Here is a 68,416-nt window from a genome sequence, read left to right as displayed (position 1 = left end):
GTCGCCATGATTCTCCCGCTCCAGACAGACGCAGGTTAAGATCCTCTCTGGTAAGCCAGCTTGTGGGCTACACAGAATATTAGAAATGGGTTAGAACAATATGTAAGAGCTAGCCAATAAGAAACTGGACCTAGCCGGGCCAGGCAGTGTTTGAAAGAATACAGTTTCCGTGTAATTATTTCGGGCATAAGCTAGCCATGAGGGCGGCCGGGTGCGGGGACGCAGCCCTGCCGCCGCTCCTATTTCAACACAAGCCATTGAGAGATAAGAACTATATATAATCATATGCAATACAAACATATAAAAACAGAAATACATGGATGTTTTTCTATCTTTCTACATAATAAATAATTTATGTTTCTTAATAAAAGTCCTAGTTCCTTGGGAAGCTAGTAACAGTGTGCTCATGAAGACTGTGAAAACCATTCCTAAATGAGATTTTCTTTGAATACATGGTCAACTACACAACTGACTCTCGGACTTTCATGGACTATGTTGCACAATGAGCATGGAAATTTTTATTGTCCCCAAGTTTAAAAGTGTATTCATTTAACATAATTGAGATTATTGAATGATTCAGTAGTTACTGAAACTCCTTGAAACAAATTAAATTAGTTACTCTAAACCTGATAAATGTATAAGTATAATTAGAGTTTGGATCAAATATTGAGGCAATTTGTTTTGTTCAATTTATTTTCATAGTAGCAGTATATAAGAACTGTGAAAATTAAAATTGTTAAAGCAATAAGGGAGAACTATTAAATAGAGGGATTCAGTTAATATTTTCAGATGGAATAACAGAAACGAAAGTCATTCCTTGTTTGCTGAATGAAGTAAATAATCTAAGTGAGACATGCCAACCTTTTGCTAAAGTACCATGTAAAATATGTTGATGACTACTGTGTAAAATCGTAGGGCATCACTAGAACTAACCAACTAAATGGACTATGGTAATGTTGAACAAGAATGCCCTCCACAGGCTCATATGCATGAACAACTGTTCCCAACTTGGTAAAACTGTTTGGACAAGATTAGATGTGGCCTAGTTAGAGAAGGTGTGTCACTAGTGTTGGGCTCTAAGTTTTCAGAAATCCATTCTAGGCCCATATCTGCCACCTCAGTCCCCACCCCAACTGTTGATGACAGAGCAATATGTAAAACTCTTAGCTATGCAACTGCTCCTGTACTATGCCTGTTTGCTTCCAGTAGGACAATCGTCTCGTAGCCTGTAAAAATTTTTCACTTGTAGCTTTTTAGTAAAACGATGATTGTCCAGTAGTTAAGCAGGAAGTGTAGATGGGGTAAAATATAGACTAGGAATATTTTCTCAAGGGGAAAGGCTCAGTCTGCAGTCATCACCCAGACACAGAAGAAGCAAGATAAAAATGTCTTACTGATAAAAGATACTAAGCTACGTGGCTAACAAGACAAAAATTATGGGTTAATTTATGATGTAAGAGTTAGTTAATAAGAAGCCCGAGCTAATATGCCAACCAGTTTATAATTAATGTAGACCTCTGTGTGTTTCTTTGCGACTGAATGTCTACAGGACTTGGCAGGACAGAAACCTCTGCCAACAGCTTCCCACCATTGTGATCATGAACTAACTTTCTAAAAATGTAAATAAACTATCAACTGAATAATCAGTTTTATGAATCTCCTTTATTATGACCTTTCTTCACAACAAAAGACATGTATAATTATTAAATATGAGAATGTCAACTCTTTATCACCTTGTTCACTAAAACATACTGCATGCAAACTCAAACTCTATACATTTCTCTGATTAGAGTCTGGGAGTATGATCTGTGTACAGAACTACCTGTTTGTCATCCATAAGAGAAGAACCTGGAAACAACCTAAATGCCCCTCAACTGAAGAATGGATAAGGAAAATGTGGTACATTTACACACTGGAGTACTACCCAGCAGAAAAAAAAAATAACATTTTGAATTTTCTAGGAAAATAGTTGGAGGTAGAAAACATTATTTTGAGTGAGGTAACCCAGACACTGAAAGACATTTTTCACATATACCCATTCATAGGTGTGTTTTAAACAAAAACCAAAGAAAACCAGCCTACAAATCACAATCCCAGATAATTTAGAAAACAATGAGGATACTAAGAGTGACTTTCATAGATCTAACCTACATAGGAAGTAGAAAAAGACAAGATCTCCAGAGTAAATTGGGAGCATGGAGACCATGGGGAAGGGTTCAAGGGGGGTTGGGAGAGTCAGGGAGGGGAGCAGAGAAAAAAAATGTAGAGCTCAATAAAAGTCAATAAGAGAGAGAGAGAGAGAGAGAGAGAGAGAGAGAGAGAGAGAGAGGAGAGAGAATAGACTTATATGTTAAGAAACATCATAATCATAATTCAAGAACCAACTCCAAAAGGGCTTTTGAATCAAATATAAAAATGAGAACAGAAACAAAGCTAAAGAAAATACTGAGTGAATATGATTATTTTAAATCACAGGTTGCTTGCTACAATTCTGTTTATATGGATGACGAAAGTTTCATTATGTATTGGCAACACAAAATCATTTCTAGAATTTGCTTTTAGACCAAAAAGCAGGAATTCAGATAAAACTGAAATGTCTAAAGGAAGATTTTTCAAAAAAAAAAAACACAGTTATAAACCATAAGTACTGAGGAATTATCTTACTACTTTGATTTTCAAATTCAAAGACTACAAGAGAAAATAAATTCCAATAGAAATTGGAAGAGCTACCCTCAGTGGAAAGACTGTTTCTCATGTCTTACATGGGTGGTGCTTCTTAGTTCAAGACAAAACAACCAAATTGCAAGATTTCATGGAATTCTGACAAAACTTTTGCTAAGGAAAGAGTTTTTTGCAAGCCAGGAAAAAAAAAAAAACATTTTATGGATATTACAATGTCATTGTTAAAGAAATTGGGAATGTTTTGTTATAACATTGATAGTTTGATCCAAAATTAGTATTGGACCCACAATTTGCATGAATGGATGAAATAACTTTTATTCCTGAAGACCACATATGCGATGAATTTTATCTTAATTCTTTTCAGACATTTTTTTCATATATATATATATATACACATATACATATATATATATAAATCAAAAACATGATTTTCTACCAACTTTCTTTATATTTATTTTAATTTTTCAAGATTGATACCATCGTCACAATTTTTGGACTAATAAATTTATTACACTCCATTTTTCCCCTTTATTTCCATATACATCTGCATTATGTGGGTTCCTAGTGTATAGTTCTAGAGAGCTTGTAACTTACTAAATAGTACACACTGGCCTTAAATACATAACAATCTAGCTTGCTTCTCCATCCCAAATAGTAGGAATATGCAAGTGAGCCCTCAGACCTAACTGATATACATGCAAGTTGCTAATTAAACTGTTGTTTGGTATTTAATTACATAGTTCATATATGGTACTTTCATTATGAGAACTACAAATCTGGTGTTTAATATCATATTATTGTTTCCTATTAAAATTTCATGGACTTCTTTCCTACTTTTAGAGCTTCCATACCTTCATTTGAATCCATTACTTTTACTATCTAATTTCCTAGTGCAAATTATACATTTATGTAAATCTAAATGTCAACACTTCAGAGTAAAGAAAATAAAATATACTGAACCTTCTTTTGCAAAGCACAATGTGTAATTTCTTTACAAATGAAGAGTTGTTTAGCAATATTTTCTGAGCTTTGTAGAGGAAAAAGCCAATTCTCAGAAAACATATGTAATGTTAGTAACATTGCCAAATTAATTAATAGATAGGTAAGCTGAAACCTTATTCTAAGACTAATTAAAGGGATGCTTTACTCCCTACTTACCAGGAAACTTAAATTTTCAAATAATTATCAACCATAAAACTTAAACTTTGAAATCATTATCCTTCCCAAAAAAACTTGCAACATTAGCAAATACTATTAGTTTTTTATACTCAACCAAATAAAAAAAACTGGTTTATTTCATGCTGTGTTTGTAGAATATCTTCTCCTTAAAGAATTTCAAATTGCAAGGACTATTGCCCTTGCCGTGGGACTACTTCCATTGCCCTACAAAGGAACTTACTGAATTTCCTTTTCATTTTAGTGTAGCATTTTAACATATGCAACACTTTGAGTTGTAGAGTCTATACACTGGGGCCTACTTTTATTTATTCATTCATTTCATTTTATCACTGCAGTCATGGGAAAATGCTAAAACAGAAATAACAAACAAACGGAAATAATAACAATGGCAGTGATTCTGCTCTCAGATTCTTTTCATATTTCAGAAAGACCTTTTCCCCAGAAACATTCATTATCTTCAAGTATTTATTTCCTACTTGGTGCCTTCCTCTGTAAAACCTGGTTGCCATGTACCATGGATATCTCTAGACAGGTCCAGTAACACATCACAGGAATTAATGGGTGAGTGCTTTGCTTTTTGTTTTAATTAAAAATTTTAGTTGCTGTTGTCCCTTCAGAGAGTAACACTCTCACACCGAATTCCCAAACAGTTGAATAACACTACTGTCATCCCGTTAGTTAATGTGTCCACTAAGTCACATGTAATAGTATCACTCTTTTCAGAGTGTCTCTTAAAAATTGGTGTGCTTACCAGCAGGAAGATGCATGGTGTGCAACTCAAACATAAGTTTGCCTCAGAAAAGACATACTAGAAACACCTAGATTATCCTGTGGGATTGCCACGTCATTAGAATATTAGACTCTGCCTGCACGGTCCAAGAAATGTACTGTAGATTTTTGTTTGTGTCTTGCCAAGTCTACTTTCCTTCTAACAGAGAAACATGCTATACGGCCCCACTGCTGCTGTCTTACACCCACCTCTTCAGAGCAGCCACATGTCTCTTGTTCTTTTCCTGACCAGCTCGAAAAGCAGTTCTTTTTGCCACGTAGAACAAAATTATGGTAACTGAATTCTGGGTGTGGTAACAGATCCAGGCATGACTGAATATGAACAGAAAATAATCAAGAATCTCCTGCTGTCACGTATTTTATTTAAGTCGAAGCCTCGGAATTTCCGTGAGACTTTAATTTTCTCATTTTATTTATTATGTTCGGTAGATTCCGCATTACCTTTAATTCCTGTCACTCCAATCTTTTGTGATACCATGCATCCGTAACTATTAGATCATAGAATTTCCCCTCATCTTTAATGGCACTACAAACCAATCCTGGAGTGGAAAAGACATGAGCCATTTAAAATCAACCTTTACAAAATTAATGTATTATACTTAATCTAGGAAAGCCAGATAAGAATAGTACATAAATAATATATATTTGGCTTTTGTCAATGCAAGAACAATTTTGAAATTTCTGAAACCTGTTTTTTTTAAATCAGCTCTACTACCAGCATCAAAACTCATAAAGCCCTTTTTGTTAAAAGTGAACACTGCACAGCAAATTTACAAAGAAGACCAAAGGCAAAAAGCACTATTTTCTAATATTATAAAAAACTCTGAGTTTGTTGAGAAAAACTTTTCTGTTCACTCTTCATCATCCGCCCCACCTGAATATAGAGATTCAGCGCCATTCTTTCTCATGACTGTCACATGCAGCCCTGTCGTCTTTCACAGAGAAATAGATAACAGTGAGTTCAGCCTCTCATGTTAACCAAACATGCAGTTGAGACAAGAGAGTCCAATGATATTCATTTACTGATTAATATGCACATTTAAATGTATATGAGCCAACACTAAGAAAATTAACTTTATAACCTAAAATGGTTTTACTTTATTAGTATGATTTGTATCATAACTAATGTAGAACATTATAATATAATTAAGTAATCAAAATGTACATGCTTTATATCTTAATTTTTAGCACTCAAAATAGTGTTCTTCTCTTTTTTACCATGAAGAATCAAGCAATTATTGAAGGAATAAACTTTCAAAGTTGATAGCACTATAGATAAATATTGAATAACAACTTGAAGATTTTAAAGTTTCTTTCTTAAGCTCATATTATATTTGCATTAAAACTGTTGATCTTTATGTCATTAATTATTCAAATGTCCATACAGAAATTTCAGATATTTCTATTCCTGTTTATGTAAAGTACAGAATTTCAAGTTTTCTTTTCCAAGTTCTTCATAGATCTCTGTAAAATTGGCATGAGTATTAAGCATGTTCTTCTCTGTGTTTATTCCCTCTAGTGTCTTTAGTTCTGGTTGATGTTCCTTGTATTATATAGTAATATGGTCAATAAAATGTTAAAAGCTATTTTAATTACACTGATCATTTATAACTTAATTTATGATAGATGCTTACAATTATAAATATAATATAATACATTTCAAAAACATGCTTTGGGGGTCTATAAAATTTTAAATGTGTGCAAAAATTTGATACACAAACAAAATGTCCTATGTGGACTTCAAAAAGATCTTCAATGATATATAGCTTGTGTTTTGCTATATTATTTTATTGCACCAATGTTAATTTTTTGTAGATACAAATAAGACACTATTTATATGGTAGAGATTTTACAGGTCAGTTTTTAATACATTTGCAAATGTTTATAAATATTTCAATAAACTTATGAGGAAAAATTGATATAGAAGGAAAACATGGGGACATGAATGAAGAAGCAAATTTGTATTATTTTAAATCTTTTTGACATACTTGAGTAATGTGCACTATAGTTATTAAAGCCTACTAATAGTATAAATTTATGAATCTCACTGTTATGTCTCCACATATTCCTTTATAGGGAATTGACCATATATTCCACATTCCCTCGATTTATCACTTTTCTTAACATCTCCTCACTCTTCTACACTATCTGATCCTTTCAGTTACAGAAACAGTCAATTTTGGCAATTTTTAAGGTAAATATCCAAGACATAAAGCTTAAAGTAGTTACTAATAAAGTGCTACACACACTCTCACACACACACTCACACACACACTCACACATAGACAAACTATTGCTCTGTATCATAAAACTGATTACTACCCGAAGCCACTGTAGTAGTTTGAATGAGAAATGCCCTCAAAAGATTATACAATTAAACTGGTGGGAAAGGACAGTTTGCAATGGACTAGGAGTGTGGGTTTGTTGGAGGGGGGTGTGCAAATGGTGACAGGATTCGAGGTTTCAAAAGCCTTGTGAAATTCCTGTGTACCTTCTTTCTCTGTATCCTACTAGGAGTATATCAAGATGTGAATTCACAGATATTCCTGCTCTCTTCTTCTTCTTCTTCTTCTTCTTCTTCTTCTTCTTCTTCTTCTTCTTCTTCTTCTTCTTCTTCTTCTTCTTCTTCTTCTTCTTCTTCTTCTTCTTCTTCTTCTTCTTCTTCTTCTTCTTCTTCTTCTTCTTCTTCTTCTTCTTCTTCTTCTTCTTTTTTTGCTCTGCCACCATGGACTATAGCCCTCAGAAGGGTAAGTCCAGTTATAAGTTGCTGTGTTGCCATACTGTTTTGTCACTGTAATTGAAAAGTAGCAAGCACAGAAGTTAGTACAAAACATGAGCTTTTCCTAAGATATCCATGAACATGTTCGTTTTGGAAAAATGTGGAAGAATAAGAAAGTAGGTGAATGCTAAAATCCTAGCTTAATGGGCCTTCCTAATAGCAGATTGGAAGACAGCAATGCAGAGAAATTTGCACACCATAGAGGCCTCCTAATATGTGTCAGAATTATATGTTGGCAGAATAAGAATGACCTGCATAGGTTCATGTATTGAAAACTTACATAGAAAGAGTTGTAATGTTTGACAAAGATTAAGAGATGTGGTATTGTTGGAGTAGCTGTGACATTTTTGGATGAAGTCTGTCATTTTGAGTGAGCTTTGTGGTTTCCAAGATAGGCCAAATGTCTCTCTCTTCCTGTTGCTTGTGGATGCATATGTACAAATATCAGCTACTTCTACATCACCATGTTGGCCTGCATGCTATCATAGTCCCTGTTTTGATAGCACTGACCTAAACATCTGAAACTGTAAAAAATAAAAAGTAGATATTTTCAGAGTTGTTATGGTAATTGCACCTCTGCACATCCATAAAACACTGATTAAGACAGAAGTTGCTATCAATGTGCAGAATATTGCTGTGACAGTCCGGTCCATGCTGTTTGTTGGTGGGATGTCAACTTTGGGACTTTGGATAAGGAAAGAAGTTGAACACTTTAAGTAGGTCTTAATGGGACATAGTAGTAGTAACCTGAAAGACACTGGTGCTGAGAGAAAAATGACAGACCAGCTCAAGAGCTTTCAGAGGCAAACAATATTATTAGGTGACTTAGAGACCATTCTCATGATATGTTGGCAAAGAATGAGTCTGCCTTGTAATCTTCTCCAAAATGTCTGCCTCAATTGAAGAGTTTTGGGTCAATGGGTTTGACAGAGGAGATTTCACGAAAGCCTAGTTTTGACCGTGTCATGTGGTTATTAGCAGTCACTCTTATGCAGATCTTAATGAAAAGAGTAAACTGAGCAAGAAAAAAAAAAGTACAGTGTGAGGAGGGGTAATAGGAGCACCAGAAAGTGTAGCAGAGATAAGTTCTTTGCTCATTGTATGTGGTAGAAGATGGAAACTTTCAAAATTGAACTAAGTGAATTTTTGCATTTTGTTATGGCTACAACCCTATGGGGACAGGGAATAGAATGTGGTAGTTGAATAAAAATGTTTCCTGTACTTGCTGGTTTTGTGTGTCAACTTGACACAAGCTAGAGTAATCAGAGAGGATGGTACCTCAGTTGAGAAAATGCCTCCATGAGATGCAGTTGTGAGCCATTTACTGAATTAATGATCAGGTAAGGAGGGAGGGGCTAGGTCATGGTGGCTGATGCCTTCCTTGGGCAGGTGGTCCTGGATTCGATAAGAGAGAAGAGTGAGCAAGCGAGGGAATGCAAGCAAGTATGCAGTGCTCTTCCATTGCCTTTGCATCAGGTCCTGCCTCCAAGATCTTGCACTATGAATATATTGAACGTAAATTTGATGCTATTTTGACATTTTTAATATGGATAACTGAGTTCATATTGCATTTCTCTCTGCTCTGTGCAAAAACCTTATTGGTGTTTTCTTTCTCTCTGGAATTGCTTGTTCCATTTACTTTAGTTGTTCTGTATTTAGCGGTTGTTGTCGTTATTTTCTGTCTGTTTTTATTTTTGTAATTCACTTAGAATACTCAGATATGTTTACTGTCCTTTTAAAAATATTCTCTATATTTAGTTCAGTTTAGTATAGTTCTCGGATGAGAAAGAGTGAACCCAGGAATCTTTGCACAAATCTTGGCATAAAACATAGAGCATATTGATGGAGATCCAGAAATTTGAATTCAGATATATCTGGTAGAAACCAAAAAAGAAATGTGTGTATTCATTATAGTTTAAAACAGAAAATTAGCTCCCTTTTTAAATTTCTAATGCAGCCAGTGTATTTGCCTCATGACTGAATATTCATTCTTCTTTATCTTGTTCTGGAAGCTCATAATGTGTTTACTTAGAAATTACAGCAATAGTTTAACTTCTTTTCCAGCCCATAGCACCTAATACAGTTTTGTGCTAAGAGCAGCTATTAAATAAACAATTGATGATTAAACTAATTGTTTCTATGGCTCTTTCAACACAGGAGGCAGTGACACTGGTGATTAGGTTTTAACATTATCCTCTTAGGGAGTTTTAGATATAATATGTCACCAATTTTTTCCTGTTCAAAGACTTAAGTTTTAAATGTCACATTGTCAGCAAAACCCCAGTGAACAAGTATACACACTACAACACTGGGTATTATCAGAGTCCTCAACATTAATTTCCATTAAAATGGAACTTTTTCTAAAAATAGATATAATATTACGTACTGGTCTAAACTTGCCTTCCATAATCTGCATTTTTTTGTTCATATGTACCTCTCTGGATGTTTATTTGAAATGACTGCTTCCATTCAAATCTCGTTACTCCAGTTCTCTGTGTCCTTGAGATTCCTTTATTAACTAGATCACTGTGCTGCATGTTCAGCCCTATTAGGTTTTAGCTTAGTGCTATGCTGTTTCACTCAGTGATAAAAGCCTTGTTGTAGTGTTTTTAATACCTGCCGTGCCTCTGTGATTTTGCACAAATTAATTGTTCTTTTGTAGCTATTTCAGCTTTTTAGTACTTTGAAGCTCTTACTGCGGAGATAGACAAGGGGAAACTGGCTTAGAGCATGACAGCTTCATTTACATAGGCAATGTGAAGTGGAATGATGAGAAAATTAAATCAGGGAAGGGGAAAACATAAATACACCACTGAAAAACCTCTGTGTTTGACCTGAGCGAATCAGCTTGAGAATCCACCTAAATGGAATGACCCAAATGATTGCTTTGGCCTTTGCTAAAGTTTATTTGAATAATAGACTAAAAGATTTAAAGCTCATATTCTTTGAAAAAAAAAAAAGCTTGAACACGAAAGATTTATGATGGCAAGCAACACTCAGTATGAAGCAGGGGATAGCAAGTTACTTATAATATCTGGATGTTTTCCAGAAAATAACTGAAGAACCAACCTAATTGTGTGTCCAGCCTGTTAATGGGAAATAGCGGGATCACGTCCAATTGTCTCTCTCCTCAGCATCACTGATGAGCTCTCTTACTCACCTTCCCGATATGGGTATGGGTAACTCTGATGCAATCTTCAGACCTTGTCGGTTGTGATTGCACACCTCTTATGTTATCATATGAGGCCCCATGTTCCATTATGAGAAATGTTTTTAATTAAAAATTCTTATAGTGCATCATTTAGGTCATTGAACTTGATATGAAGGATCATAGAATGAGCAGAGGAAACATAACACTTGCCTCACAGGCACTTCTAAAATTAGGGAACAAACAAAATCTAAGTATGAAGATACAATTGTCAGTTAGATTTGAGAACATATAAATATCAATTAATATTAATCAATTCAAATTATGAAATACTATTAAGGAGCAATTTATAAACTGAGAGGAGGTAAAACTTAATAGTTGAGTTTCTGATTTCCTATATGTGGTTTGTCTGCCATTAATGGTGCTAAGACATTGGGGCAATGAGTACTTGGCAATATTTGTAGGAAACGAGGCTCCGTTTTTCAGAAATATTTGGAAGCAATCCCAGTATAATCCCTTTCCAGAATCGGCACTGAGAAGACAATGGTATGAAGCATCATCATCCTTTATTATCTTTGGTTCTAAAATTCAGAAATCCTGAAGCCATAATTCAGTTCTTTCAAAATTTGGAAGTGAAAAAAAGAGAAACTGGAAATGTTCTCTTTTAAGGAATTAGAGAGGAAGTATTATGAGTAGAGACATTAAGAAAAGAGGGAGTAGAAGAATCATACATATAGATAGATAGATACTGATATAGATGATAGATAGATAGATAGATAGATTATTTATTTATTTATTTATTTATTTATTACAGAAGAGCGATGTTAATGTCTAGGCAAATTAGGAGAAATTGTTAGTGTCTAGACCATACATGACATGAAAATTTTAATACAAAGAAGGTTATCAGAAGAAAGAATTCACTCCAGTTTAATTATAAAATTTTAGTTATTGTTATATTTATGTGTATGTTTGTGCCTTTGTATGTGCACATAAATGTGAGTGCCTGAGGAGGCCAAAAGAGAGTATCGGATCTCCTGGAATTGGAATTCCAGGTGATTGTGAAGAGCCGAACATGGATGTTGGGAATCAAACTCTAGTCCTCTGTAAGCACATGTGTGTTTAACCACTGTGCCACTATCTCAGTAGTTCAGTAAATAGATTGGTGATCTCCGTAATTGAGGTCAGATAGAGTTCAGTAACTGATGGAAGCTGAGGCAGAGATCCACAGACCAGCACAATCCACTGGAACAACAGTCAAGGTGCCTGAATGGGACTGATCTAGGTCTTTTGCATGTGTGTGACAACCCTGTAGCTTGGTCTCTTAGAAAGGCTTTATTTATTTATTTATTTATTTATTAAAAATTTCCACCTCCTCCCATTTCCCTCCCACTCCCCCCATTCCCTCTCCCCCTCACTCTCCAGTCCTAAGAGCAGTCAGGGTTTCCTGCACTGTAGGAAGTCCAAGGTCCTCCCCCCTCCATCCAGGTCTAGGAAGGTGAGCATCCAAACAAACTAGTCTCCCACAAGGCCAGTCCATGCAGTAGAATCATAACTCAGTGCCATTCTCCTTGGCTTCTCAGTCAGCCCTCATTGTCAGCCACATTCAGAGAGTCCAGTTTGATCACATGCTCCATCAGTCCCAGTCCAGCTGCCCTTGGTGAGCTCCCATTGGATCAATCCCATTGCCTCAATGGGTGGATGCACCCCTTGCGGTCCTGACTTTCTTGCTTATGTTCTCTGTCCTTCTGCTCCTCATTTGGACCTGGGAGCTCAGTCCAGTGTTCCAATGTGGAAGGCTTCTAACAGAGAAATCATACCTCTCCCAAGAGCTTAGCTCACTTTGCATAACCTGATTCCCATGTTGGATTACCTGGTTCCACCTTGATGTAAGGAGAGTGTTGGAGGGGAGGCCATTTGTTTGTCCCCAGCTGCTCTGCAGCTCAATCCCAAAATAACCACTCAGAAATTGTATTAATTAAATCACTCCTTGGCCCATTAGCTCTAGCTTCTTATTGGCTAATTCTTATATTAATTTAACCCATTTCCATTAATCTGTGTATGGCCAAGTGGTTGTTTATAGTGGCTAAATTCTGTCTGGCTCTGGTAGGGCTACATGTCTTATCTCTTATTCCACCTCCTTTCTCCCAGCATTCCATTTAGTTTTCCCTGCCTAGCTCTGTTCCTCTATAGCTCTGCTATAGGCACAAAGCAGTTCCTTTATTAACCAATGATATTCACAGCATATAGAGGGGGATCCCACATCAGGAAAAAGGCTTGGTCCTGCCTCCACTTGATGTACCACACTTTGTGCAAACCCATGAGAGGTGTGTACCTTTCTGAATGGAAATGGAGAAGGAGTTGATTGGGAGGTGGGTAGATGGGAAAGGGGAGGGGATGGGAGCAAAGGAGTTTGAGGAAACTGATATATAAAATAAATTAAAAAATGTTATTAAAATAAAAAAGGAAGTAAAACAAATGAACAACAACAAAAAAAATTATAGTACTCACCCATTTTAGCAAATGGTCAGCTCAGACACCCTCTCCAAAATTTCTAGGAATCTTAGCTGGGGTTATTGTGAATTCCTGGGGGTTTCCTTGGTACCAGGTTTCTCCCTAACTCTGAAATGGGATCCCCTAGGAAAAGATCACTTTTGTTACTCTCCTCCTCAGTACTGCCCCCAGCCTACCTCTTAAGTGCAGCCTGCCTAACCCCTTTTATACAAATGTATAGGAGTTTGAGTGAATACATTATTTATATTTGTTTTTGCTTCTTAAGAGGCACTTTTTGTTGTTATGTACATATCAAACAATAAAATTGTTAAAAAAGCATTGTTAATCTAGTAGTTTTTTGCATTTTAATCATGAAATATAACTTGCAAGATAAAATAAGCAATTTTAACAATTAACCGTTATTTTTATAGTATCTCATTTGCAATGATTTTTTTATATAACAAGTATTCATTTATGCCTTTGTATCCTTTCAATTCTTTGTTATGTTAGATTGCTCTGGATGTTGTATTAATATATATTGCCTACATGTCTTAAAATTAAAATATTTTCCTGAGTCCTGATAATAACTTGATCATAATTTTAGGAATTTCAAAATTATTCATATAGACAGACCTGGAAATAACCTACATGACCCTTCAATTAAAGAATGGACTTAAAAAAACATAGAACATTTAAACAATGGTGTACTACTCAATGATAAAAAAAAATGATTTCTCAAAATCTGCAGGCAAATTGATGGACCTAGAAAAAAAAACAGAGTGAGGTAATTCAGATACAGAAAGACAAACACAGTATGTACTCACTCATAAGTGGATATTAGACATAAAGAAAGAATACCGTGCTAAAGACCACAACTCCCAGAGAAGCTAGATAACAATTTGAGACCTAAAAGAGACATACAGGATCCCACTTGAAAGGAAAAAAAGACAATCACTGACTCTGGACTGACAGCTGGGGAACCTACATAGGACTGAACTAGGTCCTCTGAATGTGAGTTACAGTTGTGAAGTTTTAGCAGTTTGTGAGGCCCCTGGCACTGGGACCAGGATTTATCCCTAATGTATAAACTGGCTTTTGGATCCCAATGGAGGGATACCTGGCTCAGCCGAAATACAGAACTGAGGGCCTTCGTCCTGCCTAAACCTTATCAAGTTTAGGCTTTCTTGACTATTCATGAGAGGCCTAATCCTCTCTGTGGAATGGGAGAAGGTAGGGGACGTAGGAGTAGAAGGGAGGAGAAATTGGGACTGTTATGGAAAATAAAAAATAAACGACCACATGCATGCACTTTGCCTCTGATTTAAATTTTTACTGTAGCTGGCAGGAAGCCCTGTGGGATTTTCCCTTTCTCCACCATGCTGGTTAGCATTAATTATCAGCTGTCCAAACCTGAGAAGACAATTTCCATGAGAAATCATCTACATAGGCATGGCTGTGGGCATTTCTGTAGGAAATGATCTTAATTGATTTAGTTAATGTTGCAAGACCTAGCCCAGTATCAAGAGAACCCTTCTCTACACAAGAAGTCTTGAACAGCCTAAGAATGAAGAAATTCAGATGAGTACAAGCATGTGTGTGTTGCCTTCTTATTCTTCTTAACTTGGATGTGGCATGTTTGCTGACTGGAGCTACTGACACTGTGACCTCTCCACAGAGATGAACTATAGACTTAAATCGTTTACTAAAATAAGCACTTGCTCAACAAAATGTATTTTTTCTTGATAATTTATTATAGAAACAGAAATTAAACTAGAGCACCATCTTACATTTGGTCTCTCAAGCTTGCCTCCTACGTTCTTTGCTTTTATTGCTACTCTGTGTGTACTTATGGTTTCATGCATGAGTCTTAGTGTGAGTTATTATTTTGAGAGGCAAGCAGTCCATCACTGGTAACATTATTTTTTGAAGTTTCTGACTACTTTTTATTCTCTTTCTCAATACAGCATAAAATTATTTGGTGCTTTTAGTCTATATATTGAGCAATGATACTATTTTTCCAAAGTAAATATTTCTCTATCTCATTACAAATAAAAACAGAAATTTATACAGATATCTACAAGAGATTTAATTTACAGCATCCCATAAATATTTAACTCTATCATCCACACTTACTGACTCTTCCACTACACATTTTCTTTCTTTTATTGAAAATATTTTTTCTTATAGTATATTCTGATTATGATTTCCCCTTTTTGAAATCCTTACCACTTACCAACTACTGAAATCCACATCATTTCTTTCTCTATCATTAAACTGTACATAGGCATATAATAACAATACATGTTTTTCTTATTACTTAATATTGTCACTATTAATTTGTTATTACCCTGATAAATAAAACATACAAGCCAGAATAGGACAGAACACAGAAACAGAAGAAAAAATGTACCAAAGAAAACATCAAGAGAAAAACAAGAGAGCAGACAAATATATTTACATACACAGAAATCACAGAAAAACACAAAACAAAATATGTTTATTCGTGGTGTGTGTGTGTGTGACTGTGTGTGGGGGGGTGCTTGTGCTAGTGTATGAACATGCTTTTTTGAGTGCAAGAAAACATAGAATTTTAAAATTCACCAAAGAGTAATTCTAGCCCTTGCAACTAAAAAGTTACAGTCAGCTGTCAATAACTCTGTTGCCGCTGGGAACCAAACTCAAATTTGAAGCATTATAATTAAGCTTATCAATAAAGAATGGGGAGTCAAATATTTGGTGGGGAAGAACCTGAAAATTCAGAGAACTAAGAGCAGCCACCAGTTGCTTCCTACCTTTCCCATTCCTCAGTCTCAAAAGCATTGAGATCCGGTCCCCAGCCCTCCTTATTACTTCCTCTCTCAGCCTCCTGAGTGTTAGGATTAAAGGTGTGAGCCTCACAAGGGCAGGGATTAAAGCTATGAACACCCCAGTGCTGAAATTAAATGCTGTTCCACCACCTCTTGGCTTCTGTTGTTAACTCCTGGCCAGCTCTGGCCTCTGATCTCCAGGCAAGCTTTATTTATCAGAACACAAACAAAATACCACGCAACACAAATCCTCTCCAAAACAAATATATGTTCTTTTTTTTTTTTCTAGGTCTCTGGGCTGTTTTGCCCAGGGTTCATGGCCCTCCAGGCCATGTCAGGGGTAGGTTCCTTCTCTTGTGGCATGAATCTCAAACTGAACCAGTCGTTGCATGGTCACTTCCACAATTTCTGCAGCATCTTGACGCCAGCACATCTTGTACAGAGAACAAATTGTAGTTTGAAGGTTTTGTGCCTTGGTTGGTGTCCCTGTTGGAAGTTCCTACTGGATAAAGGAGATTGCCAGTTCAGGCTCCTTATCCTCCACTCCTAGGAATCTTAGTTAGATTCACCCTCATAGATCACTGGGAGTTTCCATTGCACCCAGTTTCTCGTTTGTCATCGAGATGCCCCTCAATTCCACTTGTCTCTCGTAGTAGTCACTCTCCCTCTGTGCTCCCCCTCAACTGATCCCTTCCGTTCTTGTCCCCCATCCAGTCTATCTGTGATATCTGTTCTATTTCCCCTTCTGAGAGAGATTCATGAGTCCCTGCCTTAACTCCTCCTTGTTACTTAGCCTTTCCAGGTCTGAGGATTGCAGCATGAGTTAGTCACTGAAATGATCCCTAATGATAATTTGGTATGTTCATAGACAAGAGCCCAGCATAATTGTCATCAGAGAAAGCTTCCAACAACTGATGGAAAGAAATTCAGAGACCCACAACCAAACATTAGATGGAATCCCAGGAATCCTGCAGAAGAGGGGGAAGAAAGAGTGTAGGAGCAAGATGGGTCAAGGTTAGCACAACAGAACCCAGAGTTCAACTAACCTGGGTTCATAGGGGCTCAAACAAACTGGACCACACTTAAGGAGCCTATAAAGGACTGACCTAAGCACTCTGATAGTTGTATAATTTTGTCTTCTTGTGGGAATCCTACATTGTGTGTGTATGAAAGTGGGGGTGTGGAGTTGGAATTATCCCTGACTCTATATTCTGCTTTTGGGACCTCTTTCCTCCTACTGAGTAGGGGATTCTCTAGTATTATTAGAGTGAAGATACCTGTTTTTTTTTTTTTTGTTTTTGTTTTTGTTTTTTGGTCACTTAACATGCCTTGTTTGGTCAATATCCCTGAAAGGCTTGCATGTTCTGAGTGGAAAAAGAAGAGGAGTTAAGAGCGGAGCTACTGAGAAGGGAGGAAGGAGGGAAATTGCAGTCAAGATACAATATGTGAGAGAAGAAAAAAGAAAGAAATATGTGCTCTTAATCACTGAGCATTTCCCCAGTCCTTTTAAACACACCTCTGATGCAGAATGTCTACATGTGATCCTCTATGTGCCAGACATGTTCTTCTTTTAGAGAGGCAAAGGCAAATAATTTCTTCTCCTTATAACTGGTGTTTCCTTGATCACCCTTATTCACATGATCAAATATATACATGTCTGCATGTGCTTACACAAATATGTGTGTGTGTTGAGAGGAAATATTTGTTAGTTAGATAAAATAAAATAATTACAAAATATAAATAGTACTTCATTTTGATTTCTGTGATGTCAAATTTACTGATGGAATCACTGATTTAGAAAAACATAATACTATGCTGGTAACACTTTATGTTTGCTTTTACAGGCTCATTTCTTTGAGCATCCAGAACAACAGACACCATGCTAAAAATCAATTAAAAGTGGTATTTGTTGAGTTTTAGTGAATCAATATCATGTTCTAAACTTGCATACTTTAGTTACATAATACCCAAGTTTTAAAGTTACTTTCCTGTCAATTAAGAAAACACATAGACCACTTTTCACAAGAAATATTTTTAAATTTTTCCTTATACTATGGAATTACAATTTTAAATCTTTCCAGTCGAACCATGAGCATACATCATTCAAGCATTAATTTATCAAGTTTATTGTTTCACTTCGCTGTTTTCAACATAAAGTTGCTACACTAGTGTTTCTGTAACTTAGAAGTCAAATTGAAAGAGAATTTGGAAAATGGTAAGAAACACCTTGAGCTAACTATAATGAGGTTTGCCTGAAAACTATGAGTGTAGCTTAAAATTGGGTTCTTATTAAATCATATTCAAAGAAAAGATAACAGTATTTTATTGAAAAATCTAAATTATTAACATTTTTAAAAAATTTACAGGAGAGGCAGTTGTTTGGGAAAAAGAAAAACTCTCTGTTTAATATTATTAATGTTCATATTCTCTTTCTTGAATAGTTTCCACTGAGTTTCAGAGTTTTGCAATGTAACTGTTCATAAAATGTACTTTATAAAAATATTAAAGAAATAAAAAGTTTCTTAGTATAGAATGAAATTATTTGCAAAATATATCAGAAACTAAAGCAAGCTAAAAGGTATTGTGTAATAGGTGAGTCCTGCTCCTAATTAGAAATTGGAGCCGGGTGGTGCTGGAGCACACCTTTAATCCCAACACTTGGGAAAAAGAGGCAGGTGGATACCTGTGATTTAGAAGCCAGCCTGGTCTACAAGAACTAGTTCCAGTACAGATTCAAAAGCTACAGAGAAACATTGTCTCAAAAAAACAAAAAAGAAAGAACAGAACAGACAAAAGAAAAGAAGAAAGGAATGAAGGAAAAGAAAGTAGCTCAAGTTTTTTGCCTGCTTTATATAGTATATGGTGGTTAACACCAACTATTAATTGGACTAAATCTACCATTGCCCATTACCTAGGAGACAAACCTCTTAAGAATATTGCAGAGGGATTGTGTAAATCAGTTTAATCTTTTTCTGGACTAGGTGGGTTGAGTTGTGACTATCTTCCCTTTATGAGAGTGGTGCTATTCCATGAGCTTCTCTGAAAAATGTAAAGAGAAAGTGAGATGAGCATTTTCATTCTTTTCTGTTCACTGCCTGCAGATACATTGTGACCAATGGCCTGACCATTGCAAGATCCCTGACTTGAAGATTGTACCTTCAAACTGTGAGCAGAGATAAACCTGTCCTTCCTTTCTTTGCTCAGGTATTTTGTCTCAGCTGTGAGGAAAAGTAACTGATTTATAACTATTTGGCATTATTTACATCAGTATTTACACTATGGATTTTACATAAGTTTAAATAAGACTCTGTGTGTGTGTGTGTGTGTGTGTGTATACCTGCAGGCATGCCATAGTTGATGTGTGGAGGTCAGAGAATGAGGATGACTTTGTTGAGTCAATTATTTCCTCCTGCCTTTACATGGATTCCAAATTTTAAACTCCAGTCTTCAGTGTTTTGTGCCAAGCACCTTTACCCACTGAGCTGTTTTTCAGGGTCTACAGTCATGCTATAGTTGCAAAAGTTGCATAGTTTCAGCAGGTATTATTAGAGTTATTAATAAATGGTCAATAAGGAATCAAACCGTGATGATTCAGAGCACGCTAACCTTTATTGTGAATAAAGAACTTTCATATTTGACAGAGCAAATAACAATAGCTTTCCAAGGCTTTCAGTGGGCTATAAGTAAGCCTGGTCCTTATTTGGGCTTAGTGTGGTAAATTATCTCATACAATGAACGCAGTCTGAGCTTTGGCTTCCTAGGTGATTGAATGAATCTCCATTGTCATTAGCTACATGACTGTTTGCCGTGATTTAAGCTATATATTATTTGTTTTCAAACTAATAAGGTTGTGCTTCCAAAGGAACTTAAAGTCAAAGGGATCCTTGGTGCTCCTTGTCTCCGGCTTGGTACCAAATTTGTTATGTCATACTCTTCCTCCATTATCTGGCTATCTCAAGTTTTACCTCTGTCAGTTCATATCTGTAACAGTCCATGTCTGTTTAGAAAGTCTTGTTTCCTTGGTGCTCTTCACTCCCAAATTTTATCATATTTCTTCCTCCTTTTCTGCCAGGTTTCCTGAGCCCTGAGGAAAGGAGTTTGATGCAGATATCCCATTTAGGGCTGAGGATTTAAAAGTCTCTCACACCCTGATGTAGGTGTATACAGCAGGTATCAATTACTGTTCAGCAAGCCGACCCATCAGACACATGGGGAGCCCCACCTGGCAAAGTTGTGTGGTCACTGGCTGAGCAAAGCAGTTGTTCCTGTCTCTAACTTCTTTCATGAGTCACTTCATTTCTCCCCTAAGATCTTCGTTTCTTCTGTAATAATTAAGAGTTTTGGGTGTATTCTCACTGCTTGGGTGTTTATCTCATGTATACATTCCATCTCTTGGGCACACATATAGCTGTGGATAATTTACATTATGATTCTGCTTAAGTTATATGATATTGATGAACAGAAATAATACTAGAATATTTTTCATAACTCAGACTGACATATGAGAATTCTGAGTAACAAAGACAACCTTTTACACAATTAGCCAAGACCTCAGCAGATTCAAAGCAGTTTGGTTGCCCCCTAGAGACACATACACAAGATCATTCCCCAGGAGTTGTTTGCTGATTCAAAGTCAGAGTTGAAAGCAACTTTAGTCTGTACATACTCCTTCCTGCTCAAAGTCCAGCTAATTAATTGTTATTGTTAAGTCTTGATTTCCAATATCTTTTTCTGTCTGGGAACTCTTACCAACTTAGAGTTACATGAATGGGTCATCGTGACATTCCTAGACTGAGAGAAACTATGTGACTTAATTTATGTTTAGATTTTAGATCAGACCCTGTAAAACAACCTCTGATTGTCAAGAGTTGGCTGTGACAAGGTAGAGGCAGCAGAGAGGAGCAGCAGTATTGCGAGAAGGCTGCTTTGGGAGAGACAATGTGGAGACGAAGAAAAGTGAAGGAAGTATGAGAGAATGAATGAGTGAAAGTGACTGAGTAAAGAATGAAGGAGAGATATAGAATATAAGTATGAGTTTGTGAATGAGTGTGAGAAAGAGAGCAGGGTGTAGGAACTGCTGCTTCACAGAGGAGCTGTAGCTAGGAATTGTGTAACCTGCTGCACGGTGAGAGATTATGTAAATGAGATGGATAGCTGTGGCTGTGTGGAGATTTGTGACTCTGGATGCAAGGAGAAAGACACTGCACAGAAAAGAGATCTGGAGGGGAAATGTATGTAAGAGAAAGTTGTGTGGTCATGTGAAAAGAGATGTAACTGCATACTGAAATATGGCACTGGGCAGAGGAATAATAAATGCTTGTATGTAAAGAGAATTCTCTAAAAAGAGAGTTTATTTAAGTTAAAGGAAAGGAGAAGCTTACTATCAAGGAAGTGTGTGCTTGTTCCTTTTTTCGTAGGTTACCAGCAGAAAGGTGTATACTCCTCAGATAGAAAAGTCTAGGCCCTGCTGCTTTTGTGATTCTTCTCACACAACCTGGTGCTAACTTCTGGGGGGTTGGACCTTCAAATAGCACTAGCCTGCACTTTGTCTGACCACCTATCTCTGTATTTGTTCCCATCTTCAGCTGGAGGAAGAATCTCAGATGATGGTTGAGCAAGACACTGATCTGTGAGGATATCAGAGCATATTCAGGAGTCATTTTATTGCAATGTTCATTTAGCACAACAATGGCATTTGGATGTCCCCTAGGTCTGTGGGCTATCTAGTCTCAGGTTCTTCGAAAGGCAAACACAAACCCAAATGCAAATTTTTGATATATAATGATGATTTGCCTGTAAAATGGGTTAGTGCAATAGTGGTGCAGAGCTTGCTGGATTAGCAAACAATACTGATAGATTTAAGACCCACTCCATGAAATAAAATAACTTTTTTTAAATTGATTTTTTTTCTTGAGCTCTACATTTTTCTCTGCTCCCCTTCCTGCCTCCCCTTTTGCCTTCAACTATCTCCCAAGGTCCCCATGCTCTCAATTTACTCAAGAGATCTTGTCTTTTTCTACTACCCATGTAGATTAGATCGATGTATGCCTCTCTTAGGATAAAATAGCTTTTCAAAGTGATTTAGTTAGTGTTTTATTTTATTTTTGTAAGTCTGTGTATCTGTGTGTGTATGTCTATTAATCTGGGCATATGAACATGTGTGTGGATTCTCATGGAAGTAAGAAGAGTGTCAAATTCTTCCGGCATTGAAGTTACAGCTAGAGAGATTGTTCAGCTCTTAAAAATCCTTGGTGCCCTTTTAGAGGACTGCTACTCCTTAAGGTTAGTTCTGGGAATCTAATCCCAGTCCTCTAAAAGGGCACCAAAAATTTTTAAGAGCTGAACAATCTCTCTAGCTATAAACATAAACAGTTAACTATTGAATATAAGTGATATCAAATATCTCTTAATCAGAAAATAGTAGATGACTTGAGTTAATTTATATTATCTATCCTGTCCTTTCTTCAAATAAGACCTGGGTGGTAACTATCCATTCTCATTCCCTCTGGATACTGTTTTTCTTCCTGTGCCCCACTTCTACCATGGTCATTTGTTGTTGACTTGAATCCTCTGAATTTCTGGGTCTTTTACCAATGATCCACACATCATTCAATATGTTCCTGATCCTTAATAGGTCTTATGAATTTACAGATATATCTTTAGTGACTTGATAACTCTTTTTAGAAAAAAAAAATCAAGAGTTCTCAGACAAGCATGTCTGTAGTAAATGGAGAGGCTTATTTGAGGACATCTCTGTAGAGATGATGGCTCATGTCCCTACACTTTCTAAGAAACTCTTTTACATGTTAGGAAGACATGAATGGCTTCTGGAAACAGACTAATTCCTTCAGTCCCATCTGGTAAACAGAACTCAAGATTCTTCTGCTATATATCCCAAATTTTAATTAAAGGTTTTATTTTTCCTTTGAGGTATTGACCTCATTGTGGGTGAGAAATTCAAGAACTTCTCAATGGGGATTTTTATTAGCATCTGTGGATGTTTCTTGTCCTCTGCCTTTGTCTGAAAAATCTGAATTATTTTATCATAAGAAAAACTTGACATTTGGTTCAATCTTTTGAAGGTCAAAACCCCAATCTTCTGTTTTCTTTGTGTTACTATATAGTAAGCATGAATCAAGATGTTTCCTAGATACTTTACTGTAAAAATCATAAGATAAGCTGTACTAGTTCAGCATACCTTCAGAATGCCTATTTCAAAGCTAGTGAATATTACTAGGATTAATAAAATTAGACTTTGCTGTTTATAAAAAGAAATTTTTAGACCCTTTGAAGAGATGGAATTTATACTAAGGATACATAAAGCTTGAAGAAATAGAACCATAAGGCTGAAATAGGAACAGAAGGTTTAGTCCCACTTGTTCTGTTTTCTTTCTCTACTTGTTGCGATGATGAAATTTTCTGTGTGGCTCTAGAGACATCTTGAAAAGTCAGTGCTCTAAGACTCCTAAATGTTTTTGCATTCCTAATAATCTTCTGCTCTCTCTTCCTTTAATTTCTGTTATATTATCACATCTGACTATCAAGTGCTTTTTAGTTAACTAAAACACAATGGTACAGAGAAACAAAAAGGCCTACCTCATGCTGTGAGAAAAATTAGTTTAAATGACAAACTCCAGATGTATGTAACTATTGCATGTGTGTCCTTCAGGTGTGTATTTTCCCCTCATTTTTTTTTAATTGTGGACATCTCACCATGCAATGACAACGTATTTAAAAAGACTGTTTCCTAAACTTGTAGCACAATTAATAAATCTTAGAGACAAAAATTGGGATTCAACCTGAAAGTCAGAAAAACAAAACAACCAGCCACAGACTGAAATGGTGATCCTGCCTCCAGAATTCTTAGAATGAGACTGTGTATAAGAGCTGTCTGCTTCCATCTTACATTCCTCTCTAGTGCTAGAATTAAGAGGATTACAACTACCACCCAGATTCTATGGCAAATAGTGTGGCTACTGGGATTAAAGGTGTGTGTCACCACTGCCTGGTCTGGAATGATCAGTGTGTATGTTTTATTCTCTGAATTTCAGGCAAGCTTTATTTATTAAAATATAAATGAAATATCACTACATAAACTGGAAGGATCAGTTTCCCATCATAAGATAATCATCATTCTCTTTCTTTTCTTTTCTTTCTTTCTTTTTGAGACAGGGTATCTCTGTAGGTTTGGAGACTGTCCTGGAACTAGCTCTTGTAGACCAGGTTGGCCTCAAACTCACAAAGATCCACCTGCTTGGGATTAATGGTGTGCACCACTCCTGCCCAGCAAGACATTCTTATTAAAGACCCAATCCTCCAACACCCAGTTGGTTCCATAATTATGTTTATCAATGAGATGATGAGAATACCCATAATATGAAGTTCCTGAAATCTGAATTTCACTGAGGCTTTGCATTGCACCCAATAGATATGAGATTCTTATTACACTTTACCAAGAATAATTATTCGGAATTACTCTATTTACATTGCTGAGTTGTATCTTTAACAGAACCCTTTCAAATAGACAGGGTATGTGCTAATATCCAAATCTGGAAGATAATGAAATTAGGTCCAGAGAGTTTAAGTGACATTTTTAAAATGTACTAAATACCTCAGAGATAAAACACAGGGCATCTGAATCCAGCATCCTTTTTTTTCAACTAAAGCTTCTGCCAATTAAATCTTATAAAGTCAGCTAATGTGGGAGCTTTCAAGGTCAAATAAGGAGTCTGTGATTAAGTGTAATTTCAAATGGTCAATTTAAGAGAAAATGTTTTGTTACATTGTTGAAAACAAGACCAGTTAATTAATTGTGACTGAGAAGAATGAGCATTAGGATAGAAAACTGACTTCATTAATAATTTCAAATCAAATATTAGAAGTATTTTCATGAACAAAAGCTTTTGAGAGCACCAGACAAAAAGCAATACATCTGTTCAGTGATTTTTTTCTCAAGATCAAAGCAGAAGCAAAATTTCTATGCATTAATTTTATTTCACTAATATTTCTTTAATTCTTCTCTGAGACAGAGTACTGCCCTCTGTAGTATAAAGACTGGAAAAGAAAACAAATCCCTTTGTGACAGACATTGCTAACAGTAGACTAAACCTATTATCTTATGCTTTCCCTCAGCTACATGGCTAGAGTTTATCTGCCTTTCCCTTGCTGACATAAATCTACATTCTCTATAGTTGCAGTTGATTATATTGATTATTAGTGTGGCAGATCTAACGTCACCTGAAAATAAATCTTTGGGTAGGTCTGTGAGGGAATTTATATATCAGTCTTATTAAGGTAGTAAGAACCTTCCTAAATGTGGATATCATGCCACAGACTCTGATTCTAAACCATCTAAAAGGTGAAAGAAAGCAAGTGTAGCAAAAGTTCTATAATGCCTCTCTTTCTGCTTCTTGGTTGAAGATTGAACATGGCCAACTGAGTAACACCTCTTCCACCATGCTTTCTCCATTATAAGTGACTACACTCTTGAACAGTGAGTGAAAATATACTCTGACCTCATTGATTTCCTCTGTTCTTGTATTTTATCACGTTGAAGTAATGATAAAGTAGCCAATACAAATATATAAAGAGTGAGAATCAGTAGACAGTCAAATTAAAGTTGGAGGGTTTTTTTTTTGTTGTTGTTGTTGTTGTTTGTTTGTTTGTTTGCCTGTAACTGAAGGGGTTCCCAGGACATGAGACCTTCAGGGGTTAATTCAGGAACTACCATGACAAATTGATTTTCATTAAGTGTTCTAAGTGAAAATGTCAGTGTCTCTTCAGTTATAGCCTTGAAGATACCTTCTCTCTATAAAATCATGCAGAATCTTTGTTTTATTCCTAATTAATGGGAATAGAAATGAATACCATCAATTTAACACCCCAAAATTTTCAGGGTCAAAATCTTGCAGTCTAGATCCCTGCATAATCAAGTGGAGCCCTGCATTGATATATGAAGAACTAAGTTGTGAAATTCCCTGGCCATATATGCTATAGAAGGGTGGGAGCAAAAGGAGAAAGTGTAGATGGGGGGGGGGGGGGCTAGATAAAAGGTGTAGGGAGGAAACAGTGAGAGAAAGGAGGTGTGGTGTAGGAGGTCCTTCTTTCTATGTGTTACTTTCATTGGTTTAATAAGGAAACTGCCTTGGCCTTTTGATAGGGCAGAACTTAGATAGGTGGGGAAAAGAGAACTAAATGCAGATGCCATGGATCTCCTGTCTGAGACTGACGCTGGTTAGGATCTTTCCTGGTAAGCCACGACCACATGGTGACATACAGATTATTAGAAATGGGTTGATTCAAGATGTGAGAGTTAGCCAATAAGAGAATAGACATAATGGGATAGGCAGTGATTTAATTAATACAATTTCTTCGTGGTTATTTTGGGGGTTAAGCTAGCCGGGCACTGGGAACGTGACCCTGCTTCTCTTACTACAGACCTGAAACTGGTCTGTATGTAAAATAAATTTTAAGAATTGATAAAAAGATCACTAACTTTCATGAGTCCACATTTTAGCTCTTTTCAAAACAGACAATGTTTTTTTTTTTTCTACTTTGAATTATGGACACTTAAAACAGCAAAAAAAAAAAAAAAACAAATAACTTATAAAAGGTAATTAAAATAGCATCAAATTGAATTTTGAATTGAATAATACTTGAAATGGATATATTTTCTTCCTGTATTTATATGTTTGAAGATAATTTATAGAGATGCGATTGCTAAGGAAACATGTAATGGTTATTGCTAATGATTTCTTGTTTATCCAAGGTAAGTGAGATTATTGTGTTAAATATATTTATTATGTTGATTTTTCTTTAATAAAAAATAATGAAAGGAAACAGATATTTTAAAAGTATAAAAAGGTATATTATTTAATTCTTAAAATTAAAACACCATCAGAAAAAAACAATGACAAGAAGGATTTTTGATTTAAATACAAGTAATTTAAGTACAAGGTTCACAAAACTGTTCATGGTGCCCTGTGGTTCTTTTTTNTTGCACAAATAAAAACTCTATTGCTTTAAAACATCATTAATTGTGTAGAATTATTTCTAGAAGCTAGGTAATTATTTTGTCAGTTCTATTTATTTTTCTCAATGGTACCCATCCCTCTCCCAGCAAGAACTGTGTAATTCTAATATTACTTGTCTCATAAAGCATAAGAAATGGCTGGATGCGCTGAATACCAGGATCCCTCGTTGTGATTCCAAATAATGAAAAACTCTAAGTTATTGTCATAGCCACGGTACTTTGATTTATTTATTTTTCAAAAGAAAACTATGCATACTACCAGTGAAATACATAATATCTGTTTTAAGATCAGGTATGTTTATACTTATTTTTCTTATTTTATTAGATGACATTCCATAGGAATACATCACCCAAAATTTTCAAAGATAAAAATTGCTAGAAATTATTCAAAACTCTATTTATTAAAGCTATTCAACTGTACTATTGCATCACTACTAAAAGATAAATTTCTTAAATTTTCATTTTAAAAGCTGATATCTTTCAAATGGTAACATACTTGTGGTTGACTTTTATTGTCAAACTTTAGACATGAATACTTTCCAAATAACAAAAAAATGCCCAATATTTTATGTATAAGTGTCTTCTTAAAAAGCAAATATAGCCTTAAAGGATAAACTCTAAACAAAATAAAGTAAAACAATTACATATAATATATGGAGAAGATTTTCAGGAAAAATCAAATTTTTCGTGCACATTTTTCATAATATGTTTTAAATGGACACTCTCAAAAAATAGTTTTATAAAGTAGCACTTCTTGCTTCAAAATACACCTGTACAAACTATGAGCTTTTGACTCAGTATTCCTTGGCAGTGGAGTCAGTGTTTGTATCACTCCTGCCTCTAGAGCATCTTCTCTGGACTGATTATGCACACAGGTATGCACCACAGTACATCAGAACATAAATAATAGAGCAAAATGTTTGAACAATTTCTTATCTCTAGAAATTATTTAAGAAGCAGAGGCCAAAAATAAGGAGCACACATTGAGGAGTGTGCAGGTTTAAAATTTTAAAATGTGTAAACTTAATACATGAGAACATACTCAACAGGATAACCAATAAAATGATAAAAATGTTTAAAAATGAGTTTTATTTATATATTAAATAAAAAATAATTTAGATTAAGACAACAACTAATTTGTTTAGAACTGACAAACTATAAAATCACTAAACCTATAACCAAAATCAATAAACTTTATATAAGAAAAGAGAAAATTACAAAGTGTTACATTATAGTAAATGGAAAATAATGTTTTATGTGTAAATTGTGATTAGAATATGGAGTTAAGACTAATTAACCATAAGAAACCATAAGAAAGTAACTTATAACTAGAAAAGAAATTATTTATGCTTAGTTGAGAAATGTGTCACATTCGTACAAAGCGAGGAAATATTTTTTCTAGAATTTTTAAAATGTGGTTAAGATACATATACTACCAAATGAAATAAAACAAGTAAATGAACCAGTTTTTTTTTTTTTCATTTTACTCTAAATAATAGATAACTTGATAGGCTTTTGAATCTCCATAGAAACATATATTCACCCTAAATATGAACAGTATAGAACACTTCGTGGGGTGGACCCACAGACTGAATAACAAGGAGAGAATTAGAAACAGTTTCTGTGCGAAACGACTTTGGATGACATATACTTACCACTTGTTTCAAAGAGGGGCCACTTGTTTGTCCCGGTCAACCAGAATCAAAATAATCACACAGAAATTATATTAATTAAAACACTGTATAACCCATTAGTTCTAGCTTCTTATTGAATAACTCATTAATTTAACCCATTTCTATTATTCTGTATATTGCCACTTGGCTGTGGCTTACTGGCAGAGATTCTACATGTCTGACTCTGGTGACTCCATGGCTTCTCAATCTCCACCTTCCTTCTCCCAGCATTCACTCCAATTTCTCCACCCACCTAAGTTCTGCCCTATCAACAGGCCAAAGAAGTTTCTTTATTCATTAATAATAATCACAGCACACAGAGGGGACTTCCACATCACTTCCCCCTTTTTGTTTAAATAAAAAGAAAGGTTTTAATTTAACATAGTAAGTAATATTACATATAACAAAACAGGTATCAAACAAGAATTACAGTTACAATATTTATATCTATTTCATCTTTTATCATAAATAAGAAAAACTATTACTATAAATTCTTCAACCCCATAGAGACTCCAGAAGGACATAATATCACCTAAATAAACAGGAAGTGCAATGTAAGCAACTTCCAAAACTCTAGAATTGACAGAGACTTCTTGATTCCTGGAAAGTCACCCAAAGTTCTTCTGTACTGCTGGGGCACCCATCTTCAGCCTACAGACCCATAGGATAAGACTTTCCATGAAGCAGGTAATCTCTAAGAAAGTTTCACCTATGCCATCAGTTTGTCTGTGTCATTTTTCTGTGTCCTGCACAATGTCAAGCATACACTTTCATGAAGCAGCAACTCCGAAGAACAGTGTCACCTTTAGGCAAGCACAGTAGTCATTTCTCTGTGGGTCCTGTATGTCTAGTTTAGCAGTCCAGGCAAGAGCAGTTTCTTGCACAAATGGCTAACAAACTTCATAAGGAGCCTCTTCAATGCACATTATCTTTTTGAAGTAGCTTGGTACTGCCAGGAACAGATGTGTCTGACTGTCATATAAGCCTTACATTCTTAAACATTTTAAATGCCATATTCTGTAGTCTTTGAAGGGTTTGAAGAATACCTATCTAACTGAAATACATCTCTGTACATCTAGAAAATCTAACATGACTATAAGCTTGACTATTACAGATGATTATCTATTAACTTATATTTATTAAGTATGCATTCCAATTTTAAATGAGCTACACAGACACAATATATTAATCAAGAGCAGAAATAGATAAAATTTGCCATATAACAAAACTTACCATAAATTTTTGTCAAGAAACCAAGATCCATATCAATGCAAATTATTCAAATCTATATCATATCCCCCTTTAAATATAAACAAACAGTTATAAACAATATTTGGGAATATGGGCATAGTTATGTCCATACTAGTTCCTGCTGTTTGTGGATGCTGTTAATCAGGTATTTCACAGTCTATTCTGTGTGCTAGGTTCATCTCAGTCAGCAGTTGGGTGAAGTAATTTTTGAGGGGGTTTATGGTAACCTTTCAGAGGAGGATGTAATCTATCAAACCATATTGGTCTGGGAGCAATCTACAGGTTCTCGTCTTCTATGAAAACAAAAGATGAACCTCTTTCCCAAAAAAACATATCCTTAGATCCAAACTTTGGAATCAAGATACACTTATGTTGGTTTAACTTAGCATTCCAACAATGAAATGTATCTCTGTATTTAGCTCCTTCAAAGTCAAAAAATTCAAAGAAAACACAAAAAATAAATATAATTCAGACTCTCTGTGAATTTTCCGTTTTTAAATGGCTGATTTTTCTTTATTCTTTTTGACCTATGACTATCTGTACTCAATCTCTTTAAAGACTTTACCTTATTTTAAAGCATTAACTTTATTTTACAACTCTCTATACTCTTTTTCTTGCTTCTTAGGTGGTTGAGACAGGACTGACTGTGAAATGGAGCTTCCTTTTTCCCAGAATACTCCTGTTCTTATCTCCCCGCCTCTACTTCCTGTATGGTTGAACTACCTATACTTCCTGCCTGGCCAATCAGTGTTTATTTAAAATATGATTGACAGAATACAGACAATTCTCCCACACCATAAAGTCATATAGTAATTTTTTTATCATTACAGGAAAATAGTCTCAATTTTACTATAATTTATAAAAATAAAACATTTTTGTGACATTTTCATTTTACTCATATTTAACTTTTATAATCAAGCTTAGTTCTTAATTGAGAGTACAACTAAATATTTAAAACTACTATTATCAATGTGTTAAATGAGAACAATGTAAAACATCTCTCTCAATATTTTTATCTATGTCTATGAATTACTCCTGTTCTCAGGTGGTCCAGAAGACAGTGTAGAGACTATCCTGAAATGGAACCTATAGATTATCTCTTAAAAACTTCAGAAAAGTATTCGCTTCGGCAGCACATATGCTAAAATTGGAACAATACAGAGAAGATTAGCATGGTCGCTGGACAAGGATGACACGCAAATATGTGAAGCGTTCCACATTTTTGTGAGCCGAGGGCAGAGGAAAGGCGCCAGTTCTGTGTTCTGCGCGAACATGAAACACCATAAGTGCTCTGCGTGCCTGCAAGCTGTGGGCTTCGCCGAGCAGCACAGTTACAGTAAGGGCATTGTAAAGAATATCATTCATGGCAAGGTCACGGAGCTCCCCTCGCCAAAGTAGTTTTTCGTGATTCCCCACAGGTTTAAGAAGCAGACGGAGCTGTTCTTCGCTGCAGAGGGAACCCACACTGGGCAGTTTGTGTACTGCGGCAAGAAGGCCCAGCTAAATATCCGCAATGTTTTGCCTGTGGGCACCATGCCTGAAGGTACTATCATATGTTGTCTAGAGGAGAAGCCTGGGGACAGGGGCAAGCTGGCATGAGCCTCCGGGAACTATGCCGCAGTCATCTCCCACAATCCGGAGACCAAGAAAACGCCAGTGAAAGCTGCCTTCAGGGTCCAAGAAGGTCATTTCCTCTGCCAACAGAGCTGTCGTTGGTGTTGTGGCTGGTGGGGGCAGAATTGACAAGCCTATCTTGAAGGCTGGCCGTGCCTACCACAAGTACAAGGCCAAGAGGAACTGCTGGCCACGCGTACGTGGTGTGGCCATGAATCCTGTAGAGCATCCCTTCGGAGGTGGTAACCACCAGCACATTGGCAAACCGTCCACTATCCGAAGAGATGCCCCTGCTCGATGCAAAGTGGGTCTCATTGCTGCCCGCCAGACTGGGCGACTACGTGGAACCAAAACCGTACAAGAGAAGGAGAACTAGAACTCAGGAGCTAATAAAGTGTGTCCTTTTGGGGGAAAAAAATCAGAAAAATAAAATAAGAAACAAAAAATTTAATTTTTGAATTTGGAACAGAAAATGCTATAATGTTGTCTCCTGGACATTATATGGTTTTCATACACAAACCTCACAGCCGCACAACAATCACTTTCTGACAAGAATTGCCCAAGATTGGGACTAGCAGCATTCCAAAGTAGATAGAAAAGGTGTGCATTCTCAGACTTTCTAGAAAACTATAAAGAGTTAAAGCTTTCAGTGACCATGAGGAATCATATTACTCAAGGGCATAGCTATTATAGCGCTTTCATTAAGTCAATAAACTCTTACTGATGTTTATTCAAAAAAAATCTAATTAAGTGGAGTGGAACACACACACATGCACACACACACAGCCAAGAAAGAACGAGGGGCAATGAGAAGAAGAATTTTGGCGGAAACAGAGTATAATGAGGTGGGACTATCATCAAAGAATATTTAATACAGGTAAAATTGTGAAAGGAGAAGTAAAGACTTTTTATGCCATATTCAAGCTGTATCCATAAAATATTTTAATAATATGGCTCCAGGCAACAAGCAATTATCATTGCTAAATAATTATTTGTAGGTAACAAACACTGTATTTAACTCAATTTTATTACTTTAACCTGTGTCCTCTTTAACAAAATGAGAACAATTCTTCAATATTGGTAATATCTCTGTAGTGAAATTAATACTGTTTGCTAAACCCAAACATGGCCCTATAGTGTAATGGTGTTCTTGCAGCTTTTCCATTTTTCAGATTTACTTCAAAACTGTAGGTAGAGACTGCTTATTCAATTACTTGCTGCTCCAATCTGAATAATCAAAAGAAACTATATTAATTCCAAGACTGTTTGGCTAAAGGTTCGTGCATATTTCTAGCTAGTTCTTATATCTTAAATTAACCCATTTCTATTAATCTGTGTATCAACACAAGGCAGTAGCCTACCATTAAGATTCTGGAATTCCAGCTTCTGTCTCCTTTGGCAGCTACATGACATCTCTTGACTTTGCCTACTCTCTGTTTCTATATCTTTCAGCCTGGCTGTATTCTGCCCAGTCATAGACCAAAGCAGCTTTTTAAATCAACCAATAAAAACAATACATATGCAGAAGAACATCCCACATAGCAAAACAGGTAATTTAAATATTAAATTAATGATGTTCTTTTTCTTTTTATTTCAAATAAATAAATTAATAATACCTCCATTATGAACCCAAGAAATAGACATACCCCATGTAAATGAAGACTATCTATAGATTAAGGTCCCAGTTGACCATACTTGGAGACAAGTAGATGACAAATATCTAAATTTTATTAATAATATGTACACAGACAGATATGCACACACATAAACACGCAAATCACTTACATTGTCTTATTATATTGTCATACACAGGCACTCATAGACTGAGTTTATAGTCTAGACTGGTCTCAACTCACCTTAGTCTGTTGGTATCAGCATGCACAGTGTGGATACTATACAAGGTTTAATTTTGGCTAATAAATTATATATTGAAATACCTAAAATAAAAATCAAAGCTGAACAAATGTAATAAAGTATTTACTAGATATATCTAATGAATATGTACCTTTCACTAATCAAATAAACACATGTTACATAAAGACCTAATCATCCATAAAATACAAATTTCCATCAAAGTTATTGATGAAGTTTTAAGAATATAAATGGAAATTATTACCAATAAATTTTGCAATGGAGATAGTATTTTTTCTGCAACACATAATAAAAGCAATAGCAAAATATCTAAGAAATTAAATAATTTGAGTTTCTTGAAAATCAAAAGAAGATAAAACAAAGTTATATTTTGAGCTAAGGTTTTTTAACCTATTGTTTAAAATTTATGGAATGTAATCCATAACTTATAGTTTTCCCAAGAACTCCTATATCAAAAAGCATTCCAATTCCAAACTTCAGGTGGTGCAAGCAGTTGCTTATATATATAATTTGCATCATGACTCTGGGAATAAGTTTGTAGGCATTACAAACTGGTTCAAAAGACCCTGCCCATGTATCACTACCAACTCATGGACTATTTAGTTTATACCACTGTTATCTTTGAAAGGAGAGCGAAATAATTATTTATATATAGTTATGAGGAAGAAATTGACCATATTTTTAAATGTTCAGAAGTGCACCTGCCTCACATTAAGTACTTAATAAATAGTTGTATTGGTCTTGGTCACAAACTCTAAGGTTTGTTTGAATTCATGAGCATTGTTTCATGTGGGTGAGTCTAACAAGTTAATAAAATAATGCATTGCAGATATGAACTTAAAAATAAAGGATCACCAAACAGAAACATATCAATAACATTTGTTTCTGGTTTCTGTGTAGAGTTTTTGTTGACAATTCAAATTATGAGGCAATATGCTAACTTAAGTTATATTCTATTTCAGTTGAACAGTTTTAGTGTTCTAGAGATGATGGATACTATAGATGAATTTCTGATAAAATTTATTTTGGACATTTTTAGTTTCTTAGAGATTTTCAAAAGTTACATTAAGCTGCTCCAATTTCTCAGAATACATGCATATGAAAGCTGAGTTATAGAAAAGCTGTCATTTTCCCTAAAAGACACGAATAAAACTGTGCAGAATGTCAATATATATCTACTCCTCCTGGACTCCTGTAGGTGCATATAAGTTTGAGGGCGAACCTAGCATGGATATTTTTAAAAGCTATTGAGAAATTTCTGATTTGTGTCACTGGCTGGAAACTGACCTATATGACTTGCTTAAATCCCACTGAGCTCTTATTATGAACCACTATTAGAAATATCTTGAGCTATTTTCGTTTTCATTATGTACACATGCACTTCATAGACGATCCCTATTACTCTGCTTCCTATGACTTCTATTTTCAAAAGAACCAGTGAGGAACTTTTTTCCCTTTTCATTTTGCATGCCATTATTTTGACATTCTGTAGCTACACTTTGAAAAAAGTATAAATGGATGTCAGAAAGGCTACACATAACCATTTGTATTTTGTTTACAAGAAAAGCTCTGTGCGGAAGAAAAAAACATTTCATATTTGAAATGTACCATTAGGAAAGGGTGGGTTTTAATGTGTCAGAAATGAATTTCAAAGACAATGTGGGGGTTTAGATTGCTTCAGAGGTAGCATTAATTTGAGAGCACTTTCCAATAGTGTTGGTAAAACAGTTGGTCACCACAGAGATGCAATCATAGAATTCTCTTGTATTTGACACTGCACTGATGTATGTGTACTTTTAGAATTGTCAAAATACTCTAAGTACTGAAACCTGCCAAGCAACTTTTTCATATGTTAAATAAATGCAATTAAAGTTATTTGATCAGAAACAGTACAGAAATGTTCTGAAATATTTCAGTTAGATTAGAAACTAACCTGAAGTTTGCTTTTAAAATTAACAATTTACAGACATCTTTTATTTAGAAATTTTAAAATAATATCTACAAATAAATGCTTTCTAAAAACAGTGTTTCGTGAAGAAGTGCATAGAAAACTTTCTGGGTTTGTTTATTGTTTTATTTAATAAATTTTTATTCTTACTTTACCAAATGATGCTTTGCTTTCTTGATTAAAGGTAGCCAGTTTAGATGTGGAGCATAAAATTTACAAGAAACACACTGCTAATATGCATACTGAGTTAACTTAGATAAAATACATGATAAACAACAGAAAAAACATTTGTGATAGTTGAGAAAATCATATCACCAATTATTTCATAATATTTTGATTTAAATGAATCATTCCTCTTAACTTTAAAATATCTCTCATTTTCTGGTTTCATAAATGTCTGAATATCTAAGTGTTTCATTTCACTTCCCTGTTATTTAGGTTGACTATTATTGATTATTTAATTTTTAAGTACATAATAATTATGTTTATGTCTTCTTTGAAATTCTATGTAAATTTTGATTATTTGCCTTTGGGGATATAGTAAAGATAAATTCTAATCTTTAGAAAGGACATTTCTGTTTTATTTTGATTAACATATTTGATTAACTTATATTTCACTATAACATTTTAATTTTAAGTTCAAACATTTGCCTAGATGTACAATAAAGCAAAGGCATGAAGTTTACTCAGAACTTACATCCTTGTCTCTTTGAAATAAGGAGGGTAAAAAAGTGTGCATAGAACTGTGCAGGAAGAAGAAGATGAGAAAACAATTGTGAAAGAACAGACTTGAAGCTTGCTGCATCAAGAGTTTTCAGCATGTGTAAGCAGATTTTTCCATTAAGCAATTAATTCATACTTGTAACTGAATTAGAGGCATGGTTTGAATAGCAGGGTGTAAGTGTACCTCAAGCTTTCAAAATTAACCACATCTTATTCAGAAACTGAAACAAATGTAAAAATAAAGAATTTGGTTCTGAAAAATCAGCATCCACTCCTGATCTAAAATGAAAGAACCTTTGTAGAAAATGGGTTCTACACAAGGACTAATGCAATAGTTCCTTACCAAACTGGAGTACTGAACAGTCAATTGTTAAGATTCAGATGCATTTTAAGAAACAACTGAACACACTCAAAACTTCGCATTGCAAATAGAAATCATTGTAGGCACTATGCCTTTTTTTGGGAAACTTGCAGCAGTTAGTCTCTAAGATTCCGGTGGACAGAGTTAAGGGGTGGCTCAGTCAAGAACGTACTTGAGGGCAAAGATGGTAGGCTGTGTTAGGTTCGCCAAACTTAAAACCACACACAATAGTTGCATACCCACAATCTTAGCACTCAGGCATCCCGTGTGTATGTGTGTGTGTGTAGGATGGATCCCTGGAATTTTCTATCCAGTCAGTGTAATTGAATAGGTGAGTCCATGCCAATGTGGGAAAAATTATGTCAAAAAGTCAAGCAACAACAACAATAACAACAAAGAAGATATATCCTACACACACACAAACACACAGGCACACACACACACGGGATGCCTGAGTGCTAAGATTATGGGTATGCAACTATTGTGTGTGGTTTTAAGTTTGGCAAACCTAACACAGCCTTCCATCTTTGCCCTGGTAGCAAAATATACAGATATACATTTACCTCTACATACACATATACTACTCCACACATAATTAAAATATACTCGCTAGAAATGATAGATAAGCTTGTAGCAAGATAGAATATATGATAATTTTTATAAGGTGCTGATCTAACTGCTCTTGTATTTTCTTTCCTTTAATAAGTGTTCAACATTTATCAACTAAACAAGTTACTCTAACAATCTTTTTTTGTGATATTATATAAAACTACAGTATAATAAGGCTTTACAGATAGTTTCCACTGTTAGTAAATGTTCTTTATCTCATTCCCCATAAAGATACTTCCTCATAATTAAAATATTTCTCACTTTTCTGCTATGTTGGGCAACATATTCTATATGCGTTTCTGAGAATATAAAAGATGAAAAATATATGAGAGGTTGAGAAAGAATGCATGCTTGTGTTTGTGATATTAGTGAGTACAACAGAGAGAAAGAGAGAGAAACAGAGACAGGGAGGCAGAGAGCAGAGGGCAGTCTGAGATATGCATGTCACTTAGTTCACGCTCCCTCTCATTTCATCTGTTCACAGTGTAATAACCCTGACAGTTCATTCGCCACTTCCGAGATGAGTACAATCAGTTAGCAGCCCTTTAAAATTTCTGATTACTTCTAATTAGGAAATAACAGTTCATTGTGTTGCATCCAAAATTTGCTTTCTGCAATATTTCATAGTTTCATGTACAGGTTTCAAGGATAGCAACACTTTAAATATTTCAAGACTAATTTAATTCATTCCTCTCACACACCAGGAACATTTTTGCTGAATTAGTCACATTCCTTTCAGCACAGTTCAATGCCATGAAATCATACACTTTATTAACCCTGAGACTATTTCAAGGACAATGTTACTTAAAGGTTTAATTTATTTTCTTTTCATGTAAATGTTATAAAAGCAAAAAAAAATAATGTCCTGATATATATGTGACCTTCATTTTCTTCATTTGACTCCTGCAGTTCCATATTAAAAGTGACTATGCATGTATAAACACAGCACTAGGAAGCAGAGACAGAGTGAATTCTGGGGTCAGTAGACAGCCAGTCTAGCTGAATTTGCATGAGATGTTGCTTCTTTATGATGCTTTATCTGTAAAAATAAGATGAAGAGTGACTGAGTATGGCACTCAGCCAAACATTTATATCTATATTCCATAAGCATGACCACACATTAAGACGTAACCATGACACATAAGGAGACACTCCCTATACAAACATGTATAAAACAAACAAAAAATTCTCTCTGAGTGATAAAAGTAAACTCCTTCATTACAAGCCTTTTTGTATAACACTAATGTATGTCTTCAAAACCATTATAATATATTAAGTCTTTTAATAATATTCCATTTGATTGTTCATATATTGATCATTTCTCTTATTGGCAAAAATATGAATAAATTTTGAAATAGGTTTATTTTATGGCTAAAAGCCCCTAATATAGTTTCACACTGAAAAAAAAATTCATGGATTCTATTAAGAAAATAGGTTCCATGTGATTTTTTTCTACCTCATCCAATGGTCATAAATGTTATATTTAGTAACAATTTTAGGCTTCACCTAGAGATTAATAAGGTGATCAATCATTTCACCTGCCTCTTAATATGGACACACAGTGTCTTCAGGAATTTTGAATGTTATTTCAAGGAAAAAAAAAAGGAAACAGAGAATCACACACACACACAAAGGCCCTCTATTGTATTCAGCGTAGTGTAGAGTACGGGAATGCAAAGGGAGAAAACAGAAAAAGGCATTTTAAATAGATTTTTATTTGTGTTCGTCAGACTATAAGGTATGGTCTTTATAAAGTCAGCTTTGCCCTTTCATGTTCATCTGCTTCAACATTTTAACATAAAAATTGGTTTGGTTTAAATAACTCAAATCGAAATTCTTGGCTCATTATTCCCAGCCATGTTAGCATGCCAGGCTCTTTACAGGAAGGATTTTGTCTTTATTTTTGAAATTTCCTATTTTTTACTACTTTATAAATAATACCAATTAAAATTCCCACATCCTCCTCTCCTACTTCCCTCCCGCTTCCCCACACACCCTCCCTTTCACTCCCTTCCAGTCTTAAGAGAGGGCAAGGCACTCTCCCCTGTGGGAAGTCCAAGACCCTCCCACCTACACCCAGGCAAGGAAGATATGCTTCTAAAGAGAATAGGATCCCAAAATGTCAGTACATGCAGTAGAGACAATTCCCAGTGCCATTATCATTGACTTCTCAGTCTGCCCCAATTGTCAGCCACATTCAGAGGGTCCAGTTTGATCCCCCTCGTTCATTCCCAGTTCAGCTGGAATTGATGAACTACCCTTAGCTCAGGCACACTGTCTCAGTGGGTGAACCAACTCCTTATGGTCCTGACTTTCTTGCTCATATTCTCCCTCCTTCTGCTCTTCAACCCTTGGGAGCTCAGTACAGTGCTCCAATGTGGATCTCTGTCTCTGTCTTCATCTGTCCACTAACTAAGGTTCTATGGTGTTATTCAAGATGGTTATCAGTCTGACTACAGGACAAAGGCAACCTCTCTTCCACTGCCCAGGGTCCGTCATCCCCGTGGACTCCTGAGAACTCCTCCAGATCCAAGTGTCTTGCCAACCCCCAAATGGCTCCCTCAATTAAGATATCTTCCTCCCTGCTCTCATATCCATATCTGTCCTTCCTCCATCTCAACCATACCACTGCCTCAAGCTCTCCTCTACCCTTCCCTCCCCCCCCCCTTTCCCTCTACTCCCACACTCCCATGCTCCCAACTTTTGCCTGGTGATCTTGTCTGCTTCCAATTTCCAGGAGGATCTATATCTGTTTTTCTTTGGGCTCACCTTATTACTTAGCTTCTCTAGGATCATAAACTATAGGCTCAATGTCCTTTGGTTACAGCTAGAATCCACTAATGAGTGAGTACATACCATGTTCATATTTTTGAATCTTGGTTACCTTACTCAGGATAGTGTTTTCTACTTTCTATCTATTTGCATGCAAATATCAAGATGTCATTGTTTTTTTACCTCTAAGTAGTACTCTAATGTGCAGATGTGCCACACTTTATCCATTCTTCCATTGAGGGGCATCTAGGTTGTTTCAAGGTTCTGGCTATCACAAATAATGCTGCTATGAACATAGTTGAACAAATGCTATTGTAGCATGATTGGGCATCTTTTGGGTATATTCCCAAGAATGGAATTGCTGGATCCTGAGCTAGGTTGACTCCCATTTTCTGAGAAACCACCACCCTGATTTCAAAAGTGGTTGTACAAGTTTTCATTCCCACCAGCCTGGATGGGTGTATGCTGGAGAGAATGTGGAATTTCATATTTTAAAAGACATCACTTCCTAGTATGTGCTGTTTTGCCACTGATACTTTGGGCTACAGAGAAATACCACATTCTGTCACAGTAAGTCAGAGCCCTCCTTTCTCCTGACCATGATCAAGGAAGCCATGGTTTCTGAAATATGGAAAGTATTTTGACATTGATTCTCTAAGTTTGCCTGAAGACATTGGAAATGTGGTTCAGATCAGATGGGGCATGATCAAATGAATTTTGCTGAGTCCTTGCAAAAATAATGGTTCTATAGCTAAGAGATTAATAAGCATATTTGTATAAAATTTCACCCAATACCTCATAGTAAAATTACTTATACACCCCCATATATACATGTACTAGGAGACACATACCAACACAACCACTACCACCTTAAACAAAACCTGGTTAAACATAGGCTCTGATTAGAGATGTGAGTGAAGTCATATTCAAACTGTACTTGCAGATAAATATGTTCAATGGATATTAATGTGTAAATGAAAGCATTCTTATTTGCTGTACCATGTGCAATGTATATTAACAATGAAAAATATTTCATAAAAGCTTAAAATAAAGATGTAGTATTTACAAATGGTGTGGGACAATGGTCTATACCCTGCCACTTGAATTTTAAATAAATGCTGATTGGCCACTAGCCAGGTATGAAGTTTAAGTGGTGCAACCAGGCATAAAGTAGAGGCACGGCAATGAGAATTGTGGGAAGAGGAAAGTGTCAGTTTACAATTGTCTCCCAGACACAAAGGAAGCCAGACACAGAGCAAGGGAGATGTGGCTGCCTTGCCAAAAAAAAAAGGTAGCAAGCCACGTGGCTAACAGAGACAAGAATTATGGGCTAATTTAAGTTATAAGAGTTAATAAGAATTCTGAGCTACTAAGCCAATCACTTTTATACTTAATGTAGACCTCTGTGTGATTTTTGGGGGGACATAATGACTGTGGGAACTGGGGTGGACAGAAACCTTAGTCAACATACAGTTATAAATTCAAGAAAACACTACAAATTCCTGATGGTAAACAGAAAAGTATTGGTAATGCTGGCTATTCAGGAATTCCTGCAGCTGTTGGTATTTGATCTCATTGAGAACTGAGGCTACATAAAGTTATTTAATTTTGTTTTGGAAAGATGGGGTGGGAGATCTGGAAGAGCCTACTGGGATCGCACTATGAAATGTTCTGTTTTTTCCAACTTTTAAAAAAGAGGTATTTAAGAAAATTGGTTATCAATGGCAAGTACAAAATTCTGTCAAACTATTTGCGCAAACTTGATTGGAGATTTTATTTGTTATCATTCTCATTGTGAATAGGATCAGCATAGCCTGCTGCTTAGAATCCTGGACAACACCGACCATCATTTCACTTCCTACTTCACACGTCTAAAGCTGCCAATCTGATTCCTTTAGGTATTGACTGCCAGCTATCAGCCAAGGATTCTTTCATTTTACCAATTTCCAAAAATGGTTTACAATAAGTCTTCAATGTTGAGCTGCATCATATACTCTGTAGCAAAATATGGACATATATAGCACTGTGATCTTTGTAATAAAATAGGCACACAAGCTATATTCAAAGGAAGTATAATAATCCCTGCATTATAAGCTTGCCATTGGGGGATTTAAGGACACTTTCAAATTGCACAATAAATGGTGAATACTGTTTCGTTTCTGTGATCTCTTCTGTTCCTTTTAAAAATTCAAAAAAGTTGAGGAATAAATGGCAACACAAATTCTTCAGTTTGATTTAAATGGTTTATGTCAAAATCAAGAAATGGAAAAAGATTTGAAAGTACTTTTTAAGTCATAATGATGTTGTCAACTCGTATAAATCCACACAGATATTGAATATACATGTGTTTTAACTTAAGTTAAAATGCATTTTTGAGAATAACTTAGAATGCATTTAAATTCATTTTTAAAATAAGAAGTTTTACAAGTATATTTTTATTTTTTCTAAAGGAAAATGTGAGTTTCTCAGACTTTATTTTATATCAAAAGTTTTGATTGTATATCTTCCTGCCATAAGCAATTTATTAATATGCATTTATTGAAAACCTATTTTGTTCTGAACAAATAAACTTGGCCTTTATTTCCCGAATAACATTGTCTAGTAAAGAAAAATATCATCATAAAATGTAATATAAAGCACAATTACAAAAGAGTATATACACATAATAATGAAAAAATGATCAATGAGTCAATAAATTATACAAGTAAAAATCAAATTTGTTGTTGGTAGATGAGTTAGGCTAGGCTGGGTGGAGAATGTGTTACTAAAAGACTACTGAAATATTAAGGAAATGGCCTTTGCTTCCCTTTTATTTGCTTACTCTTGTAACCTTATTTTTATTACTATGAGAATACCATCTAGTCTTAAATATTTCTTCTGGGACTTTAGTATTTGAAGTCTAATTACATTTATATTTTGCATGGATAAAGACAAAGTAGAAAGTTTAGACTATTTAAAGTAGCACATAAGATTTAGAAACATCAGAGAATATCACAGTGGCTAAATTGTTTCTTTCTATGTTATAGTAAAGGGAAGCATTATCTATCAAAAGTGCAAGGATTAATTAGCAAAATTTTACAAACTGTTTTGAAGAGATGATTAGTGCGAACACCCACCCTTGCTAATATTAACTTCAAAACCTGGGCTTTGTTCCCTAGCGGTTTGCTAAAAGATCTGAAACCTTCTCATAGTCTCCATGAGCACAGCATACTTAGCTAACAGGTTACCTGCCAATTATAATTAATATCTGAAAATGATAAAGCAGAATGACATCTTCAGTCAGGTCTCCCTCTCTCTTCGCATCCCTTCGTCTCTACTCTATACTCACTGCTTTGCATTTTTAAAATTTTTCAAATTATGCTGTTGGTTTATTTCTCTGTGTTTTGGTTATTTGGCTGGTTCCTAGTTTTTGTTTTGTTTGAAATCTCCTTAGCCATTTAATTCTATTTTCTTGTTTTGTGCTTTGGTATCAGTGAACTACATTTTCTTAATTAAGAAATAATTACCTTCAGATTTCACTAATAAATACACACTTTGTTTCTTCTCTTGTAGTTCACTCAGGAAGACAATCTGTTGGAACAGCTGCATGAACCACAATGTAATCTTTACACTTGAAGACGAAACCCCTCTAACTGCAAAAGAAGTTAGACTTCAATTGCCAGCACTCAGACAGACATTTTGTTTCATGGTCTTATCTATTTTATATCTCTTTGAGTAGCAGGAGATCTCAGTCAGCCTCTGCCAGACCTCATTTCCATATTGTCAGTATCTCTCACAAGCTAGGAAGTCAGCAAGAAAGAGAGATATATTCAAAATAACAAGATAAGAATATAAAATAAAGGAGATTAAAAAGACCCTAAGAATTTAATGCATTTGCTGAGGATAAACTATTTAGCTAAGGAATAGTGAAAAAAATTAGAATGCTAAAGAATATTTTTCAATATAACAATTACTAGTAATTGTTTACAAAATTTTCATTTGTCAGTGGATATTCAATTTTTGACAATTAAAATATTATATACATATATATGGAAGAAAATGTGTATGACACCATAATTTAAAAAACTCAGTCCTTATGTCTCTCATTTAGAAAAGAGTATGAATACAAAATATGCAAAAATTAAAAATTGATCACAAATACCTAGTCTTCTAAAATTGTTTTCTGGACTTCTTCCAGCACTGTACTGGGCTGTGATTCTTACTAAGCTCTTAGTTGTATACTAGGTATTACGAAACCAAGGTGAAGTAACTACACAGTGCTTTGGAAGAAAAGAGGCTGGGAATTACACGAATGACTTATATGCATTATTTTCTGGACTAACACAGTCCCTGGCACACATTTCTCTCTTCATCTTTTTTTTTTAATGAAGAAAGAAGAGTTTGATATAGATAATAAAAGTGTTCAGCTGTAATGAGACAGAATCTTTTGATCCAACAGTTAAATCCAAAGGTTTCTAAAATTCTGTTGTTAGCTACAATAACCTGTTGCAGGAGAAAGCTTTGCTGATGATTCCTGAGCAAAGCATCAATCCATGAGTATAGTAGAATGCCATTAAAAGTCATTTTGTTACTAAGTACCTTTAGTAGAACAATAGTAATATTTGGTTTTCCCCTAGGTTTATAGGCTATCTAGTCTCAGGTCTTAGTCATCCAAACAGGGTCTTTTCTATCTTGTGGAGTGGACTTTAAATCAATTAGATATTGGTTGGTTATTCCCACAAGCTTTGTGCCATTATTACCCCAGTGTATCTGGCAGTCAGATTACTCTCATAGATTAAAAGTTTTGTAGCTCGGTTAATGTTAACCTTTCTCTTTTGATCCCATGCAGAGTACCTTCAAGCACCGTGAATAGGGTGAAAGCTTCAGGTAGGCACCAGCTTGACATCCCCATGTTCAATGATGTGTATAGATGTTATCTTCACCAATAGGACTTAACTATCTATGGAGAACAACTTACAGCCTGGGCAGTAGCCTAGGTTATGATTGTTTGGGGTTTCCCATTGGACACCTTTGACAATACAACAATGAGCTGGAATCCATACCTGACACTGAATTTATTAGATGGCAAGGTATGTCCAACTGAGGATGTGCCTCCTCCACAGTTTGATTTTGTGATTTTCATTTAGAATGTGTGTGAGAGAGAGAGAGAGAGAGAGAGAGAGAGAGAGAGAGAGAGAGAGCTTATATTAGGTTTCCACATTATTCCTCTAATAACCCTTAATTTTAGCTCTCTCTCCCTGTATTCCTTCCCTTGTTTCTCTCTTTTCTCCCACTTCCCATTTGATCTTTCCATTTCTTCCCTTAGAATTACCTCCACTTACAAATAGATAGTGCTTTGAAACTATTATTAACTGAGATTAAAAATCAAATTTTTAAATGTTGCATTATGTTTTGGATAAATATTTCATAAACTATCATATTAAAATGTTTAAAAAGGCAGAAATGCCTGAATATCCTAACCACATATTTCGACACAAGAAATACAAACATTTTTTGACAAATACTTATTTACTGATATTTGTACATGTGCAACTGATACCTATAGTATCTGTTTTTATATGGTACTAATTATATACCATGTGATGCTTGTACAAGTCAAAGCATGGCATCTGATGCTGAACATGGCTTTGTTGTTTGTTTGAAGCAGGATCTCTCTTGTTTGTTGCTATGCTGTATATGTCTGGCTGGCTAGCGTGGAATCTTCCAGGGAATTTCTTTATCTCTTTCTTCCTTCTTACTGTGAGTTTACAAGGATTACAGATGTGCCTCTTACATGAATCCCTTATATGATCTGAACTTGGGTATTTTGGGGTTTTATGGCAAGTATTTTCACCAAATGAAGCGTTTATTTTGGTCGTATACCAGTCATGTTTTGGAAGAATTGTTTCAACCTACTGAGATGATACAGACATAATTTAATTGTTGAAAATAAGAAGCAGCGGGGCTGCGTCCCCAGCACCCCAGCCACCTGCTAGCTCATGCCCGAAATAACAACACACAAACTGTATTCATTTAAACATCGCTTGGCCCATGAACCCTAGCCCTTACAGGCTAATTCTCGCACCTGGACTAGCCCATTTCTAATGATGTGTGTAAGCACCCCAAGGTGCGCTTACCGGGAAGATTCTAGCCTCTGTCCATCCTGGGTCGGGGCTGCCTGGGAGAGTGGAGCTTGGCATCTCTGCTCCAGAGAGCAGAGCTGTCAAGTCTGTCCAGGAGCAGAGCAGAGTCTGACCTCACTTCCTCTTCCGCCCAGCATCCTATTCTGTTTACTCCTCCCACCTATGTTCTAACCAATAAAATGGGCCAAGCCAGTTTCTTTATTAGCCAATGACCTTCCTCCATCATTTTATTATCTATACTTTGACATCAAAATGAGAATACAAATTTATTAAAAAGACATTTTGTATAAAGCTATGCTTTAGAAATCGTATAACTTTAAAACACCCTTAGCTATTAGCATCAAGTGGAAATGCCTACATCACTTTTACAAACTGATGAAGTCATGCCTGTCATAGCAGCATCCCAGCAGAGTGCCAAATGCAGGCAGAGACCATCAATCTGAATTCCACTGTGCAGCTAGTTGAAAGTGCTCAGAGGTTACCCACTACCAAATGCCCGTCAGCCCTTTGAGTTATATGTGTCCAGGCCTAATTTCTCAAGGCATAATTCTTCTGCCAGAGCTCCAGATGGAAGTCCATTTAATCATAATGTATCTTACAATTATTACAACTGACACTTTGACATTCCATTTTGGCCCGGAAGATTGACCCAGCTGTACAGTATATTATCTTTTCAACATATCTGCTCTAATTTGTATGGCTAAAAAAAAAAAAAAATAGCAACCCCAGATTCTTTCTCTCACTGTGTGCATGACAAATAATGCCCTAACCTCTGTGTCTTGCCGTAAAAGGCAGGTACGTAGATGACAGTGGTTTCAATCAAGCCAGTTATCATTACTCTCACATTAATACTAGATTCCAGAAAAAAAAGATTTAGGCTGGTCATAGTTGTCAGATACGGAAGCAAAAGTTCGGCACTCAACCAGGGGAACATGAATCATGAAATTTAACTACCATCTGCATAGACTGCTGGCTATGATCATTACAGATATCCTTCTCTGTGAGTCAGAGTTCAATGTTTGTCATGCCATTGGCATGGCCAATAATACAATATCTTTTTTGGCCAATTCTAACTACCAAATTAAATTAATCACAGTTTTATTCACTACAAAAATCACTGATAAGCAAATCCTCCTGCATCTCCATGCGAACATAGATAAAACAAGCAACAATAGCAATACAAATGTGGAAACCTTTCGCTGAAGGATAAACTGTTGCGGTCAGAAACTGTGAAAGATATAAAATGTTCTCTTGCAACAGTGTCATAGACATTGACAAAAGAAATATGATGGGGCCAGAGACAAGTGACTATAACTATGGCACAGAAAATAGTAGACTTGAGTTACAATGGGTGCCTGTGCACTCCAACTTCATTCAGGAGAACAAAGCAATTTATATGTGGGGCAAGGTTCTATTCTCAAAAGTATATTCAGAGAAAAACTTGTCATCAGACATGCAGAAATATTTTTGGAGCCTCCACCCCAAAGAGCAGATATTAAAAGAGGTTGTAAAATGACTTGTATTCTATACGAATACCACAGACTTACTCCACTATATTTTAGAGTAAATAGTGTCCTCCAAGTTTTCTCTTTTATCTTACTGAATTTTTCTTATTTTATCCCATTTTCCCTTATTATCTTTGCCATACCTTTGCTTTCTCCTTTTATTCTCCTGTTCCTTCCCCTGTTCTTCTTTTTTCTCCTTTTCTTTCTTTCTCAATCTCTATTCATTCTCTCTGTGTGATAATGGTATTTATATTCAAGCATTTTAATCATATACCTTTGACTGAAGAACAAACTAGAATATGAACAGGTGACATGCAGGCAGTTAATATATGATTAAGCAGGTAGATGATAGATAGGTGAAATAGATGAAAAATGTATACATACATGTATACATAAATCATTGACAATTTTAATTATTTTTTATTATATCATTTGTCTAACTGAATAGCTCATGTATATAGTAATAGGATTACTGTAATACTTCTGTTGTAGTAAAAGGTGTGCATATTAGAACTAATTTACAACACAGGTTTTAATTTAATAAAACTAATTTTCTATCTATGAGTATGTATAAAATACTAGGTTGATCTTAATTACTTAGTCTTAACTTTGGTGAAATGCATTAAAAGTTTATGGAAAATTGACAGAAATATTATTGATATGACCAAAATAACTCATCAAAAATGCTTAATTTTGAAAACTCTTCTCACTATTCTTAGCTCTTCTAAAATCTAAGAAACAGTAGAGTTTCTTTCTACTATTTTGTTATATACATTGTATAGTAAAATTTTTTTTCACCTAAATATTAAGCATTCAGTTATACATGTGAATTAATTCAGGAGCATCTGCCTCTTTATAGATAATGAGGTTCTCTACAGTTCAACATTATGAAAATGTTGACTAGTGAATGAGATTATTTCCTATGATCAACTTAAATAAAGAGTTCTTTAAAAAAGTTCTATTTTCTACACTTCTTCTGACTTACACTAGAATATTTAGGGATGATTCAATTAATTTGAAATAAAAATGAATAATTTGTAAAGATTGGACATTTACTTAGATCATTTGTTTTTAAATCATAACACTTTATGGAAAACCATTATTACAGTTTCTCTAAATATTTCTATCACTGTTACAATTTATATTAATATTTATAATATGTAGATTATATAAATTTCATACTTAAGAAAAACATTTTATTGTAAATAAAGAATTTTATAAATTCTCCTAATTGTAATTGTATTAATTTACTTTGTACAGCATGCTTTTATGGTTTTGGTTTCTGTTCAGAAATTTATTTGGCATTAGAGAAAGCTTTTATTGACTTCTAACTAGCAAATTTTCCATTATATGTTCAATTATGCTTTCATAGGGAGCCACAAATCCTTTCTAATAATACCTATTTAAGTTTGTCATTCTTTTAAATTTAGCCTCATCCTCATTCAACATATACAATAAAGTATCAATAATAAATGGGAGACACAAGAAACAAGAACAAAATTTAATAAATATATTTTTAAAAAGTGCCCAACTTGGTCTTTCAATAACCATTGAAGCTGAATGTACATGAAACTTGTCTTCTATTTTACTATTAATACACAGCTGAGAATGAAATGTTAGCAAGTGTGTAATGCATTAACTAATACGAATGCACCAAGGTTCTAAGGAACAAAATTTCATTTACTCAAGAACTTTACAGTATTTTATTTGAGTCATGGTGAAATGTGATGAATGAAATGTATCCTATTAAATCTTAAAGGCAATTTCTGAATATTTTATATGCTAATGATAAGGTGCCAGGGTTGTGTTTCAAGTCCTTAAACCAATTCAACTAGAGAGGTGAAATATTTCTTTAAAACGGTGAAATTGTTGTATGAAAAGGCCTCTCTTGGGTATATTCCCAAGAGCGGTATTGCTGGGTCCAGGGGTAGGTTGATCCCGAAATTTCTGAGAAACTGCCACAGTGCTTTCCAAAGTGGTTGCACAAGTTTGCATTCCCACCAGCAATGGATGACCCTTTCACCACAACCTCTCCAGCAAAGGCTATCATTGGTGTTTTTTATTTTAGCCATTCTGACAGGTATAAGATGGTATCTTAAAGTTGTCTTGATTTGCATTTCCCTGATCGCTAAGGAAGTTGAGCATGTCCTTAAGTGTCTACTTTAGAGTGTAGATTTAAAAATATGGAGTAGTAATTGTACTCATCTGAAATATGTTAACCCTTTCTAACGCACCAAACTAATCCAGTTACAGAGAAATATTGGAGAGTAGGTTTTCTTGGAGCAAGCAGCTCAGTTGTCTGTTTTTCCTTGCCTGCCACTCACACTGACAGCAAGCAGTTCATCAGCCAACAGCAGGATGCTCTGATAGAGAATAGCTAAGCATAGGAGGTAAATGCACCAAAGGAGTACTTGACAGAAAGTGAAGTAGTAACAGAGCCCTGCTGCCAGACTCATCTTTTCCCAGCCCTACCTGCTTTGGAGGTGGACCTGGGAAATTTTCCAAAATATCTTTCAAGAAACGAGGTGTTAAAACTATCTCGCTGAGCAGGAATCTTTGGTTTGAAATGCTGCCACCATACCTATCAAAACTCTTTTCTAATACAAATGGTTATGACATACAAAATAAGGGAGTAGAATGAAAAGTGGCATTTGCGTCTGAGTAAGCCATGGAAATGTGTACTTTCCCAAACCTATTTATGAAGAGCATCCATCCATTAAACAGTGCAAGAGATTAATTTCTTTTTCTTACGTTCAGGAGCTGCAGGACAAATAAACAAGAGTCAAACAAAATACAAGTGGAAGAATTTCACACAAATTTGAGGCAATGGGATGTTTACAGTAAGTTCTACTCTCTTTGGAGGAGTCACTGTTAAATAATATATATAACTCATGTACTATCAACAATGTTCCTCTATTGCCTACCAGAAATTTATGTCGACTTCGTGATTCACTACTCTAAATGCAAATATTAAACCTTGGTAATTTTAGCTCACACATTGTAATTGAGATCCAAGGCTCCAATTCATAATTGGAGGTGTTATGTTTTCATGCCTACTATATATGCTCAATATCTAGAATGAAAAAAGTTTTTGGAATATTTATTTGGACTTGTTAAATAGATACATATTGCGAATAACTGAGTTTGCCCTTGAGATGTTGTTTTTATTTAGGAAGGGTTTCAAATAGTGTCCTTTCAAATAGTGAATTTTTTCAGAGTATGATTAGAATTCTTCAGGTGACTGACACAACTCAGCAGAAGAGTCTGCTCCTAAACTGACTAAATTTTCTTCTCTGGGTTTAAGCATAGGGGACCTTAATTTTGACCCAAGTCTTGGTAATGTTTTGAAAGTGTAAACTATTTGATTAAATGCAGGTTTAACATAATAGCAAAGAGTCAAATGAGGTTGTCTAAATGAGCCTTACATTTCTGCTTCCTAATTTGAACAAAGAGCAGTGCAGTAGTCAACAGAAAAAAAAATTCTCTGACATCAGAACAGAACTTATGTAACAGATTTCCGTATAAAGTAGAGCTAAATTAATCGGTTGTTTGAGAATTGAGAAAGATGAGACACATTTAAGAAAATGAGATAATTAAAATTCAGACTACATATTGCCTGTGGCAGAAATATTCCAGCTTGCAGTTTCAAACCTGTGCTGATGGACCACTCACTGGGGCTTATGAAGGGCTTCCTGAGAACTTATATGAAACTACAAGAAACAGTTTTGCTTTCTCAAGTGATTTTTGAGCTTCTCTGTCGGGCACATAGATGCCCATCATCCTGCTACTGCATTTCCTGTATTAGGATATGAAGTGGGTGCTGCTATTAGCATATTCTGACTGCCTGAATCAGTTAAAGTAAGGATATGCAAATGAACAGCAGGCACTGGGTTATTTCAGGTGAAGATTTTTCTTTTTTATATGCAAAGTTCTCTAATTACCAGCTTTATATTCACACTAAAATGCATTTCTAAGTATATTACACTCTAATGGCATCTAGATTAATTTTTCACTCAAGAAAAATCAACTAAGTGAATGCTGCACAATTTTAAAAGCCTTCCTGAGAAGGAAGCAAAGATAGAAATCAAGCCTTTCTTTCCGGGATCTTTATCCTGCAGCATACTAGCAAAAGAATCAGAATATAACAATTTTAAATCTAGGTAAAAGCAGAAACAAAGAACTTTCCTGGAAATGGCGATCTTGGGATACTTGAGGACATCAGATTGGATCTCATACACAGATGAACTCCAATATTTAAGTGGTTAACATTCCAAAAGTAATCCTTAAATAAAAAGATTGGAAAGGAAAAAGTCAAACTTTCATTGTTTGCAGATGATATGATAGTGTACATAAGCAACCCCAAAAACTCTACCAAAGAACTCCCACATCTGATAAACACCTTTAGTAATGTGGCAGGATACAAGATCAACTCTTTGAAGAAAGAAATTGAAGAGGATACTACAAAATGGAAGGATCTCCCTTGCTCTTGGATTGGGAGGATCAACGTAGTAAAAATGGCAATTCTACCCAAAGCTATATATAGATTCAAGGCAATCCCCATCAAAATCCCAACAAAATTCTTCACAGACCTTGAGAAAACAATAATCAACTTTATATGGAAAAATAAAAAACCCAGGATGGCAAAACCAACCTACACAATAAAAGTACTTCTGGAGGCAGTACCATCCCTGACTTCAAACTCTATTACAGAGTTAATGAAAAAAAGCCTGGTATTGGCATAAAAACAGAGATGTTGACCAATGGAATTGAATAGAAGACCCGGATATTAACCCACAAACCTATGAACACCTGATTTTCGACAAAGGAGCTAAAATTATACAATGGAAGAAAGAAAGAATCTTTAACAAATGGTGCTTGCATAACTGGATTTCAACATGTAGAAGAATGAAAATAGATCCATATCTATCATCATGCAGAAAACTCAAGTCCAAATGGATTAACGACCTCAATATCAATCTGAACACCCTAAACCTGATAGAAGAGAAAGTGGGAAGTAGTCTGCGACACATGGGCACAGGAGACCAATTCCTATGTATAACCCCAGTAGCACAGACAATAAGAGCAACAATGCATATATGGGACCTCCTGAAACTGAGAAGCTTCTGTAAGGCAAAGGACACTGTCATTAAGACAAAAAAGGCAACCAACTGAATGGGAGAAGATCTTGACCAACCCCGCATCAGACAAAGGTCTGATCTCCAAAATATATAAAAAACTCAAGAAACTAGACATTAAAACTACAATTAACCCGATTAAATAATGGGGTACTGAATTGAACAAAGAATTCTCAACAGAAAAATTTCAAATTGCCAAAAGACACTTAAGGTCATGCTCAACCTCCTTAGCTATCAGGGAAATGCAAATCAAAACAACTTTGAGATACCATCTTATACCTGTCAGAATGGCTAAAATCAAAAACACCAATGATAGCCTATGCTGGAGAGAATGTGGAGTAAGGGGAATACTCATCCTTTGTTGGTGGGAATGCAAACTTGTGCAACCACTTTAAAAATCAGTGTGGAGGTTTCTCAGGAAACTGCGAGTCAACCTACCTCAAGATCCAGCAATTCCACTCTTGGGAATATACACAAGAGATGCCCAATCATCCTACGAAAGCATTTGTTCAGCTATGTTCATAGCAGCACTATTTGTAGTAGCCAGAACCTGGAAACAACCTAGGCACCCCTCAATAGATAAATGAATAAAGAAGGTGTGGCACGAATATACTTTAGAGTTCTACTCAGCGGTAAAAAACAATATAACTTGAACTTTGCATGCAAATAGATGGAAATAGAAAACACTATCCTGAATGAGGTAATCCAGACACAAAAAGATGAATATGATATGTACTCACTCATAAACTGATTCTAGCCATAAACAAAGGACATTGAGCCTATAGTCCGTGATCCTACAGAAGCTGAATAAGAAGATGAACCCAAAGAAAAACATTTATTTATCCTCCTGGATAATGAAAGTTGACACGATCATCTGGCAAAAGTTGGGAGCAGGAAACTGGCGGTAGATTGGGGAGAAGGGGAGATGAGGAAAGAGAAGGGAGAAGGGGAGGATTAGGGAGAGCTTTGGGGAATGGGATAATTGAGATGGAGGAAGGGTGGATATGAGAGCAGGGAAGAAGGTATCCTAACCAAGGGAGCCATTTTAGGGTTGGCTGGAGTCTTGGCTCTAGAGGGGTTCCCAGGTGTCCAAGGAAATTTCCCAACTAGTTCCATGGGCAGCAGAGGACAGGGTGCCTGTACTAACCTTATCCTATAGCCACACTGATGAATATCTTGCATATCATCATAGAACCTTCACAATGGATGGAGATAGAGACAGAGACCCACATTGGAGCACTGGACTGAGCTCCCAAGGTTCAAATGAGGAACAGAAGGACAGAGAATATGAGCAAGAAACTCAGGACTGCGAGGGGTGTGTCCACCCACTGAGACAGTGGGGCTGCTCTATTGGGAGCTCACCAAGGCCAGTTGGACTGGGACTGATGGAACATGTTATCAAACTGGACTCTCTGAATGTGGCTGACAATGAGGGCTGACTGAGAAGCCAAGGAGAATGGCACTGAGTTATGATTCTACTGCATGGACTGGCCTTGTGGGAGACTAGTCTGTTTGGATGCTCATCTTCCTAGACTTGGATGGAGGGGGGAGGACCTTGGACTGCCCACAGGGCAGGAAACCCTGAGTGCTCTTAGAAATGGAGAGGGAGGGAGAGAGGGATGTGGAGAGTAGGAGGGAAATGGGAGGAGGGGAGGAGGTGGAAATTGTTAATATAAAAATAAATAAGATTAGCACTATAGGCACATGTGTTGTAGGCATAGACTTTTTTTAAATTTATTTTTACCTAAAATTAAATAAAAGAAAGAAGGGAGCATGAAGAAAATTATTCTTTCCAGTAGCCTCAAGAAGGTGTAGTTCTGTTTCAATCTCAAAAATAAAGAATGAATTTATGCTACTTTTAAGATACCAAATTTCTATTAGTGGTTTCAGTAATAACAGGAAATAATTATAAAACATAATATGGAGATTCTATGAGAAATGTAAGCATGTACAAGAAATTCTACAATTATAAACTAAGGAAATATCCAAAAGTGCAAGAATAATAGAGGTGTTTATAGGATCATGATACATTTTCCATAAACATTTCTCAGACTACTAGTTGACTAACTGATAAATGTATTTAACAATGTAGAAAATCAGCAATTATTTTTTGCTTTATGAAAGGAAGTCATGTGCCAGCACATGCTTTATAATTTACTTATTTAGCTGTTTATATTTCAATAGTTAATCCTTAAAAACCTAAAAGAGATATTGAAAGGGGAAGGAAAGAAAGGAAAGAGGAAAGATAAATAGAATATATTGACATGTGTGTGGGTGTGGGGTGTGATTCGAGTTCTAGGTTTGTAAGGAATATGAGGTTGAAATACCAAAGACTATATCTTATTTGTACACCATTAACAATTAATATACATCTATTAAAAAGAAAATGGTTTGCAAATTGTCAAGTGAATAGGAAAGGCATTGATGAGAGAAATATTATGGAAATTGATGGTTGAATGAAGTGGTGAGAGTCAACTATAAAGTATGTAAGTATGTAAGATGTATTAGAAAATACCTAGTAAGACTTGTCAATAATCTAAAAATGCTGAACTTGAAAATAATGGAAGAGGTAAGCAAGACACAAAACTTGTCATTATTTCCCAGATATGAGCAAGCCTTAATGATAAATACTTGGAGAGTCTAGTATTGTCAAATATTTCATCATGATCATGGGGAATATGAGATACTTGTGAAACATCTGAGTAAAGACTTAAGGTATACTATAGGGTCAGAAGATTAAAGTTTGTAAGATTGACAAGTTTGTAATAAAAAATTTATAAGACATGTGGCTCATTCCTAAAATTCCAGTTCTCAAGAGACTGAGGCAAGAGATTTCCGATTTAAAGTCAACTCAGGCTACATTGTAAATTCTAAGTGGACCCAGGCTGACTTGGGGAAAAAATGAGAGCCAATACAAATAAAAGCATTAAGTCTAAACCGGGCGGTGGTGGCGCATGCCTGTAATCCCAGCACTCGGGAGGCAGAGGCAGGCAGATCTCTGGGAGTTCGAGTGTTAAGTCTATGAGAAGAGAATGATAGGAAGATAAAAGAGGAAGGCATCTCTAATAGGAAAATCATATAATGATAAGATTCAACCTTTTTTAAGAAAAAATCTTTTAGTAAAGATTTTATTTTTCATTATATATAATTATGTGTATGTGCCTACTGAGGAGAGAGGAGGGCATCGTATCCCTTGGAACTGGAGTTACAGGTAGGTGCTGGGAATCAAACTTAGGTCTTCTGCAAGAGCCACACTTTCTGAACTTATGAGTCCTCACTTTAGCCACAAAGAGAGAAATTCTTCCCAATTTGTCACACCTACAGAAGACACTGTAAGAAAATGGGTACTTTTCATGCTTCTTTTTAATAATGACAAGCTTGTGCCATAGCTCCAATACACAGCTGACAATCAGTCTTTCCGCAGGGGAACAGTCTCCTCCCTGATGCCTTCCTTGGTCACAATGCAGATCTTGAGGGCATCACCAGTGTACACGTCCCTCTCAGCTGCAGAGATGAAGACATCCTTCACCAGCCGCATAGGCTTTGTCCAGAGACAGGGGCACGTGGTCGACATTCTGCATATTTTTGAAACCAACCTGGTTGTTAAGCAGAGGCTGCAGCATGGCACTTGCTGAGCCCCCAGCCTTGAAGGAGTCTCTCTGGTAGGAGCCCACTGGGTCAAAGCTATACACAGCTCCCTTTCCTTCTTCATCGAGTCCACCGATGATGTTGTAGACATAGTACGGGAAGAAGCGCCGTGAGTAGAGGATGGTGGGAAGCATGGCAGCAATTGCCCCAGTGGTCATGGCCTTGTTATTGGAGTGCTTGAACATCTTTAATCTTGCTTCAATAATCTTCGTCAGAGTAAGACAATCTCCATGAAAACCACTGCAGCCAATGACTGTTTTGTCTGTTAGTTTATAACATTTGGGGCTATCTCGGGTATTAATTGAAAACCCTTCACTCTGAAGCAACAATGGAAAAATCTTCTCCAGCAATTGCCAATACAGTACCTCCATTCCCTGAGCCCTCATTGCCATCTCTTGGTCGAAGCCCCGGTAAGCGGCCAAGGTGAGCATTGCTCCGACTCCTGCTGCCTCACGGCCAAGATTCAACCTTTAAAGACCACAATGTAAACCACAAAGTTTAGCAGAAAGGAAAATTAAATCCAAAATATATTTAGAATCTAGAATCATTACATGTTCTTTATATTTTGCTTTTAGTGATAATATTAACATTCATTTATATTTGATTTTTTCTGTGTTTTCTTATGTTATTAAATTTAATATTTGTCCTTAATATTGTCCTGTACATGACACCACCACTAACCTTTTTGTTTGTTGTATTTTTCTTTTCTTTCATGCAATGGACTTCATCTTCTGGTTTATTTTATCCTCCCTAAGCAGGCAACCCTCAAAAGCTTCGGTTTAGTGGATACAAAGACATAGAGTTTCTTGCCAACTCTGACCTGATATATTTATATGGCAAGAATTGACACTTTATAATTTTCAACTGTACAGTATGAGGTCATAGAATATTTGTTCTTTATTTATTGCTATTACCAACAACAAATGAAGGGATACCACTAGAATATAAACTATAAGAGTTTGCATACATTGTCTTTGCTGCATTTTTAAAAGTGTGAATCAGATTTATTACTCTATGACTTCTTTGTTCGAAGCATGCCAATTTTTTCTACAATAAATATCTTTGCCAATGTTGAAGGTCTTATATGACACAATGCCATGTGATTATCAGAAATACTTCATTGCCAATTCTCTTGTGCCTTTTTCTTTGTTTAGTCACTTCTAATTTTCACAAAACACACATTGACTCTTTGTACCTCAAGAATGTCCTTTGCTTCCTCTGTTCATCTTCTTTCATAGACTCTGGCTTTTCTCCAACTTTTTGAACCATGGCTCCAGGTCTTCATTCTCCAGAAGTCCTTCCCTGATCATCATCAAAAGTACATATTCCCTGTCGTATTTCAACCCTACTTTGTGCTACTTGCAGTTCATTATTTGATGCTTTATTAAATATTGTCCTCAATTTCCATTTTCCTTTTTTTCTTTTCTTTTCTGCACATAGAACCCCAAAAACCAAGGTCTTTTCTGTACTCATTGTATAAAGTACATTGTCCAGTACAAAGAGGGCACTTAAGAAATGTGGTCTCAGTAAAGCATTATATTTAATGGTGAGCATCTGGTGTGCTATAATTCGCCAAGATGTGAATATAGACTATTAAAATATTATAGGTTTCTGCCTATATAATTTTTGGAAGAAATTATTTGACGCTTCTATTTCCCTCCATGTTTTATGGGAAGGATGGTAGCATCATATAGTTAAAGTTGTCTGATCCAGCTCTCACTAATACCTCTGTGCTGGTCTTTGTTGTTATAAAGAAATGAGCTTAATGGCCAATATTCCTGAAGAATTCAATCCACATTCTTACATCACCTCTTTTAATAAATTATGCTCCTTACTGTTTCAAAGTGATTTTTGTTCTGAACTATTAAATACTGCACTGTCTTACTGAAGGTCAGACTAGTTACTTTTGCTTATACTACCCTCCATCCCTGTTATCCGTATTTCTAAAAGTATAGTTTCACTTTAATATCAGCTCATGTGAATATCAAATGAGTGTGCGTGAGCTTCTCCCACAGCTGAGTTTTGACATTAAGAAAATTAAAATATGCCCTAATCATAGAATGTTTTAACTGTTGTCTGACATTTTAAAGGATTTTCTCATGAATTTCAGAATAGATTATGCTCCTGTGTAGCTTCTTGGTTATAGAAAATAATCTTCTAAGTGATTTGAACTTCATTTTTAACTTTTTGTAGAAAAATTTAAGAGAAAGTTAGAAGAGAAGCAATAGAGACAAGAAGAAAAATATATTTATTTAACAAAAAATCTTTGGGGTAAGTCATTCATTCTCTGTCCATTTGTAGTTTTGTGCCAATGGATGGTAAATGGGATTTCTTATATTATAAATATATACCTTGTCTGCAATAACATAAGTTAATGCAGAATATAGTAGATTTATTTTAAGAGGCTAGGTTATTCTTTGCTCCTTTATATGGAGCATTAAAAACAGGAGCATCATAGAGAGGAAATTACTAATTGTTTTTCATACTTTTCTATGATGTCAAACATTAAATTATACATTAGGAATTTTTAAATATAGGTTATAGATTCAAATATTAAATGTTTTCTCTGACCAATGCTAAATAATTTGAAACAACAATTTTGAATTTCATTTTCCATTTAAAAGTAGTAAATCTTCTTTAGACATGTCTTTTTTTTTTTTTTTTACATATAACCCGAGTTCTAGTGTTTCTATCTTGTTTAAGGTAAGTATATGCAATATGATTTTCCAATTTGGCTAAGATGTTATTCAAATTGTTTTTAGAGTAATTACTTTCTATTCTTGACATTCCAATTTGTATATTCATCTGTTTTAAATCAATATGATATTCTTAGATTCTCATGCATCATCTTCTGTGTATTTTTGGACAAAACAAGTATGCTATGATTTTCAATAAATGTTGATTGATTATACACTTTATATGATACTGTTTCTTCCACTTGATATGCACAGATAATCAAACATTCACTATCTTTCTGTATAAGAAATAAAAAATAAGCCGGGTGGTGGTGGTGCATGCCTTTAATCCCAGCACTAGGGAGGCAGAGGCAGGCAGATCTCTGGGAGTTCAAGGCCAGCCTGGTCTAGTTAGTTCCTGGACAGGCGCCAAAGCTACAGAGAAACCCTGTCTCGAAAAACCAAAAAAAAAAGAAAAGAAAGAAAGAATAGTAAGTATTATATATGAGTAGATACAGAACAACCTGATTTTAATAAATGGTATAGAAAATAGTAAAGCTTATAAAAGGGGAATGTTTAATAAAATAAATGTCAGTTGTCAGCAATAATTTGTATTGAAATAATGAATGTGGAAAATGATGTGTCATAGAAGCTGATAAGACATGTTGTCTATAGATACTATACTGTCTACTCAGCATATTTGAGAATGAAACAAGGTCCATGTTGGTTGGACTGATACCAACAAGGAGTAAGAGTTAAAAATGGAGGACATAGAACAATAAAGAAAAGATCACTGAAATGACCTTGACACTGATGAGAAAACACGAAAAGTTACAGATTTTGTTATTAGCTGGGTGTTGTGTTCATGTCTATGAACAGAACTCAAAGCAAGTAGACAGATTATCAGGCTATTGAAGTAATCTATGATATTACTGAATACCTGGACAATCATCCAAACTCTCACTGGCAACATTAGGGCAACCAAATTTGAATAAGACCCAGACTAACTGACAGAACATTTTCAGAGGCAGGAAAATTAGAAATACCATCTTACCTTGTCTTGGCAAAGTTTGGCAGTATTTTGCTTGTATCCTGATTGTCCATTCTGGACACCTTGAACTTGATCAATGGTCAAGATAGGGCCAGTTCTTTACCCAACGATCAGTTTTGCCAAGAAGAAAACAAGCTCCAAATAGTGTCTTCTGTGCCCAATTTTCTCTTAGGAATAGATCAGTACTGTCAGGAGCAATCATGTCTCACATCAACAGAATCCTAAGTTATTTAAATGCCATAGTCTACAGTTCTTTGAACTGTTTGAAGATTACCTATCTATCCGAAAAATACCTTTGTACATCTAGAAAACCTAACTAACACGACTACAATGTTTGATTATTGCAGATGGCTATCTATTAATCTGTATTTTTTAACTAAGTATACATTTTCAAATGAGATGCACAAATACAATATCTTAAACAAGAGGAGAAATACACATGCACAATGTATCAAATCAACCTTAAATTTGTATTATTAAACCAAAATCCATACCAATGTAAACTACTCATCTTTATATACCATAATCTCCTTTATTTATTTATTTATTTATTTATTTATTTATTTATTTATTTATTTATTTATTTTTAGTAATTGATTGTGAGAGTTGTCTTTCAGAATGGCTAATATCAAAAACACTAATGATAGCTTATGCTTTAGGGCGTGGAATATGGGGAGCACTATTCCATTGCTGGTGGGAATGCAATCTTGTACAACACTTTGGAAATCGGTATGGCAATTTCTCAGAAAATTGAGAATCAACTTACCTCAAGATCCAGCAGCAAAAAAAAAAAAAAAAAAAACCAACAATACCACTCTTGGGCATATACCCAAATGATGCTCAATCATACTAGAAAAAAAAAAAAAAAAACATTTGTTCAACTATGTTTATAGCAGCATTATTTGTAATAGCCAGAACCTGGAAATAACCTAGATGTCCCTCAACTGAAGAATAGATAAATAAAATGTAGCACATTTACACTAGAGTACTACTCAGCAGTAATAAAACAATGACATCTTGAATTTTGCATGCAAATAGATGGAATTAGAAACCTCTATCCTGAATGAGGTAATCTGGACCCCAAAAGATGAATATGGTATGCACTCACTCATAAGTGGATACTAGATTTAAAAAAAGGACATTGAGCCTATAGATTATGATCCTAGAGAAGCTAGTAATAAGGTGAAACCAAAGGAAAATGTATATAGACACTCCTGGAAATTGAAAACAGAAAGGATTGGCTTACAGGGTTGGGAACATAAGGGTCAAGGGAAAGGGAAGGTTGGAGAAGAACCACAATTACTTTATCAGATTTTTTATTTGAATGATTTGGACATCTAGGTTGTTTCTAGTTTCTAAACATTATGAATAAATCTGCTATGAAAATAGTTGAGCAAGTGTCCCTTTGATATGATGGAGCATCCTTTGGGTATATGCTCAGGATTGGTATAATTGAGTCTTGAGGAAGATCAATTTCCAATTTTTTGAGAAACCTCCATAATGATTTCAAAAGTGGCTGTACAAGTTTGCATTCCCATCAATAATGGAAGAGTGTTCCCCTTATATTTCATTGCCTCAACTACAAATTCTTTCACACTAATACTGATGTGTGGTACTTGTTCTTGACTCAGATAACTTTTTGGCTTTTTTCCTTCTTCAGTAAGTGCCATAATCACCTTAGAAAGAACCACAGAGAACAAGAAGAGACACAAAGGAGAGGTTAGAGGGAGTAAAGGAAAGGGAAAATGATGTAATTATACTAATCTCAAAAACTCAATAAAATAATTGAAAATGGCATAATTAAACACATAATTTTATTAATTAATATAAATAAACTGAAAAATGAGTGAAATTATTTATTCATGCCATAATAAGTGCAGATCATATTAGTTTTGTGTAAAAGTCTGTATTGTTTCAATACACAGGATTTAATCTGAGAACAGGTTACTTTGTCATGGACAATGACCTTTATAAAATGCATGAACATAATGTAAATTTAATATCAAAGAAATATATGAGTTTTAATCATGCAGTATTAACAGATACATAAGACAGTATTTATCTGAATAAGTGCCATCATTCCTACATAATTAGGAATTCAATTAATAGTAATCCTGGATTTAATATAAAATATCATGTGGAGTTTTCATAAATAATTATTTCAGGCATTACAAAGCTTACAAAGATAACTAGCTAAGTTGTACTCATCAGTAACAAGTACACAAAAGCACCATAACATGGAAATAAGACTAAACTTCCCTGAATATTTTATCATCCATACCAAAGTATATGATGACAAAGTTGATTATATAGTCAACTGCATCTGAAATATGTATTCCATATGAGTTTTTCTTTATTGGCCTAGCTATAATTTCTGCTTATCCATGTCTTATTTTATTTCTCATTATTTTGCATTCATATTTATATGTGCATATATGCATGTGTGTACTTGTGGAATGCCTGGTTTGAGTCCATATTCGTTATTTAATATTAACAACCCAGAGAAAGTCCTGCCTCTTTTCAGCAGTCACAAAGAAATCCCATCTGATTCACTCAAAGCAGTAGCTTTAGGGAACAAAAACCTTTGGTAAGCTTTCGGGAGCATTACAGAATTAATAAGATTTCTGAGATTTCCCTGACCATTTTATTCTTTTAACATTCTAGCTCAACCATGGAGCTTGGACTATATGAGAGCCAGAAAAATAAACATAATATCTGATAATAATCTTTTGTTGAAACCACACTAGAGTCAACAGTTGGAAGAGATTGAATATCATACTCTAGATGGCTTTGCTATCAACAAAGTAATTCTTTTTAATAGGAATGAAGTCTTAAAATGGATGGAAGCAAATTAAATGAGTTTTACAGGATTTCCTCCAGTAAGTCTTATGCTATTTTCATTTGGGAATGGTTTCAGGGAGAAAGCAAAGAGACTGCTGTGTCGGGAGGTACTAATTAAATCCTCAGTTTGCCTACAATCATTTAATTGTAATAGTAGCAATCCAAATCTGATTAATGAAAAATTTACTCCTGGTAATTAAACATTCTGCCAAATTTCCTAGCATTAAAATGTTTATTAAAAGTCATACAGACTTCTAAAGCATTGAAAAAAAATCTGAAGACTGAGATCATCAGTAGTTTCTTACCTTAAAGACTGGGTCTCTCTATTTCTCTGATGGTGAATATGATATACATTGTCACATTTCCATATTTTTTCTATCTATAGTATTTAATCTAAGCATAAAGAAAGGAATTATCCATCATGGCATCCATTATGAAAATGCAAATACAACTAGCAACATGTAACCTCATGTAAAGGCATAATTTCTAACATATTTTCGGCCAGCAACTAAACTTCTTTCACTCATTAATGTTTTCTTCTAATCAGTGTCTCACCAAATCTTTCAGTATAATTATGTAAGAAAATCTTGAAGAGGTCATGACCATTAAAATCAGAGTCCATCTCTACAAAACAATGATAATTAATAAGAAGAAAAGTAGGGGGAAAAGTTCAGCATATGAGAATTTCCTCTTTGCCTCATAGAATTTGAAGATAAAACTCTTCAGTAATGATTCATGAAAATCTCAAAATAAGTTTGGTTTCTAGTCAACAGGAAGCTATTTAGTTGAAAAAGAGTCAAGTGAAATAGTATTGAAACTTTAAGGTCTCATTCTCTTTGTACTCATTAAAGTTAACTGAGGTGTAAAAATTTTTTTAAAAAGTAAGGTCAGAATTCAATATACTAAATTAAAACTACCTAGAAAAAAAGAAAGAAAACAAATTTAAATACACATACTCTAAAGGAAACAATGCCCTGAAATGAATCATGTTATCTTGGGAACCAAGAATGGAAATTTGTAAAATCTTCATCTATACAATTCTACTTTACTTGTTATAGAAATACAATTTGCGTTCTTGATCATAAAGAAGAATATCATTTACATTTATAACTTCAGTTTAGGAATGCCTCAGACTGTATTAGTGAATTAAAAACTACCAAGATAAATTGATAAAAAAATTCAAAAGAGAAAATATTAATTAAATTTGGATACTCAAAGAAGGTGTTTTTACAAAAATATGTGTGTAGAAACAGTTATGTGTAGTATGTAAACAATCATAAATAAATATTTCATGACTGAATTTACTTAAATAAACTTAAGTCTTTCTTAAAATCTTATTTTATTATTAAAAGTTAGATATTTAAGTATCCCATTTAATTTCTTCACTGAAATATAATTATAATATTATATATTTGGAAACAACTTTTCTGGGATATTCTAAGATATATATATATATATATATATGTGTGTGTGTGTGTGTGTGTGTGTGTGTGTGTGTGTGTGTGTATGAAAATCTTCACTATACCAGGACATGATGTGATTTGAAAAGCCCCATGTTTTATTTTCTCATCTCTAATTTCCATTTGTGTGTGAAGGCACCCACCATTCCTTTCAAATTTATTGAACTACCTTCATTTTCTGTGACCTGATACTATAATATCACGTTGTTTTTTTCTTGCTATGAAAGTCAGAATTAACTAGATTAAAAATAATGACAAATCTTGACATGGATACAGGGAATGGAATATTTAAAATCTCTCAAAATTACACCAAGCTTCTGATATTTTGTTATCCTAAATTATACAAAGTGACCGTGGCATTTTCTATGGACATTCTCAAATTAGGTAAAAGCTGACATATGATGTTGGGATCACTGCACAATTACCTTCCCAACACTGAGAGCTGATAATTCACATCAAATCATGTCACTTAAAAAACTATGCATACTTGGAATTGACTCTGACACACAAAACTTTGATGCATTGAAACATCAAAGAGAGAGAGAGAAGATCAAAGTGTCTTTTCAATTATTGTTATTATTTATATTAGGAAAGAGTTTTATGGAACTTGTAGAAGTAAACTATATGTTGGTTTTCCAGTAACCCAGAACTGAATAATCAAACAGAAATTAAATTAATTGTGACACTTCTTGGCCAATGACTAAGGCATATTCCTAACTAGCTCTTACATCTTTAATTAATCCATTTCCATTAGTCTGTGTGTCACCAAAAGGCTGTGGTTTACTGGTAAGTTTCTGGTGTTTTTCTTTGTTGGCAGTTACATGGATTCTACCTGACTCTGCCTTCTTTCTCCCTGCATTCATTTTAGTTTAGCTCTCCTAGCTTCATTCTGCCATAGGGCAAAGCAGCTTCTTTATTAACCAATGATAATAAAACATATTCATAGCATACAGAGGGAAATCCCACATCAGAAACTGAATGATATCCTTTACAAATAAAGGTCTCAAAAGTTCATTTACATAGTTGAAATATCCAGAAACCAAAAATAATTATATGATGCTGTTTTTTTTTTGTTGTTTAAAAATAATTATATTTTATTTAATAAGAAGAAATCCACTCCAGTCATGAATGAACTGAGAAGAAAAAAAAGAATTAAAATTCTGGTTCAACAAGAACTCTGTCAGCAGGACATTGCAGGGATGTGCATTTAGCACTTGTTGTTAAAACAAACGCTCATTATTAAAGACAACTCTGTACCTCAAGACTTTAAGAAAAGTGTCGATCTTATGAGTATCCCTTTTCAGGCAGCAGACCAAAGGCAAAAAATTGAGAGTCTTCATCAGCTGACTTTAAGATAGGGGAGTCAGTTTCTTCATATAGAGTCTGAGTCCTATTGAGTATGGTCCTAAGTCCCTCCAGAAGTACAAGATTTCTGTCCTTCACAGCATTGGCTGTTTTCAGCATATTATCAGAAGGTTTTGGAAGAGAGGTCACTGCCTACAGCAGATGTCTCAGCGGTTCTTCCCAGGCATTAGTAATGTTGACGATTGCTTTCAGAAGGTCCATGATATATGATGCTGTTTTTAATATTCTCCAGGACTAATTGACAATCAATCAAAATAAAATTCTATACCACTTAAGACCTGAAAGAAAAACTACTAATAATAATTCCTATGAAGGTAGCTCTAAGAAAGAAAATCATTCTGAAAACCTGTGAGAGGAAAAATGAAAAGATCTGAATATTAAATAATATATAATTTCATGTAGTTCTCCATCTGAAATTTCAAGAAGATAATTCTCTTAACATATTTTACATTCCTGCAGGAAATAAATTAAAAATTGCTTTATTCAAAGTTATCTACAATAAAACAAATTCTGTGTGGTTTAATATTAATAAACATGGATTACAAAAATTATGATGGTACGAATTAATTAAACATAAATGGTACTATCTTATTAAAATTGTATTGCAAATTTATTACTAATATTGAAGAAAGTTATTATTTTAGTTTCTAAAATAGGCAAAAAACATGTAAACAATATATCTAGTTTTCTAAACACACATTTGAAAGGAGAGTATATATGTTGAATAAAACCTATAGGAGCATTCAATAATACAATGAATAAATTCAAGTGTCTGTCTCTATGCAGCAAAAATCAAAATTATATTACCTATTGCCTTTCCGTTAGTTATTTGTATATGATTTATATTATTGAATAAATCATGAAACACAGTAAATAAATGATATTCTTTCTATTCTATGATCTCTGAAATGCATGCTTGGAAGTCAGCTTTGATTATAATCTAACCAATTTAAAATGTGTCGCACAGAATTCTACTCCTATTTAAGGCAGAATTTGTTTATTAAGTAATCAAATATATATATATACAATCTCAGTAGTAAAGTGTATCAATACATTTCACAAGGATATAAAATAGAGTAGATAGGGAATACATGATAGGGAGCAAAATTCAAATATAAATGGTGCTATCAATTGAAAATAGTGCTTTTGATATTATCTTAAATTTTTTATTTTAGACAGAAAACAGTAGAAAATTTTAAACTAATTTTTTAGTAGTAATTTATTTTGGACTTATGAATTTTTGTAGTGCTTGAACATTCTATTTTGATATATACTAATAAATTCTTAAGGTATGCTTCAGTGAGGCATAATGACATCAGTATAATGGCTATATATATATATATATATATATATATATATATATATGCACACACATCTGGTCATGGAGTATAATGTACGAGCAGGTGAACATATGATCTGCAGTTGGTGGCACCATTGAAGAAGTTTTGGAAGCCGGATCATCACTAGGATGAATTTGAGATTTTATACCCTGGTCTAAATTAATATTTACTCTCCACTTCCTAACTATATATTCATAGTGGCCAGAAACTTCCTGTTCAATAATTTCCAAACTATTGTTGACTATATAGTTTTGAACTATTAGCCAAAATTAATAATTTATCCCTAAATTTCTTTTGTAATATTTCTGGTCACAGCAATGATTAAAAAAGATAGTACAAGTGGTAACTGGAAACATTGAGTTATAGCACCACATGAAGACAGTCTATATATCTATTTGTGTATGTATCTCTGTGTGCTTTTATGTTCACAAAATGCACAAATATAAGAATATAACATCCTAATATCATTTGTATATGGTTACAAGGATTATTGTTTTGTATTAGATAAACCAAGGGGAGATCCATAATAGGAGAGGTTACTTCTCTTTCCCTCAGTAGCCTATAGTTCTTCTTTTAGAGGTAGAACAACATGAGATTTTGTCCCTTCTTAGCAAGTCTACTGATACTATCATTGCTCAAGTAGCATTTAGGCAGACATAGGAGAGAAACTGTCACATTAGATTTTCTGATATTTTGCATATTACAATATTTCTACCCCTCTTACATGATGTTGCCTGACCTGTGTTGCAGACATATTTATTTGGTTTTCCCCGTTACCCACTAACCTCTGGATAATATCCAATTATGATTTTCTATAATAGCCTCAGATATAAAAAGATTTTTTAATGAGAACCAAAAGTTATATTTATATCTAAGTATAAATACAAGATTTAAAATGCAGCTAAGGTTAATACTGGTCTAATAAAATACTGGTAGTAAATAGTCTTTTAAGGCCTCACTAGCCCTGGGTAGTTGATTAGGTTTTTAGCACTAGGCATGATTTTTCTCTTTTTGAGTGGGCCTTTACTTCAAATAAACAGCTACTTGTTATCACCAAAATCTGAGTGTCACTCTTGAATCTTTAGGAATATATTGCCCTCTGAGCATTGTTATGGTGTGTAAGCCATAGGTATGGATAGAATTATTGTCTCCCTCCTTTGGCATTTTTCATAGTATTTTCTAGAAATGCTATAGAATATTCCTTTGCACTTTGTCACTAGGGGAATACCTGGATGAAGACGAACAGAGTCTGGAGTCACCAGCCAGATGCAGAAGGAGCAGGAAACAAACAAGCCATCCTCATAAAGGTACCACCATGTAGTAGAACATAAATATAAACTATGAGTTAGCTTAAAACATAAGAGCTAGTTAATAATAAGCCTGATCAATTGGCAGAGCATTTGTAATTAATATGTCTCAGTTCATTTATTTGATAACGAGCTACTGAAGGACAGAAAAATTCTACCAACAAGACATGAAACAAGGAGACTTTCTGTATTAGTCAGGGTTCCCTAGAATAGAAGAACTTGGAGATGGAATTTCTCT

At 34.9% G+C, this 68,416-nt stretch overlaps 1 non-coding gene and 2 pseudogenes across 1 annotated transcript; 2 read left to right on the top strand and 1 right to left on the bottom strand.

Annotated features, from left to right (window-relative positions):
• Positions 1–29,920: 29,920 nt before the first annotated feature.
• On the top strand, positions 29,921–31,843 carry LOC126505687 (60S ribosomal protein L8-like; annotated as a pseudogene).
• On the top strand, positions 30,948–31,054 carry LOC126505884 (U6 spliceosomal RNA). Its single transcript, XR_007592996.1, has one exon. It is a non-coding gene; the product is annotated as a U6 spliceosomal RNA (small nuclear RNA).
• Positions 31,844–55,836: 23,993 nt separating the features above from the next.
• Positions 55,837–57,408, bottom strand: LOC126505826 (proteasome subunit beta type-1-like; annotated as a pseudogene).
• Positions 57,409–68,416: the final 11,008 nt, after the last annotated feature.

This window comes from Alexandromys fortis, unplaced genomic scaffold, assembly GCF_014885135.2.
Source record: "Alexandromys fortis isolate MF-2015 unplaced genomic scaffold, M_Fortis_MF-2015_v1.1 scaffold_4, whole genome shotgun sequence".
NCBI lineage: Eukaryota > Metazoa > Chordata > Mammalia > Rodentia > Cricetidae > Alexandromys > Alexandromys fortis.
This window is presented reverse-complemented; position numbering and strand designations above follow the sequence as displayed.